This window comes from Loxodonta africana, chromosome 7 (genome assembly GCF_030014295.1).
Source record: "Loxodonta africana isolate mLoxAfr1 chromosome 7, mLoxAfr1.hap2, whole genome shotgun sequence".
Classification (NCBI taxonomy): Eukaryota; Metazoa; Chordata; class Mammalia; order Proboscidea; family Elephantidae; genus Loxodonta; species Loxodonta africana.
In genome coordinates this window covers 32080540-32143614 of record NC_087348.1, presented here as the reverse complement: position 1 = coordinate 32143614, position 63075 = coordinate 32080540, and the positions used below count along the sequence as shown (strand labels likewise).

General features: G+C 36.1%; 2 protein-coding genes, 1 non-coding gene and 3 pseudogenes across 3 annotated transcripts; all 6 read left to right on the top strand.

Moving 5' to 3' along the window:
- The first annotated feature begins 13797 nt into the window (after window positions 1-13797).
- On the top strand, window positions 13798-15056 carry LOC100667744 (olfactory receptor 5T2-like; annotated as a pseudogene).
- A 6648-nt stretch (window positions 15057-21704) lies between these two features.
- LOC100663199 (olfactory receptor 8J2-like) lies at window positions 21705-22809 on the top strand. The gene has a single exon (XM_003422621.2). It carries the CDS (start codon window positions 21862-21864, stop codon window positions 22807-22809), a length of 948 nt encoding a protein of 315 aa, XP_003422669.2. The 5' UTR covers window positions 21705-21861.
- Window positions 22810-31891: 9082 nt separating this feature from the next.
- LOC100662912 (olfactory receptor 8J2-like) lies at window positions 31892-32971 on the top strand (annotated as a pseudogene).
- A 233-nt stretch (window positions 32972-33204) lies between these two features.
- Window positions 33205-33311, top strand: LOC135232207 (U6 spliceosomal RNA). The gene has a single exon (XR_010322554.1). It is a non-coding gene; the product is annotated as a U6 spliceosomal RNA (small nuclear RNA).
- A 12604-nt stretch (window positions 33312-45915) lies between these two features.
- On the top strand, window positions 45916-47174 carry LOC135231930 (olfactory receptor 8K3-like). Its single transcript, XM_064289148.1, has one exon. The coding sequence runs from the start codon at window positions 46224-46226 to the stop codon at window positions 47172-47174; it is 951 nt and encodes a 316-aa protein (XP_064145218.1). The 5' UTR covers window positions 45916-46223.
- Window positions 47175-55904: 8730 nt separating this feature from the next.
- Window positions 55905-56863, top strand: LOC100659786 (olfactory receptor 8K3-like; annotated as a pseudogene).
- The last annotated feature ends 6212 nt before the right edge of the window (window positions 56864-63075 follow it).

Sequence of the window (63075 nt, the reverse complement as noted above, 5' to 3'; positions counted from 1 at the left end):
TGAATTTTTTTTTTTTTTCTTCAGTCATTTCAACTTGAAAAATGCCAAGCATAGTCTTCTTTTTTGGTTTTCTAACTCCAGGTCTTTGTACATGTCATAATAATACTTTAGTCTTCTCTAGACACCCTTTGAGATCTTTTGTTCAGCTCTTTTATGTCATCATTTCTTCCATTTGCATTAGCTACTAGAAGTTCAAGAGCAAGTTTCCCAGTCTCTTCTGACATTCATTTTGGTCTTTTCTTTCTCTCCTGTCTTTTCAATCACCTCTGGCTTTCTTCATGTATGAAGTCCCTGATGTCATTCCATAAGTTATTGGTCTTAGGTCATTAGTGTTCAACAAGTCAAATCTATTCTTGAGATGGGTCTCTAAACTGGGGTGGGATATGCTCAAGATCATACTTCAGCTCTCAGGGACTTGTAATTTTCTTCAGCTTTAACTTGAACTTGCATATGAGCAATTCATGATCTATTCCGAAGTCTGTTCCTGACCTTGCTCTGACTGATGATATTGGGCTTTCTCATTGTCATATTCCACAGATGTAGTTGATTTGATTACTGTGTATTCCATCTTCAGAGGTTCATGTGTATAATCACTGTTTTTGTTGTTGGAAAAAGGTATTTACAATGAAGAGATGTCTGGACTTGCAAAATTCTATCATGTGATCCCCAGCATTCTTTCTATCCCTGAGCCCATATTTGCCAAGTACCAATCCTTTTTCGTTGTTTCCAACTTTCTAATTCCAATCACCAATAATTTTCAATGCATCCTGATTGTATGTTCCATCAATTTCAGACTACAGAATTTGGTAAATATCTTCAATTTCCTCATCTTTGGCCTTAGTGGTGGTGTGTAAATTTGAATAAAGGTCATATAAATTTGTCTTTTTTTTAGCCCTATGAATATTATCCTGTCACTGCCAGAGTTGTACTTCAGGCTAGATATAGAAATGTTCTTTATGATGATGTGTACAACACCATTCCTCCTCAAGTTGTCATTCTTGGCATGGTAGACCATATGATTATCTAGCTCAAAATGACCAATACCAGTCTCTTTCAGCTCACTAATGCCTAGGATATTGATCTTTGTGGGTTCCATTTCATTTTTGACAGTTTCCAATTTTTCTAGATTCATACTCCCTACATTCTAGGCTCCGATTATTAATGGATGTTTCCAGTTGTTTCTTCTCCTTTTGAGTCTTGCTGCATAGGCAAATGAAGGTCTCAAAAGAAGGTTTTCACTGGCTAATTCTTTTCAGAACTATTTGGCTGGGTCCTTCTTCCTAGTCTGGCTTGGTCAGGAAGCTCAGCTGAAACCTGTCCACCAAGGGAAACCCTGTTGGTATTTGAATACCAGTGGCATAGCTTCCAACATCACAGCAACACTCAAGACCCCACTGTTCAACAAAGTGACATACACATGGGGGACTATCTGAATAGAACCAACAGTGTAGAATAGCAGAAGCTGGTTGATGCGAGTATCAGAACAGGAGATAGCAAGGAGTGGAGAGATACCACAAAAGACATGTCTAATTTCATTGGATGCACAGAATGAGAAGTTACAAGTCACTATAGCGTGTAAAGCAGCATGCAAAATATCACCAACATATGAAGCAGTCATGAGTGACACATAGACTGTGGGTGACATATTAACTGAATACAGAAGTGGGTTGTAGAGTCCGACATATTGATCATATGCCATTGCCACCAAGACAACCATTCTGCTGTTCCAAAAGTGACAATGAGCAGAATCTTTGTTCCACAACCGAGGAATGCAATGGCTTTATCCTCTGACAGAAAATTAACCAACATTTTGGGGGCAAAAACTGAAGAATAGTAGGCATCCAAGAACAATATCACACTCAGAAATAGTGCATGGGGTTGTGGATCAGGAACCCATCATGACTAATAAAACCAGTCCCATATTTCCCACCAGGATAAAAATACAGATTACAAAAAACAGTAAAAAGAGGTAAGCTTGTAGCTCAAAGTCATCTGTGAAGACCAGCAATAGAAACACAGTGACTTCGGTGATGTCCTTCGAATGAATCTTGTATGGATCCTGTCATGATGACAGCACCGACACTTCGGTTGATGTTTATAGGTTCTGAATACAATTGGATTCTCTTGTTGGTGCAAAGAATTAACATAGTTGCCACTAACTGAAAATCCAGTGGTTCATTTCTACCCAGAGACAAGTCAAAAGAAAGAACTGACAAACTAAAAAATCAATCTTTGAAAACCCTAGGGAGCACAATTCTACTCTGACACACCTGGAATCGCCTTGAGTTGGAATCTACTAGGCAACCAGATGACAACTGGTAATTGCAATGCTTTCTTGAGCAGAGTGCACCTGATTACATCTTCATGTTTCTTTCTTAGAAGGCCATAATAATATCTTAGGCAATGGAGGGATTAAAAACCAAAAACCAAATCCATTACCTTCGGTCGATTCTGACCCCTAGTGAGCCTGTAGGACAGAGTAGAACTGCCCCATAGGGTTTCCATCTCTGGCACCACATCTGCCTTTTGGTTACTCATGAAAATAATAGTGTCTTTGCTTAAATTATGTGGATACTCTTGGTAATGTAATTTCCAGGCACCCTTGATGATCTGCTCTTGTCTGTAGAGCAAGAACGTGATCAAATGAATGAAAGAATATTTTATACCAAATCTGGTCCTGTTAGAGCGATGATCTACTTCACTATAGGGAAACAGAAAATTGATAGAGGAGGAAAGCATCTTCAAACAGACATTTCTGTTAGCTAATCTTTAAGGACATCACAACTGTTAGTGTTTATGACAAAGTCCGTGAGTGATGCAAATGGCTAAGGCACTCAGCTGCTAATAGAAAGTTTAGAGGATGGAGTCCACCCAGAGGTGCCTCAGAAGAAAGGCCTGGTGATCTGTTTCTGAAAAATCAGCCATTGAAATCTTATGGAACAGAGTACTACTCTGACACATATGATATTGCCATGAGTCAGAGTAGACAAGATGACAAATGGTTGGTTGTTTTTATGGCTAATTGTTTTAATTTTAACATGCTTATAGAGACTAAGCCAAAAAAAAAATACAAAACAGAAAACATTGCCTTCTAGTCGATTCTGACTCATAGTGGCCCTATAGGATTGAGTAGAACTGCTCCACAGGGTTCCCAAGGAGTTGTTGTTGGATTCAAATTGCTGATCTTTAGCTGCCAAGCTTTTAACCACTGTGCCATCAGTGCTCCTAACAGAGGCTAAAACCAAAATATCAAACCCATTGTCGTAGAGTTGATTCTTAATCATAGAGACCCTACAGGACAAAGTGGAACTGACTCACAGGGTTTCTAAGGAAGGCTGGCGGATTTGAACTTCCAAACTTTTGGTTAACAGCTGAACTCTTAACCAGTGTGCCACCAGGGCTCCCCGTAGAGGCTAGAAACACAGAAACATAGATTCTATTTTTTTTTTCTTTTTTAACAAAACACATCCATTTGTAAGGCTAAAAATATATCAGTTCCTCTACTCTCATACAGTCACAAAGTCAGAAAAAGTAAAATACCATGCGTCCATCAGAAGAGTACTACGAACACTAGGCTTCAGAAGAAAGAAAGCATGATAGCAGCTACCACATATTATTAAGTGGATTCATGGGCTAGAAATTTTGTATGCATTACTCTACTGTCTTAGTTATCTACAGCTGCTATAACAGAAATACTGCAAGTGGATGACTTTAACAAAAAGAAATTTATTTTCTCACAGTCTAGTAGGCTAGAAGTCCAAATTTAGGGCATTAGCTCCAGGGGAAAGCTTTCTCTCTCCCTCAGCTCTGGAGGGAGGTCCTTTTTGTCAATTTTCCCTTGGACTAGAAGCTTCTCTGTACAGGAACCTCCAGTCCAAAGAATGTACTCTGCTCCTGGTTTTTCTATCTTGATGGTATGAGCAGCTCAGTTTCCTGTGTTCCTTGGCCTCACACCCGCATCTGACTTGCTGAGGGAAGTGTTCCAAAGCTCAGTAACTCCAGCAATAAATACTTGGAGGCACCGCACCCCACCAAGAGCCTCCCGTGCACAGGCACTCGGCTCTCTCGATCTGTGGGTCAGCTCCAACACTGTCTGGCAATGGTCTCCTGGTTCTGTTGTTGCTGGTTCACTCTTGCTGCCAGTCCTCTGCTGCTGTTTATCACCATCTGAGCCTTCTCTGGTGTTAACAGTTCTCTGCACTTCCTTCTGAGTCTTCTATTCATTCACAGTTTAAAACCGCTTCCACATTTTAGGCATCCGTTAGAAAAAAAAAAAATTTTTTTTTTTTTTTCCCTAGAGCAGCACCCCACTCTTACAGTCCCAAATTCTGTCTTAGTTATCCAGTGCTGGTATTACAGAAATACCCCCAAGGGAATGGCTTTAACATAGAGAAATTTATTTTCTTACAGTCTAGTAGGCTAGAAGTTCACATTCAGAACATGAGCTCCGGGAGATGCTTTCTCTGTTGGCTGTGGAGGAAGGTCCTTCTTGTCAATCTTCCCCTGGGCTAGGAATTTCTCTTCACAGAAATCCCCATCCAAAGGATGTGCTCTACCCCTGGTACTTCTTTCTCAGTGGCGTAAGCCCCCGCCTTCCCTGATTGCTTCACTTTCCTTTTATCTTTTGTAAAATAAAAGTGGTAAAGCCCACAATCCAGGGAAACTTCCTTTACATTCAATCAGGAATGTGACCTTAGTAAGGATATTACAATACCAAACGTAATCCTCTTTAGCATAAAATTTCAATCACAAAATGTAGAACAACCACACAACACTGGGAATTATGGCCAAACCAATCTGATACCCATTTGTGGGTAAAACAATTCAAGCCATGACATGTATATAATCTACATAGCAAGCTGAGAACAAAATTATTTAGTGTTGTTTTATAGATGAGAGAAAGAACTGAAGCCTACCTAGACATAAAACTTGGCCAATGTCACACAGATAGTTACTAGTCAAGCAAGGATTCACCCAGATTTCTCCAACTCCTCTTGACCCTGTTGCAATCCCATGGTGCCATGTCATTATTCTAGAATTATTGACCATTAAAGTAACACAAAAACAACATTCTCACATATTTGAATTATTTTTTAACATCATCCACCTTAAATAGACATGAAATTGGAAAATATATATGTATCGAAAATGGCTTCTACAGAAAAATAAGTTTTAAAATAGTTTATATCTCAATGACGAAAAAAATTATTATCACGGATTAGCATATAACCAAATGCTGGCTGAAGTTTCATTTTCTTTTCATTTAATAGTTTCCCAGACTTTTTAATTTATTGCCTTTTTTAGGTGCCAGGAGTTAATTTCAACTCATAGTAACCCAAAGTACAATAGAACAAAACACCACCCGGTCCTGGGCCTTCCTCATAATCATGTTTTAATTTTTAAATATATCTACTTAATTTTACTACTCCTATTCTGATTATCACCTGTAAGGAAAATCAACACAAATTTCTGATTTACACCTTTATCGACTTATAAATGTAAGGGGGTCTTTCTGTTTTCTATGTTCTCAGGAAACATTCAGTTTTTAACACAAGTCTGAACTATAGGATCACCTAATTCAGATTTAAATATCAAGGCATATACTCTAATTGGAAATTAAAGGTTCAAACTTCTAAAACATTTTGTATGTGATGAAATTTATTTCTTCCTACCTGTATAACTGAACTGCTCTCTCAAAGTATGCTATGATTGTGTTTAGATTCTTAAACCTGTCTTTTGAGCTTTTGTTGTAGTCCACAGGGGATGCACCAAGGAGAAAAATTGCTAATTCTCTTTTGGAACAGAAAAGTAACGACAAAAACAAGTAGACAGATAGAGAGATAGATGATAGATAGATGATAGATAGATAGATAGATAGATAGATAGATAGATAGATAGATAGATAGATAGATAGATAGATAGATAGATAGATAGATAGATAGATAGATAGATAGAAAGAAAGATAGGTTGTTAGATAGACAGGTAGATAAATAGGTTGTTAGGTTCATAGGTAGATAGATGGATGGATAATTTCCTGCAATAACAAGTGAACAGCTCTGGAAAAATGAACTAGATAAAAAAGATTAAATGAATCACTTTGGCCTCTATGAAACTGATCTCTCAGTGGAAAAGATTAAGGTTTAGGATTGGAAAATAAATCTAATAATAGATAACATATTCCTAGCTCTGATGCTAATTAGCTATATGTCATTGATTAATAAATTAAATCTCCTGATATTCCATTTGCTCCTTCTACAAATATAACCTGCTTAATTCTCCCTCAATCCTGTGAACATGTATATAATTAAATAATGTGAAAGCAAAACGTGTGTCAGAAATTGTAATTGTTTAATAAAAATATCTCTATTTCTCATCTTAATTATAAGGTCCTAGTTTTCTAAGGTCTTTGAGTTTTAGATGTAACCACACTGAAAGTTTAATATATGAGATAAGATATTAATACACATAATTAGACAGTAAACACATAGATAATAAGTTATAAGAGTAGAGACAATGTTTCATAGAGATAACTATTAATATTCAATGAGATAGGACATTAGAATATCAGAGATCTGACAGAATAAAGATCAAACTTTTTGATTTGTAGAGGGTCGTTCTTGTTTCTATAATCTCATATACTAATCTACAGATCAGAAGCAATGCCGTGTGGAGCCTAATCATAGTAGCTTTAGGCACGCCGTAGTTTCCTGGATAGCAGTGTTTGCAGAAGCACTGTGTATAGGAAAAGCAAATCCATATCCAAAGGAAATGTCTAGCCCAAAGAGAACAACCTTGTCTTTTCCATGGTGGAAGCTGTCCAACGTAATAAATCCACCATCAGCTGGCTGATCACTCAGGAGGATGGCATCATACTGGGTACTCAGTGTTGATCTCCGCTGCTTGCAGGTTGTGCCCTCAGCAGTAGCCTTAGTCAGGTTGTCTTTGGTGAGTGGAAATACATGTCACTGAACTCATGTATAACCTCCATCACTTCAAACATGACCACTCCGTCCATGAACCCACTGGTCAATGGCAGAAGTGGCGGGGCAAAAAAAGAAAAAAAAAAACCCGTTGCCGTTGAGTCAATTCTGACTCATAGCTACCCTATAGGACAGAGTAGAACTGCCCCATAGAGTTTCCAAGGAGTGCCTGGTGGATTCGAACAGCCGACCTTTTGGTTAGCCGCCACAGCACTTAACTACTACGCCACAAGGATTTCCAAAGAAGCTGACTTTTATACACAGGACAGATCATCCTATTAACTTGACTATGAAAATCTTCCTTTGCTAAGGCCACTCACTGGTGAGTATTCACATGGGACACAAATATCTTCATATTTTTTGCCCACTCAGAAAGATCTGTTCCCATATCTCTTCTCGAGACACCCCTTTCATCAATTTTCCAATTACATTCCTTCCAAGTACCTGACCAACCAAACCATTGGCCACAATCGCTACTTTGTCTATTTTGTTTATAAGCAAAGTAATCTACATGGTCTCTATAAATGGTGGATTTTCTGTATTTATATTAAAAATCGATAGCCTTGACTTTAAAAACCAGCTGTTAATCTTTTCTTCAGAGCAGGTGTTACTTTTACAGAGTAGATAGCAACAAGAAGACAGTATGAGAGACACTTCTGGGTTACTGAGTTCCATAGATCTACAGCCAGATGGATTGACACAGTGGCTGCAATATTGGGGTCAAGCATAGTAACAATTGTGAGGATGGCACAGTACTAAGCCATGTGTCATTCTGTTGTGCATAGGGTCGCTATGAGTCGGAACTGACTCGATGGTACCTAACAACAACAAGAATAGATCTACAAGTCTTGGCTGCCAAAGTGATATCTTGCACTTTAGAAAGTATATGTTGTTGTAGCTGTCTCTTCTGAGACTTACATCTTCGAGAACACCCCCTCTCTTCTTTGAAAAATTCCTTTCCTGTCTTTCCTCCCTATTGAGTTTAAATTCTCCTCTCAGTTTTTTTTTCCTCATAGGGAAGCCTTATCCTTTTTGGAGGAATTGTGTGATGCTTACTTCTGAGATCCTCAATGACCCAGAGCACCATTTGAGTCTCCCGCAATCCTTTTGTGATTCCTTGCTGTGGGTTTGGGTGAGGATGGAGGAGTAGTCATCGACCTGCAGTTGGGAGCCTGAAGGCTTTGCCCATTTTCCCTGGTTGATGTTGCTGAGATCTCCCCCTCTCTACTTTCAGAGCCCCGTTATGAAGTTGCCAGGATTAATGCTAACTGAAAACTAAACCAAATTTTGCTGTCAAGTCAGTTCCAACTGGTCCTATTAACACTTTCCTTTAAAAAAAAAAAAAAAAAAATTTTTTTTTTTTTTCCTTTACTCTGTGCCTGCTGTTGTGTCTTAACACCTGAAAATTCTTAAGCTGGGGTTAATGGAGTTCTTTTGTGGCTTAATTTTGTTAAATCATCATTTTTTTTTTTTCTTTTACTTTCCTCTTTGTTGTTTGTATGCGATTTTTTAAGGAAGAGTTTTGGAGGAGATTCTGGGTTTATTGAAGAGAAATTTCTTTAATTACCTTCTGCTTACTAAAAATTTCCCTTTAGTATTTTATTTATTTATCTATTTATTGCTGTTGTTGATGACTCATTTTATGGCAAAGGATTTACTCAAATATAATCTCTATTGTCTGTGCATTCTTAAAAGTGAAAGGAATTCTGAGTGTCATGTTGCATCGTTTTATTCAGATTTTGGTTCCTGTGTCCTCTAATCATAGAGGCTCACACTACATCCTCTGAAAAATATATCTGGGTCCCACAATGCCTTACTTTATTCCTTGGCTTGGCTTTGCTTCTCTTCATAGTGTTTATAGTCTGTCCTTGTTTATTTGTTGTGTTTTTCTGCCACATAGAAATCTTTCAAAGAGAAGTTCGAATAAACACGTGAATGGTTATACAAGTTAGTTCACTACTCCAGACTTCAGCTTTCACTAGATTTCTTGCTTCCAACGTGGCTGCCCACCCGAATCATCTGGAGAATCGTAGGAAATTAAACACTCTATTGGCCCTTGCTCATCTATCAGTGCTAAATTTCTCTTTTGTCCGGCACATGGGTGCATGTGAGCATGTGTGTGCCTATGCATTTAGTGTGTGCATACTAGTGTTTAGTGTGTGTGTGTGAATGTTTGTGTGTGATAGTATTGGAAGAAATTATCATTTCTTTAATGAGGCATTGCTTTAATTTTATTCTGCTTGCTTTGTATCAGAGTCATCTAATTCCTTTTAGTATTTATTTTGTTTCCACTTTCATTATAGAATGTTTACTCAAATGTCATAATCTCTACTGTCTGTGCTACTACTATTTCATCTAAGTAAAGCATAGATTAGTATTTGCTGTTCAGGAATCAAAAAAATGTTTGATTTATGAAGTATTCCAGATTATTAAATATTTAATGTCTCCTTCTCTACATAACTATTGAATTTTTTACTTTTTTATCTCTTGAATTGTATGCCTTTAAATAAACTCAAAATCTATACCTTATTTACTTCAAAAGCTTTATAATTTGAACAGTGTAGAGGTGTAACGAATATGGATGACCATAAACCCTTGTCCTAGATTCAACCATTGATATATTACTGTTTTACCTTATTACATTTTACTACATTTCTTGATTTGTAACAATGTGAAGTGGGTAACACTGCTGGTATGAGGACACTGGGTCCCAGAGAACCTAAGTGTTAGCCCAGTGTCAGAACTATAACATTTTGTCTAATATCTTATAACCTATTATCCAATATTAAAGTGTATTTTTCCCTATGACATCATTTTAAATCAGAATTCAAAGAACTATATTCATTCAACAAATGTCGAGATTTGGTATATTATTCAAAAACTACTTACTTCTTTATCATTGCGTAAATTATTATGTTGCTGTTTTGAACCAGAAGTTAATTGGGGAGTATTCCCCTCTGGGCATCTCTTATGGGTTTCTTTAACAGCAGGGCAAGTGGATATAAAAGACCTAAATTAAATGTATTGATAGTGTACCTAACCCTGCATCTGCTATTCTACAGGTAAGGGAAAATATCAGATCATTTGCAGAATATTTAGGAGAAAGAACTTAAAATATGAAGGTAGAATATGCTGTGATAGCTCCCGTATTAAAAAACTTTAGTTCTACCCTATTGCATTGGTGATTTTTATAGATCCATCAAAATCTAATATATGAAGATTTCTACCCAATAATTTAAAACCCATACTTCCTCGGAAAGAACAGAGAAAATAGAAACATTAAAATATATGCTTATAGGGGTAAGCAAGAACCTCCAAAGTGGATGTCCACTTTAGTTTTCCTGATGAAAGAAGATAGTCTAGTTCAAAGTAAGAACTGTGGGAAAAAAGGTCAAAACTTAATATAGCAATGGAAAACAAGAATATTTGAACTGTTCAACTGCATGGGGCCTTATATTTGGATATAAATAATGAGGGGAAGATAATTAAAGTTTATTTTGCTAGCTGTTAAATCTAGAAATCACTTCAAATTTTCATTTCATAATATTTCTCTGGTATTAATAACTTGAAAAATATCCAAACACCGCAAGAATGGTGTTTTGTTTTATTTATCATGGTGGAAGGGGCAGTTGCAGAATTAAGCGTAAGTGTAATAGGGGGCAGTATAGAAGGATGGAAAGAAAATACACTTTGAGATCTCGGAGAGCTGGGATTGAGTCTTGGCTCTGATACTTATTGTTTTGAAGATTGCTGTAAAGGTATTATAAAGTAATGTGCAGAAAAGTCCATTCATACAGCAAAAGCTCAACAAATGATACCAACAAATGATAGATGTTATTATTTCTCTCCTTTGTATTATTAGTGTTTCAGTGTTGGGCCCAATATTTCTAGAGTTATCTTCTTTCTCTTAAAATGATTCTTATGGACTTGACTTTACATTAATTTCTTAAGATTTATCTTATTAAATTGTTTACTAATCATAACACTTTCTCTTTACGACTTTGATGCCTTTCCAGAAGTGCTAATATTGACTTAGTCATACTCAGTATAACTTTTTTTTTCACACAGAGCAGAAAAGCTGGTGTTGAGAGATATTTAACTCGTGTTCACTTTTTTTTTTTTAACATTTTCTTTATAGAAAGCCAAATTAACCACACTGTAATTGAACGAATGGCAATGCTGTAATGTCTATGTGATTTTATTGTTATCAGTGGATCACACAACTCACAAAATTCCTTTACCCTCTAAAGAATAAACTTATTTCGTATTAATGAAATATTACTAATAAAAGTTTTACTATTTCTGTGAAATGAAAAGCAGAAGAAAATGACTGAATCCACTTTTATAGCCCTTTTTAATCATGATTCAATTAGTTTGATCCTGACAAAATAATGTTTGACTGCACATTGATAATCACAAAACAGGTACATTAAATGTGCTTGTCTCTGGGGACACACATTTTTTCAATGCTTTGACTAAAATATTGTTACTCAAATTTGATTTTCAAGAAGAAATACATCTGATTAAAAAATTCAATTATATTTATCTCTTTCACTAATGATCAAAAATTGATATATTTGAAAGAAATTGCTCTGCATATTTAATTACTGTGCCTGGTTCTATGTCTGCATGAATGTGTCTGTTTGTGTTTTATGTGCACACACGTCTAAATTGTGCCTGAATGGCTTCTTCATTAAACTTTTTTGCCAATTTAAAGAGAACTAAACTTTAGAGAGAAAATCTAACATCACATACAACTTCTAATCACAGAACTGAATGATGAGCACACATTTCCAGATTCCATACCCCATGTTATTTACCTCATACCATTGTAAATTTAAGCACATTGTTGAACTGATGTCAAAGTTTGTATTACAAAATCATCTTTTTCTTTAGACTCTTAATAATATTTTTAATAATGTAATGAATTGATTTCATTCATCATTCATCAAAGGTTCTATTTTATTTCCATTGACTCTGTATTTATCTTATTTACATAATCGCCTTTGTCTCAATATCCCTTCAGTTAATATCCACATTCACCTCTCCCCTACCAATGACATTTTTCAAAATAGGAAATATATTTAGGAATTTCCCAGTTAAGTCAGTAAAACAGATTTTTTTTTTTAATTAAATGGTATATTTAAAAGCATTTTATAGGTCTGTAGTCACTGAAAAGTATAAGGTTAATTCAAGTAGATGGTACAGGACTTCTAATCTGTTTCGTCTTAAATTATTATGTCCAATAAAGAGAATTCAATCTAAAATATATTGTCTTCTCTGACAAATCATTTCAGTATGTTTTTCCTCTAACTTTATTCTTTACAAAATTCCTATGGAAATATTTTTGATAAATATTTACATTTCTTTTAGGTAATTCTGATTTTACCTTTCCTAGAATAGAAAGGTTTTTTTTTTAGAATATTTTATATATTATATAGAATATTCTATATATTATATAGAATATTATTTATATTATAAAGAATATTATAGGTATTTGGATTTATTCTCCTTTAATTGTTCTAATCTAAATATTTCTTTTACTGAGAGATCCATATCAATACACTAAAACTGGAGCTTGACTTGGATCATTAATTTTACAGATTATATTTGTAGCAGATTAAGTACCCATAACGCTGACTCAAATTTCCTCATCAGTAAATTAGAGTAGCTTAAGATAAAGTGTGCGGAGAATATGTTAAAAATATTTTATTAAAATAGTATTATAATACATATCCTTCAGACAGGTGGTACACTGTGAGCTAATAATTTAAATATTTGATGACAGAGTTGGTAACTCTTTAACTTCTGAGTTGCTTATCCATGAGGCCATCCAGAAAATAGTTATTCTTTCTACAATCCATCTCTTTATTGATAATCTTAAATCCTATATCTACATTCAAAGGAAATTTAATTTTTTTTTACTTACTACTTTAATACTAAGATAAAAGTTACTTAATTCTTATTTCACTGAGTCCACAAGCAACAAAACATAAACAAGTATAAAATCTTGAACAGAAATACCTTGGAGGAAAATACTTTGAAAGTATGAAAGTCATGATTTTTTTTTTTTAACACCTTCAATAATTTCTTACATTTTCACCAGAAATATTTGAGGGAGTAATAAAACATATAGATTGTCAAAAACACCAGTGGCCTAATATATAGCCAAAAAAGGGCAATACAATAATAATAATAAAAAAAAAAAAACCATGAATTTAAGAAAGCCCTTTGAAGGAAACATAAGATATCATGTAATTTTTGAATTCAGTCATGGTGAATCTTTCCTCGAAAAACGATTTGATGAATTCCATTCACAAAAATCCAAAAGTTGGTAATGGATCTGGAGAATACTCAGAGAGTAGCTTATTAGATGTTATAATACAGGCGGGTGCTACTTTATAAGACCAACTCCAATCAACATATTCTATGTTTTAAATTATTTTAAAGATTAAATTTCATTAATTTAATTATCTATTTTAATGTTCATCTGAATCTTGAAAGATAAAATTAATAGCCTTGTTCTGCAGGTTAGAAGATTATAGCAAATAATTTTACATAATTGCTGAAAGAACTAGATCTCTGGTGTTAAATTCTAACGCTCTGCCCATTAATATATTATCTCAAGTCTTTGGATGTGAGAAAGAAATTTCTTTAAATAGATGACTGGTTTTATTAAATAAACCAATTAACTCAATTATTTTGGTAATGACATGTTATTAACCAATGAGTAAATGTCTTTTTCTTCCATTTAGTTCTTCAGAGAGTGCTACTGACTATTCATTCACTGTCTAGTCATTGTCTTATGAGTTGCTGCTGGGAAATCATGTATTTCTGAAAAATCAATATGGGGACATAGTTAACATTCCTTTTAGTCACGATATTTTGCATCCCTGTCATAGAAATAAAAATTGTGATTTCGTGTATATTTTCAAGTTTGTTCCATGAAGTGTCAACATGAAAAATGATACAGAAGTCACCACATTTGTACTGAAGAGCTTCACAAAGAATCTTGAACTGCAGGTCATCTTATTTTTTCTATTTCTAGCAATCTACCTCTTTACTCTGATAGGAAATTTAGGACTGGTGATATTGGTGATTGGGGATTGCCGGCTCCACAACCCCATGTACTATTTTCTGAGTGTGTTATCATTCTTGGATGCCTGCTATTCATCATCTGCTACCCCAAATATGTTAGTAGATTTTGTGTCAAAGAATAAAGCCATTTCTTTCCTTGGATGTGCAACACATATGTTTCTGGATATTACTTTTGCGACCACAGAATGCTTTCTCTTGGCAGCCATGGCTTATGATCACTATGTAGCCATCTACAACCCACTTCTCTATTCAGTTAACATGTCACCCAGAGTCTATGTGCCACTCATCATTGCTTCATATGTTTCTGGTATTTCACATGCTACGTTACACAGAGTAGCAACTTTTAGCCTCTCCTTTTGTGCATCCAATGAAATTAGACAGATCTTTTGTGATATCCCTCCACTCCTCGCTATCTCCTGTTCTGACACTCACCTTAACCAGCTTGTACTCTTCTACGCTGTGGGTTCTATGGAAATATTCAGTGTCCTGATTGTCCTGATCTCCTATGGTTTAATTTTGTTGGCCATTCTGAAGATGCATTCTGCTGAAGGAAGGCAAAAAGTGTTTTCCACCTGTGGCTCTCACCTAACTTGAGTGTCAGTTTACCATGGAACAATCCTCTTCAAGTATATGAGACCAAGTTCCAGCTATGCCTTGGATCATGACATGATAGTGTCTATATTCTACACCATTGTGATTCCCATGGTGAATCCCATTATCTACAGTTTGAGGAACAAAGATGTAAAAGAAACAATAAAAAAAGTGTTTGGGAGAAACTGGTTTATCAATAAAGTATATCTTTAACACTGAAAAATTAAATTAAAAAAATCAAGAGTCATAGCCTGTGTCTCAATATAAAGAAGATATGAAAAATTGAAAATTTCAGTTTTACTTTATTAGTGTCTTTCCTTTCTTCTTGAATATTTTGAAATAAAGATAATAGTCAACCTGTAACCTCTGCTATGTTAACAAGTACAGAAAAACCATGCCGTCAATTTGCTTCTTTGTTCATGCTGATATATGTATGTATGTGCAGGTGTGTATGTATATATACATATATACATACATATGTATACACATACATACTATGATTCTGATATATATACATGTGCACATATATATGTATACAATCTGTATTTTTTATATTATAAAAAGTACAATCTGTTCCTTTTATACTTTATTTTACATTATATTATACTACATTACATTTTTATATTATATTATTTATCTCTTGCTTATATTTTGGGAAATAAAAAATAATAAAGCAATTATTTAGTGTAGTGAAGTTTCAGATATTAGAAAATTTGAGAATTAGTATTAATTATTAAAATATGAATCTGTAGTGGATTAAACAGCACATTTTCCTTTTTCTGATGAATTGTATACATCCAGCAATATCAGTGAATAACGTATAGCTAAATGAATCAAAACTTGGATAATTCTACAAACATTCATCTGAGTGAAAAAAAAAATTGCAGAATGAGACACAGTATTACAAAAGTAATTAAAGATATCTTCAAAATTATAATGTATTTTGACAATGAATGACTAAAAATATAATTAACTAATAACACAAAGCATGTCAATGAAAAATTGTGGATTAAAGTTACCTCTGGTTAACGAGACACTGGGTGCATAATGGTCAAAGGTTGGTGGTTTGAATACATCCAGATGGCCCTCTGAAGATCTTCTGAAAGATGACAACCATAGAAAACAACATGGAGGGCATTTCTACTCTCACACATAGGGGCCACCATTAGTCAGAATTGGCTGGATGGAGACTTGAATTAGATGTTAGGAAGATGCAAATTAAGAAAGAATAGTTGTGTCCTGAGCTAAGGGGATGGACATTTTAGAGAATGAGATGAAATTTGTCACGGTTTCTTTGTCAAAGTTAAAATAATATTAAACATTGATTGCAGCACTGGAAATAAAATTCCGATCTTTGATTTCAGATTTTAGGATGGATGTTGCATTCATTCATTCATCCCGTCAGTCAGTGAGTTGATTACCAAATATCTTGTGGACATGTACTCTACCCTTTATATTATTTTAGAAGCTTGTAATAAAAAGGTAAAATATTTGGACATATCTCTTCCTCGTACAAAGGTTATAGGCTAGAGAACGTCACAGAGAGAATAAGAAAACATTGTTACTGATATTTAATTGCAAGACTTATACATTATTTGAAAGGATATTGCAGGCTGATGTGAAAAAAATACATTTCCACTCTGATTTCAAATCAGTTGAATAAAAAAGCTAGAAATGATACAAGGTGTAATCTGTAATTTGATAATTATAATAAAAAGATGATATTCAGTCTCTTCACAAACTTCACATTTTCAATTCGGTGTATATCATCTGTTTTTTACAGTAAACACACCAGGGCTTATTCTTCATTCTACAAAGGAGACTTTGTGTTAAGCTTTATCTTAAGTATTCACATTAAAAATTTCCACTGGGCCAGAATCCTGTGCTTTCCATCTACGATTTTCTTAATCCAATTGTCAGGGCACTACCCAGATCACATAAAGGCACATTAAAAGAAAAAATAAGAGGGGATCATTGCCTGTGTTTGTTATTTGGTGTGATCATCTAAGCAAGTCCCTAGGCTATCTCCACATTTTTACTCTTTGGGTGAAATTCTGAGTGGAGACTTGCCTAAGGAGCATTCTATTTGTCTTTCTTCCCCAAGGGAATCAGACTTTTTTCTAGGAACCCTAGTTCTCATGTTCAGATTTTGGCACCTAGAAACAAACATATTCTAGTGAGAAGGTCTGCAGGGACTTCAGACCTTTGTAAAACTCTCTAGCATGCTTCATGGAGTAATCTTAGGCTTGGATCTCAGCAGATCTCTCTGCACAGGTAAGTTAAACCAAATGTTTTACCTATTACTAGGGCTAGTTGTGAGAACTAAGTATCTTGAAAGCTCTATCCAATCTCACTCAGAACTGAAATGATTTCTTTTCTGTCCTCTTTTCCAAGTGACTACAATCCTTGCCCTCTGATTGCTAAGTGGCAGTGACAGCCATGTAATGCCATAAATAAGTCAAACATTCCAACTGATAAATGAGACTCAGCATTTTTACAGAAGTTCAAAATAAAGATGTAAAAAATAATGATCAGCTCTGAGTATCTAAAAGAATGAAGAAGATTTAGCATATTGTTTTTGACGTATGATAATTTGCTATTTTTGTAGAAGTGAGTACTTAGTAGTCTTAATCCAGGCAGAGTTACTGCTAAAAAATATCAGCTGTAGTGATGTGTGATAGTGTCCTGTAGCATCTGGAACAAAAAAATTGAAAGATATTAAACCTCATCTTCTACCAACGAGATTAAAGATAACTTGAGAATTTCATATTGTCTCCATGCAGATGTCAATGTTGAAAAATTTTCTTGAGCATTTTGAAATCTTAGTCTTATTATACCCTACCTTTGGCATGTTCTTATATTATTAGTTTGGTGTACAAGAATGGAAGTAATTATGTGCCCTAATTTCTTCCATTGTGAACAAAACCTTGGAGATGCAATGATATGGGACAGAAAAACCATAGACTGATTTCATTCACAATCTGAAGAAGTGAATATGGTATTAGATAACACAGCAATGATTTCTTGAAATTAAATATATATATACATATGTATATGTATGCACACACAGATATGTGTGTATGTATATATAAATGTTTAAGCCTACACACATCTTTACATCTTACACAATAGCATGTAGGAATTTTATTTAAATAGTAATGAAATATTGCCTATTAAAACATATTGTTCATATAAAAGTAGTTCAAATTAAGGAAATTAAAGAAGAGATAAGAAAATGATAGTACTATGAGTATAAAAATATGGCAGAAAATGTAAAGGCATTATCTAAATATTGTAAGTTTGAGAATCCAAGCTCCAGAACAATATAGAATAATGAACCCTCATTCCAAGGAGTATATGTTGCCTTAGTATGAAGGGAAATGCTTTCTGCTTTAGAACCGGCAGAACTGATGGATGTTTTAGGAGGCACTCTATATCATATAAGTGACATAGTGGTTAAGTTCTCAGCTGTTAACTGAAAGGTCAACAGTTTGAACCCACCAACCACTCTGCAGGAGAAAGATGTGGCACTCTCCTTCCATAAAGGTCACAGCCTTGGGAACCCTGTGGGACATTTCTACTCTGTCCTAATTGGTCTGTGGGTTGAAATAGACTCAACGGCAATGGTTTTGGTTTAATTTTTAGTCTATACCAGTTAGAATAGTACTTAAGTGCTCCTGAAATTTAAAAGTCTACATTTCCGAGAAACAGCTACAATATTACTTAGTCAATAAAAGTGAGAATTTTCCCCTTCTTGATTTTTGCATTGCCCAGGGCGATAAACCGTAGGATGAAAAGATTCCCTGGTGCCAACAGTTAGTCTCTATGTCCTGGTGGCCACAGAGATCTCATACTAAGAAGTAATTTTTGTACTTAATGCAACACACCTCCAAATAAAAATTGCTGTAGAGTCAATTCTGACTCATAGAGACCGTATAGGACAGAGTAGAGGTGCCCCATAGGTTTCCAAGAAGTGAGTGGAAACCGTGCTGTCTAGTGGTTAAGAGCTAAGGCTGCTTAAAAAAGGCCAGCAATTCGAATTCACCAGGCACTCTTTGGAAACCCCATGGGGCAGTTCTACTCTGTCCTTTAGGGTCACTATGAGTCGGAAATGACTAAAAGGCATTTTTTTTTTTTTATTATGTGAGTAGATCTATAAAATATATGTATTAAAAAATATTTAAAATCAAGATTATTTGGTAGAAAATTAAAATAACTCTTTTTGGGGATAATTGTTAAATCAGATAAGGTGCAGGGGAAAAAAAAAACAAAACAGGAACAACCCTGCCTTGTTCATCAATTGTATTTCAATAGAGGAGGGAATTAATAATAAGGATATGTACAAACCCTCTCCCTCCTCAAAGCTAAGTGCACTAATGCACAGTAGATAATCCATAATTGGTATTCTTGTTGCTGATATTCTTGCTTTTGTTAAAGTAAGGATATGTTTATAAAATATATTTCAGAGTGAACAGTGCACTGAATAGCATTATGTATAGCAACCTGACAGGAAATACTTTGATCAAATTGAATGTTGCTCTGAGAATTTCCAGGGTAAACTTTCCTTGTTATAAAACTTGGCATTCTTTTTGGTTTCATAGTAGGAGACAAGAGATATGGAACAGTTGGTGCAACAAAATCCGATCAGCTTATCACATACATATTTGATGCACCTTTAAAAAAACCCTTGGAAGAGTTATGTGTGTGGAAGAGCATGTTTTGTTTTGTGAAAGATATAGCTGAATATCAGGTGGCCCAGTGTCTGCATAAACCAAAACCAGAAACTAAATCCATTGCAGTTGAGTCGATCCCGACTCCTAGGGACCCTAAAGGACAGTGGAACTACCTCATAGGGTTTCCGAGGTTGTAAATCTTTAGGGAAGCAGACTGCCACATCTATCTTCCACAGAGCAGCTGGTGGCTTTGAACTGCCAACCTTTCACTTAGCAGTGGACGCTTAACCACTGTGCCACCAGGAGCACTTATTTTGCATACAGAAAATTATAATTTCTTTGCTATTTCTTTTTCAACTTTAAGACTCTTCAACCAGGTAGAATGTGACACTGATCCTAAGATTAAAAAAAAGAGAAAAAAAAACATCATTCAAAATAAGCTAATAATAAAATATAGTAACTACAGGTAACATCTATTTTGAAATCATTAAGTGCCAAGCTTTGTGCTTAAACCTGTACATGTGCATTATGCTAGTTAATTTGCACTACACAAAATATGAATATTTGAGCAAAAGCAAACAGCTAGTGTTTGGTGCAATAAAACAACAATATCAACAAGGGCAAACTAAGTTAAAAAAAGAAAGAATAAACCCTAAGTTTAGCCCATGCCTTTATCCAGTCAATATTCTGTGTGGCCTGTGAGTAACTTCACTTCACTGAGCCTCAGGTATCTCATCAGGTATGAAAATATTCACATGCATCCCCTAAAGCTCCAATGCAGAATAAGAGATAATTATTTCAAAACATTTTACTTAGTTCTCAGCACATACTGAGAGGCCCCGGGTGGCACAAAAGGTTAAGCACTTGGATCCCAGCAGAAGTGATGGCAGCTCAAACCCACCCAAGGGAGACAGGCTGGGTGACTGGCTTCAGAAAGGTCACGGTCTTGATAGCCCTGTGAAATAGTTCTGCTCTGACACGTGGGGTCACCATGAGTCGGAATCTGCTAGATGCCAACCAACAACAGGAACGAGAAGCACATAGTGAACACGACATAAAAGTTAGCATTCTGTCCCGCTCATTTCTCTGCAGAAGTAGAGTAAAATGATTGAACTTTAAAAATCAAAACCACAAGTAATAAAACTTAACTATAAAAACAATGACAAAACAGGCTTCAAACAGTTTAAGGAAAAGGAGGCTAAACTGGAAAAGGAAGGGAAGCCTGCTAAAAAGTGATAATAGAACGTAATCTAGAAAACAAATCCAATGACAGTTCTGGTGTATTTGGCAGAAAAAAGACAATGTGATTAAGAAGAAGGATGCAGTCTTCCGGCACCTACAGAAGGAACAGTATTAGATGCAGGTCTATCTGTGCGTAGCGGAAGCAGAGGGATGTGGTAAAAATTGTTAAGGAAAAAGCCACAGTTCTGGATGTGTTTCCCACAGAGATCCTGAAATTCGTAAAATATCCAAGGAGACGAAGCAGCATGGGCTGGAGAGGAGGCCTGTGGCAGTTAAGCTGAAGGATAACTAGAGATCCCTCTGGCTCATCTACTCCAACTCTGTAAAGGCAGTTCTTTTTCATCACTTAAAAAACTGTGGTAAAGAAAATATGTACATCTCACCCAATATCAATGAAAAATATTCATGTATATGTATTATGATATACATATATCTCCAAAGCAAATTCAGTGCCGTCAAGTCGATGCCGACTCAGAGCGATCCTATAGGACAGAGTAGAACTGCCCCATAGAGTTCCCAAGGAGAGCCTGGTGGATTTGAACTGCTGACCCTTTGGTTACCAGTTGTAGCACTTAACCACTACGCCACCAGGGTTTCCGTATATATAATTATATTCTGTTGTTAGATGCCATCTATTTGTACATAACAATGCTAGGTACAACATATATATAAATATGTATGTGAAATTCGTTATATATTATTCAATATTTATCCTTCTATGTACGATATAGAAAAACCTTGTTGTGTAGTGGTTAAGAGGTACAGTTGCTAACCAAAATTTTGGCAGTTCAAATTCACCAGGCACTCCTTGGGAACCTTATAGGTCATTTCTACTCTGTCCCATAAAAAAAAAAAAAAAAAAAATTATTTTTTCTATAGGGTCCTATGAGTTGGAATCAACTTGAGGTCAATGGGTTTGTTTTTCTTGGTTTGTTTCATTGTATGTACTCTCTCTCTCTCTCTCTATATATATAAAAAAAAATTTATATATATACATACATACAATTCAACATATGAACTATATCCAAAAGTAAAATAAATTGTTTACAAAAACAATCTTAAGAACCAACTTCAGCTGTTTTCTGATGAGGTGATTTTTTTTTTTGAATCTTCTGAAAATGTGGGAGAAACAAGATCTGAAACTTCTAAGTGTGAACAAAAGTAATCAGATTTTAAATGAAACTGTAACAAAGAATAATCCTCTAACAGCAAAATTAATTTTACCTTTCATTAATTTCTTTCCACTTTCCCCATTTAAAGGCAGAACAACACAATAAATGGCTCCAGGGAATCTCACATGGGTGACTGAGTTCATTCTCATGGGAATCACAGACCTTCCTGAGCTCCAGGTCCCCCTTTTCTTTGTCTTCCTGGTGATCTATGGGCTGACTGTGGTAGGGAACCTGGGCACCATCATCCTCACCAGTGTTGACTCCAGACTTCAAGCCCCCATGTACTTTTTCCTTCGACACTTGGCTATCACGAATCTTGGCAATTCTACCACCATTGCCCCTAAAATGTTGGTAAACTTCTTGGTTAAGAAGAAAACCATCTCATACTACTGTTGTGCAGCTCAACTAGGTGGATTCATAGTTTTCATGGTGGCTGAAATTTTCATACTGGCCGCAATGGCCTATGACCGTTATGTGGCCATTTGCAATCCCCTGCTCTACATGGTGGTGGTATCTCGGCAGATCTGCCTTCTGCTAGTATCCCTCACATACCTCTTCAGTCTGACCACAGCACTGACTGTCTCTTCCTTTGTGTTCTCTGTGTCATACTGTTCTTCCAATGTAATCAACCATTTTTACTGTGATAACGTCCCTTTGCTAGCATTGTCCTGTTCTGATACTTACATTCCAGAAACAGCAGTGTTTACCTTTTCTGGTACCAATCTGTTTTTCTCCTTGATCATTGTTCTAATATCCTACTTCAACATTGTTCTCACCATTTTGAGGATACAGTCCTCGGAAGGGAGGCAAAAAGCTTTTTCCACCTGTGCTTCTCACATGATGGCTGTCACTGTGTTTTATGGGACCCTCCTGTTCATGTATTTGCAACCAAGGACCAACCACTCACTAGATACTGATAAAATGGCCTCAGTCTTTTACACCCTAGTGATACCAATGCTGAATCCCCTCCTTTACAGCCTAAGGAACAAGGACATGAAGGATGTACTGAAGAGATTCCTAAATAACTCATGCAAATCGCTCAAACTAATGTAAATAAATACCTACAACTGTGTTCTTTTAAGAGCCTTATTTTGCTCCTGACAAAGCTGCTGTTAAGTGAAGAAGTATTCTAAATGGTTTAAAAAAAAAAAAAAAACTATTAATTTCAATGAGAAAACTACTGATGCATTTTTTCCCAATTCAAAATATCAGTCTCCCTAGAGGGATAAAGGTTTCAATTATACAATGAAAACAAACTTACGTATGTAGTAAACAACAACTTGAAAATAAACAAATACATACTATAAATAAATTACAACTTGTTAATAGGTTTGTGTGTTATACCCTCTAAATATGGTACCTGTTGTTGTTTGGTGCCATCAAATCGATTCCTACTCAAAGGGACATTATGTGCAACAGAAGGAAACACTGCCTGGTCCTGAGCCATCCTCATGATCAATTGTTATGCTTGACCCCGATGTTGCAGCCACTGTGTCAATCCATCTCCTTGAGGGTCTTCAACCTAGGTGCCGTATTTGTTTGCAGATGAGAAGGCATAGCTGCAAACAAAAGGTATCTAGGTGGTACAAACTCTTCTCAGTAATCTAAATTTTGGAGAATCAGACTCACCCAGCAGTAAGAAAAGGCCTTGTGATTCTCTTCCTTTAAGATTACAGCCAAGAAAACACTTTGGAGAGTTTCTACCTTGTAACACTTGGGGTCTTCATGAATTGAAACTGACTTTCCAGCAATTAACAACAACAATGTAGTCTGTAAACAAGGAAGAGAAAGCCTGATAATGGGTGATGGAAGTATATGAGAGTCATTGCCTGAAAGATGATAGAAAGTCAGATCATTCTACTTGATACACTCACCTTTGCCCAAGGACTAAACATTTTATTATAATTTTACATTTTTTTAATACCATATCCTCCATTAATAACCTTTTGCACCTTTTTCTCCATTTATCACGTTTGTGAACCCATTGTTGTCTTACACTTACATGAAAGTAAACATGTAGCGGAAAATAAAAACTAACCCCTAGAGTGCTTTGAAACACAACCTGTGCCATAGCAGACTGAAATAAATATATAAGCATTCTGCATTTTTCCGTCTCTTTCATAGACATGTGCACAAAGCAAAAAAATTATGTTGAGCTAGTCATGATTTATAATTAAATTATTTCCAAATGATATTTCCATAATAAAATCTGTTGTATACTTTATTATCTTTAATATGAAACTGTCAACATTAAACATCACTTCTTCTCACATTTTTATTTAGTGAGGTGAAAGAGTTATTAGACCAAAAATGTCATCTGTTAAATGTGGTAACAATTATCAAAAAACTTACTACAAAAAAGAAAAAAAAAGTTAATAGTCATGTGAGTTATTGCTGTGTATGTACAATGCTACTAACATGCAATGGCGTGAGGGAGAGTAGGTGTGGCATGTCATGTAAGGACAGTCTCTGGACATAAAATAAGCTTATGACAATTTCAGGAAGGTCAGACATGAGACACAACCAGGAACTCTGAGACTCACATAAATGAGTCAATTTCTAACTTTGGTCGTAAATAAACAGAATAGTTGAAGGCAGGCAAGACAAAATATGTGACGGACATTTCTGACCTCAAAAGACAAAATCAGCTATAATTTAATCCCATTAGTCTGTAAACTTTTCATGTTAATTGCTAATGTGTTTCTTTGCTTTTAATTTATTCAGAACGTGTTTGGCTTCAGCAGCTTACAATTACAGAACTGTGTTTCCCATTAGAAAACTATTTTCTTTGGGTATGGCTCCATGTATAGAATTAGAACAAAAGGCTAAACTCACAACATTTCCAATACTGTTTAAAATAAATGAATGAATACATAAATAAACCTGTTGTCTTAGAGTGATTCCTACACATTGCAACCCCATGTGTATCAGAGTCAAACTTTCCCAGAAGGTTTTCAATGACCTTTCAGAAGTAGATCGCCAAGTCTTTCTCCTAAGACACCTCTGGGTGGATTCAAACCACCAAACTTTCAGTTTGCAGTCAAGTACTTAACAAATATACAACATCCAGGGACTCTATCCAACGCAATACACTGAAATACATGTACAGTTTGGTTGATTGCTAAACATTTTGCTAAATGAATGAAGATCAAAAATGGAAAGTTCACTGTTTTCTACCTTATAATTTGGTTCGCATGTATGTATTTCCTAAAAATAATTACGCTGTTTTTATATTACTTTCTTATTGCTATAACAAATTACCTCAAATGTAATGCCTAAAAACAACACAAATGTATCATCTCACAGTTTTGACAGTAAGAAGTCCATAATGAGTCTAATTCCACTAAAAGCAAGGTGTTAGCTAATTGTATTCTTTCTTGGATGCCCTAGAGGAGAATGTTTCCTGCCTTTTTCACCTAGTAGAGGCAGCAAATATTCCTGGGATAGTGACCCCTTCCAGTTATCAATCCTATCCCTCTCACTTCTGCTTCCATTACCTTCTCGGGTTCTCCTGCATACATTTTGTCTTCTAAGAACTCTTTGGATTACATTGGGCTCACCGGGACAACCCTGGAACACATTATATCAGTAAAGTCCCTTTTGTCATGTAATATATTCATAGTTTCTGGGAATTAGGATTTGGGCATTCTTGAGAGTTCGTGAAACTGTGTTCTACACCACATTGGAATATTTTGTGAAATTAGACAATGTAAAATCTTGCACCTGTCTCATGTACTAGAGCTCAATAAAATAATCCCACTAAAATGTACACAATATATATCTGTTTTACATTGTTTAGATACAAAATTTGTTGTATATAAACTATACATAGAGACTTCCTTGGATTAAGAATGAACAACAACAACAAAACATTTGGCTCGAAGATTGCAGAAAGTGTGTACCCAGATAAACACACACTCACATATCATTTGTTACACTTCTATTGAGAAATTCTGAATCAGGTAAGTTAACCAACCAGGCATATTGGTCAAGCATATATTTTTAATGAAGTAAGATATGAAAAACAATTTATCTCTCAACTCCAGTCTTCTACTGTCAAAGTTTACCCCGTGGGGGCATTAACACCTCCAAACTTCCAGGTTATGCCTATCCGGGTGCCAAGGTGGTTCCCTGGCATCTTGTGCCTGAACAGGTATAGTAAAACCACTGAGGGGATCAGGCAAGATGGGGTGCATGGAAGTTTTGAAGCAAGTCACCACCTGGGCAAAAGTGTGAAAGGTAGGAAAGGCTTCAAACAGCTGCCACAGGAGCCCACATGCTGTACTGCAGGAGAGGCTAGAGCTCTCACCCAACTCCATAAGGTAGGGCTGTCTGGTCAGACAGCATGGCAAGTGTGTAACTCCTGAGTGGAGCACGTATTGAATCCCTCCAAGAGCCTGAGAATAAAAAATAAGATATTGATTTTGTTTTAACACTAAGTGCTTGATCAAACAAAAAATGTTTTTTGTATGATATGGAATAAACATCTATTTCGACCTCATCTAGAGTTCCGATTATATTATCAGTTAACATGTCACCCAGACTGTATGATGCACCCATCATTGCTTTCTACGTTGCTCGTATTTTGCTCTGCTACTTAACACACAGTAGGAACTTTTAACCTGTCTTGTGCAATCGAAGAAATTAGACGTACTTTGTGTAATATCCCTCTACTCTTTGCTATGTTGTGTTCTGACACTTACATCGACCACCTTCTACTCTTCTATTTTGTGGGTTCTAGGATATTCACCACGCTGATTGTCCTGATACCCTATGGTTTCATTTTTTTGGCCATTCTGAAGATTCCTTCTGCTGATAGGAGGTGAAAAGTGTTTTCCATTTGTGGCTCTCACCTAACTGAAGTGTCAGTTTACCATGAACAATCCTCTTCATGTATGTGAGACCAAGTTCCAGCTATATTTTTGTCATGGCATGATAGTGTCAGTATTTGGCACTGTTGTGACAGCCATGCTGAATACCATTACCTGCAGTTTGAGGAACAAAGATGTAAAAGAAACAATAAAAAATGTGTTAGTGTGAAATATACAATAAAGCGTATTTTTAGCAAAAACAATTAAAAAAATCAAGAGTCAAGATCTATGTCTCAATATGAAAAAGATATACAAAAAAGAAATTTTTGTTTTAGTTTCTTAGTGTCTTCTATTCTTTCTGAACATTTGAAATAAAGATGAGATAACACTTAATGTATGCTATTTTAAAACATGTGCAGAAAAACTATGCCATGAATTTGCTTCTTACTATGTTCATACTACCTCATGAAAAGGTTGAACATCGACTAATTCTTTTTCTTATAATGACTCTGTGTATTTCTTCCATCTTCTTTTGATGCTTCCTGGATCGTTTAATATTTTCCCCATAGAATTCTTTACTATAGCAACTTGAGGCTTGAATTTTTTCTTCAGTTCTTTCAGCTTGAGAAACACCAAGTATGTTCTTCCTTTTAGCTTTTCTGTCTCCAGCTCTTTGCACGTCATTATAATACTTTACTATGTCTTCTCCAGCTGCCCTTTGAAATCTTCGGTTCTTTTGCTTCATCATTCCTTCCTTTTCTTTAGCTGCTCGACAATCAAGAGCAAGATTCAGAGTCTTCCCTGACATCCATCTTGTGCTTTTCTTTCTTTTCAATGACCTCTTGCTTTCTTCATGTATGATGTCCTTGATGTCATTCCACAACTTGCCTGGTCCTCAGTCACTAGTGTTCAACACATGAAATCTTTTCCTGAAATGAACTCTAAATTCAGGTGGTACTGAAGGATGAAGTCCAACTGCTCTGAAGGCATTGGTGAAAAATAAGGCTCCAGGAATTGATGGACTATCAATCGAGATGTTTTAACAAATGGATGCAGAGGTGAAGGTGTTCACTAGCCTATGCCAAGATATATGGAAGACAGCTTCCTGGCCAACTGACTGGAAGAGATCCATATTTATGTCTATTCCCAAGAAAGGTGATCGAACCGAATGGGAAAAATATAGAAAAATGTCATTAACATCACACATAAGCAAAATTTTGCTGAAGATCATTCAAAAACAGCTGCAGTAGCATATCAACAGGGAACTGCCAGAAACTCAGGCTGGCTTCAGAAGAGGAACCAGGGATATCATTGCTGATGTCAGATGGATCTTGACTGAAAGCAGAGAATACTAGAGGGATGTTTACCTGTGTTTTATTGGCTATCCAAAGGCATTTGACTGTGTGGATCATAACAAATTATGGATAACACTGCAAAAACCAGAACACTGAATTGTGCTCATGAGGAACCTTTGTATAAATCAAGTGGCAGTTGTTTCAACAAAACAAGAGGACACTGATTGGTTTAAAGTCAGGAAAGGTGTGCATCAGGATTGTAGCCTTTCACCATACCGATTCTATCTGTATGCTGAGCACATAATCAGTGCAGTCAGACTTTATGAGAAGAATGGGGCATCAGGATTGGGGGAAGACTCATTAACAATCTGCATTAAGCAGATGACACAACCTTGCTTCCTGAAAGGGAAAAGGACTTGAAGCACTTACTAATGAAGATCAAAGATCATAGCCTTCAATATGGATTGCACCTCAACATAAAATAAAAATCCTCACAACTGGACCAATGAGCAACATCATGATAAAAGGAGATAAGGTTGAAGTTGTCAAGGATTTCATTTTACTTGGACCCATAATCAACAGCCATGGAAGCAGCAGTCAAGAAATCAAAAGATGCATTGCATTGGGTAAATCTCCTGCAAAGGAACTCTTTAAAGTGTTGAAAAGCAAAGATGTCACCTTGAAGACCAAGGTGAACCTGACCCAAGCCATCGTATTTTCAGTGACATCATATGCATGTGAAAGCTGAACGAAGAATAAGGAAGACTGAGGAAGAATTGATGCCTTTGAACTGTCGTGTTGGCAAAGAATATTGAATATACCATGGACTGCCAGAAGAACAAACAAATCTGTCTTTGAAGAAGTACAACTAGAATGTTCCTCAGAAGCAAGGATGGCGAGACTGAGTCTTACATACTTTGGACAGGTCAGGAGGGATCAGTCCCTGGAGAAGGACATCTTGCTTGGCAAAGTACAGGGTCAGCGGAAAAGAGGAAGACCCTCAACGAGGTGGACTGACACAGTGGCTGCAACAATGAGTTCAAGCAAACAACTATTTTAAGGATAGTGCAGAACCAGGCAGTGTTTTGTTCTGTTGTACATAGGGTCGCTATGACTCCATGGCACCTAACAACAACAACAGCATGTTCATACTGAGATATGTATATGTGTATTTATGCATATATGTGTATATATATATACACACGTATACATAATGGCTCTAATATACACATATATACACATGAAGACATATAGGTATATGATCTTTACATAGAATATTGTGTATTTATGTTCTCTTGTTTATACATATATACTTGGAAATGAAAAAAATAGTAAAACGTATCTATTTAGCATGGTATAAATTAAAAAATAAAAATTTAGAAGTAAAGTTTCAATAAATTTTTAAAAAATGATTCAGGAGTTGTTTGAGCAGAACTTGTTTTCTTTTTCTAATGAACTTTTTTACGTGCAGCAAAATCAGTGGACAACATATAGCTAAAGAAATCAACATGGATAAATCCACAAACATACATTTGAGTGAGTAAAAAATTGCAAAATAAGATACTCGGTACGATGTAAAATAATTAAAGATATCTTCTGATTTATGTTTTGATGGGTGCATAAATATATAGTTAATTAATAACAACAAGAATATCATTAAAAGTTGTGGATAAGGGTTACCTGTGGGTAAGGAGACTCTGAGCTGGTGGTTTGAAATGAAGCAGAGGCACCTCAAAAGATCTACTGAAACTTTATAGCTGTTGAAAATGGTATGGAGCACAGTTCTAGTCTGACACATATGGGGCCACCCTGAGTCAAAATTGGCTGGAGGGAAACTGGTATTAGGTATTAGGAATACCAAACTCAAGAAGGAAGAGTTGTATCCTGCACCATAGTAGTCAATATCTTAGAGAATGAGACACAACTTGTCATGGTTTCTTTGTCAAAGTTAAAATAATATTACAGATTGATTACAGCATGGGATACAAAATCCTGATGTTTAATTTCACATTTCAGGATGGGTATTTCATTCATTCATTCCGTCAGTCAGTGAGTTGGTTAGCAAGTGTCTTTTGCACATCTACTCTATCCTGGGTATTATTTTAGAAGATGGTAATAAAGAGGAAAACTAATCAGACACATCCTTTCCTCTTATAAAGGTTATAGGCTAGAAAATGCCCCAGGAAAGTAAGAAAGAATTGGTGATGACATTAAATTGCAATATTTACTCATTATTTGAAAGAAGATTGTACGCTGATGTGAAAAAATACATTTTTTACTTAAGTTAATTGAATATAAAAACTGCAAATGATACCAGATATGATTTCTACTTTAATAATTTTAATAAAAAGTTGATATTTAGCCTCTTTACAAACTTCACATTTTGAATTTGGTGTATATCATCTGGTTTTTACAGCAAATATACCAGAGTTTGATATTGGAAGGGAGGTTTTGTGTTATCCCCAATATTCACATTAAATTTATCCATTGGGGTAGAATTCTGTTTTTTCCAACTGCTGGATTTTCTTCATCCATAACCCAGGAGCACTGGCCAGAGTATTGAAGGGTAAATTAAAAATAATAATAACAAAGCAGAAACACTGCATGTGTTTCTTATTCAATGTACTCATTTAAACAAGTCCCTAGGCTATCTCCTCATTTTCGTTGTTTGGGTGAAATTTTGAGTGGAGCTTTACTTAAGGAGCTTTCAATTTGTCTTTCTTTCCCTGGGGAATCAGACCTTTATCCAGGAATTCTAGTCCTCATGTTCAGGGACTGGGGCCTAGACACAAACATATATTAGTGTTAGGGTCTTCAGGAGCTTCAGATCTTTGTAAAACTCTCCAGCATGCTTCGTGGAATAAACTCAGGAGTGGATCTCGGCAGATCTCTGTGCACAGGTTGGTTAAACCAAATGTTTTCCCTGTTACTAGGTCTAGATGTGAGGACTAAGGATCTTAAAAGATCAATCAATTCAAATCAAACTCAGAACTGAAATGGTTTCTTCTGTCTTTTTTCCAAGTGGAAACCTGGTGGCGTAGTGGTTAAGTGCTATAGTAATTAACCGAGAGGTCAGCAGTTCAAATCCACCAGATGCTCCTCAGAAACTCTATGGGGCAGTTCTACTCTGTCCTATAGGGTCACTATGAGTTGGAATTGCCTCGATGGCAGTGGGTTTGGTTTGGTTTTTGGTCTTTTCCAAGTGACTGCAATCCTTGGCCACTGATCGCTAAGTGGAAGTGATGGCTGTGTAATGACTGAAGTAACTGTCTTTAATGACTTAAGTAAATGTCTTAATAATAGCAGTCTTAATGACTACTGAAAAATGAGACTGAGCATTGTTAAAGAAGATGTGAAAAAAATAACCAAATCAATGGTCAGTGTTGATTATCTAAGAGAATGGAGAAGATTTAGCATATTGCTTTTCACATATGATGAATTTGATATTTTTTTTCTTAACCCAGGTAGAGTTACTGCTAAAAGTATCAGCTGCAATGAGTTGTGACAGGGTCATGGAGCATTTGGAGCACAAAAATGTAAAGATACTAAACCTTATCATCTTCCAATGAGATTAACAGTAAATTGAGAATTTCACATTTTCTCTATGCAGATGTCAAAGTTGAAGAATTTCTTGAGCATTTTTGAAATTCTACTTACTGATACCGTACGTTAGCCACGGTCTTACACTTCTATTATTAGCAGTTAGGGATATAAAGAATGGAAACAATTATGTGCCCTTATTTTTTCCATTGTGAATGAAAGCCAGGGAAATATGATGATATGGTATAGAAAAAATCATAAACTTGATTGTTATTCACAATCTAAAGCAGTGAATATGATGCCAATTGATAACACAATGATAACTTTTTGAAATTAAATATATATGTAAATATATGTAAAATCTAATATTGAAACTATGTTTAACAGTGAATAAATAAATAGTTTAGGCAAACAATTCAAAGAAACAACCTCAGTCCTCAGTTGTTCTCTGGTGACTTTGTATTTCTGAAATTTGTGAAAAGACAGGGAGAAAACTAAGATCTGGAACTCTTAAGTCTTTTTGAATGGAAGTAAAATGACTTTAAATAAAACTTTGACAAGGAATAACCTTCTAAGAGCAAAATATATTTTGTCATCCATTAATCTCTTTCCATTTTTCCCATTTAAAGACAAAAGCAGCACAATACATGGCTCCAGGAAATCTCACATGGGTGACTGAATTCATTCTCATGGGACTCTCAGACCATCCTGAGCTCCAGGTCCCCCTTTTCTTTGTCTTCCTGGTGATCTATGGGTTGACCGTGGTAGGGAACCTGTGCATCTTCACCCTCACCAGTGTGGACTCTCGACTTCAAACCCCCATGTACTTTTTCCTCTGACACTTGGCTATTATCAATCTTAACAATTCTACTGTCATTGCCCCCAAAATGCTGGTCAACTTCTTGTTTAGGAAGAAAACTATCTCTTACTACTGTTGTGCAGCTCAACTTGGTGGATTTGTAGTTTTCATTGCGGCAGAGATTTTCATATTGGCCACAATGGCCTATGACCACTATGTGGCCATATGCAACCCCCTTCTCTACATGGTGGTGGTATCTCGGCAAATCTGCCTTCTGCTAGTATCTCTCATATACCTCTACAGTCTGACCACAGCCCTGGCTGTCTCTTCATGTGTGTTCTCTGTATGATACTGTTCTTCCAATGTAATCAACCATTTTTACTGTGATCATGTCCCTTTGCTAGCCTTGTCCTGTTCTGACACTTACATTCCAGAAATAGCAGCATATACCTTTTCAGGGGTCAATTTGTTTTTCTCCATGATCGTTGTTCTAATACCCTACTTTAACATTATCCTTGCCATTTTGAGAATACAGTCCTCAAAGGGGAGACAAAAAGCTTTTTCCACCTGTGCTTCTCACATGATAGTGGTCGCTGTGTTCTATGGGACTCTTCATGTATTTGCAACCGAGGACCAACCACTCCTTAGTTACTGATAAAATGGCCTCAGTCTTTTACACCCTAGTGATACCAATGCTGAATCCTCTCATTTGCAGCCTAAGGAACAAGGATGTGAAGAACGCACTGAAGAGATTCCTTAATAACCCATGAAAATCACTCAAACTAATATAAATACATAACTACAACGGTCTTCTTTTAAAGTCTTAATTTGCTCCTGAAAAATCTGCTGTTAAGTGAAGAGACAGTAAATACTTAAAAAAAAAAAAACCCAAAAATGTATTAATTTCAAAGGGGAAAATATTGATGTATTTTTATCCCAATTCAAAATACCCACTGTTCCTAGATAGAAAAATGTTTCAATAATGCAAAGAAAAAAAAAAATAGTGGTCACTTCGGCAACACATACACTAAAACTGGAAAGATAGAGAGAACATTAGCATGGCCCTTGGGCAAGGACGACACTCAAATTTGTGAAGTGCTCCATATTTTTTTGATTTGTAAACTTTCACTTAAAGCACAATAAAATTTTTTTAAAAACTTACATTTGTAATAAACAATTTGAAAGTAAAAAAATATGTATTATAAATAGAATACAAGTTATTAAAAGATTTGTTTTTTATTCTGTCTAAATAAGATATCTAGGTGGTGCAAAATGTTTGCCCTAACCTAAAGCTTTGTAGATTGAACCCCCTGTGGTACCAAGGAGGAAAATGCCAACTGATTTTTTTTCCTTTAAGATTACAGCCATTAAAACCACATGAAAAAGTTCTAGTATGTACACATGGGGTTGTTGAGAGTTAGAATTGACTGGACATCAATAAACAACAACATCATAGTCTCTAAACAAGGAAGAGAAAGCCTGATAGAGGGTGGTGGAGATATATAAGAACCATTGCTTGCAAGATGATAGAAAGCCTGATCATTCTCCTTGGTACTCCCACCTTTTGTCCAAGGGCTAGACATTTTGTTATAAGTTTACTTTTTTTTTTAATACCGTATTCTCCATTCATAAACTTTGGCACCATTTTCTCCATCTATCACATTTTTTGTTCATCCATTGTTGTCTTGCACTTAAAATAAATTTATAACCCAGAGAAGTAAACAGGCATTAAGCCGAGGGTGCTTTGAAAGACCACATGTGCCACAGTGGACTGAAATAAACATAAAAGCATTCTACCATTTTCATTCTCTGTCCCAACACCCGTACACAAAGCAAAAATTTATGTTCAGCTAATCATGACTTAAAATTAAAAGTTTTCCATAGGATGCTCTTATACTGAAAACTATTGTGTAGAGTTTATTATCTTTGTAATAAACCGTAACATTAAACACAACTTCCTAGCACATTTTATTGAGTGTGTTTGTGGATGATAATATTATTAGATCAAAAATGTCATCTCTTAAAAGGTAACAATTCTCAGGAAACCTACAGCAAAAAAAAATTAAAACTCATAGGAGCCATATCTATATATGTACAATGCTACTAAGATGTGGCGGAGTGAGGCATAGTGGGTAAGACATATGAGGTAAAGACAGGGTCTGGGAATAAAGCTATGACATTTTCAGGAAGGTCAGACATAATTCAAAACCAGGAATTGTGAGGCTTACATAAGAAAATCAACTTGTAACTTTAGGCATACATATTCATAATTTGCATTCCTTCTGCATCTTTAAAAAAACATTATAAGACATGTTTAAAGAGTTCTGCCTTCATCATCAGATATAAAACTCGAATTAAGCTGCAGTAGAAAATTCTGAATATTACAGTAATTTATGGAAAATTGAAGCATGTACTGAACAAATAGTGCACCTCAATCCAGGTTTTTGAGTGTAGGCAATAAAAAAATTACAATGAAAGCTGGGGAATTGCACATCAAAGGTTTCCTCAATAGGGAAATCAAATGTATCCTGGATCATTAACAAACACCCGATGGTATTGCTCCCTGTTCTCAAATACTTTAGGATTAATGAAAATTTGTGTTCAAGCTCCATGGGGAGTATCTCAAGGGGAGAGACATGCCTAAATTCTTCTTACAATTGCAGTAAGGTTAGGAAGAAGCACTTGGGGAAGCAAGAACTTATTTCTCGCTTTAGGTGAGTAGATGGCACTGATCTGCTTGTTTATCAATGAGCTCCAGTCATTATTCTTGACCCTTGGTTTTAATATAAATTATACTCATGAGTACAGTCAGCAAAGTCAGACTCAAGATACTATACCGTATATACTAACAAAGTCTTAACTACGTTATCATGTGTTTTTACCACCATTATTGTGTTCTTTGAGGAAAGCAAAAAACTTCATTTCTATTTGTTATGATTTCCATATGGATTCTGGAATTTTCTGTGTATGTGTGTTAGTTGCCATCAAATTGGTCCCTACTCATAGAGACTCTACATAGAACAGAAAGAAACACTGCCCGGTCCTGTACCATCCGCACAATCCTTGCTGTGCTTAAGCCCATCATTGCAGTCACTGTGTCAGTGCATCTCCTTGAGCTTCTTCCTCTCTTTTGTTGACCCTCTACTTTACCAAACATGATGTCCTTCTCCAGGAACTGATCTGGTCTGATAATGTGTCCAAAGTGTGTGAGATAAAGCCTAGCCATCTTGCTTCCAAACAGTGAATATTCTGAGGGAGGATAAGCATTGTTTGAAAACTTCGCCTAGAATGTTATCTAGACCAAGACACCGTTGGTCAGGTTGAGGATAATGATGCTGAGTGAGTGTTTATGTCTCAAATAGTAATAGTTTTATGATAGAGATTCCTGTTATTCAACAATGCAATAGTATCATCATATCCTGTTTTCATGCATTTACACAATTTCCTTTGTGATGAGAATATTTCATTTGTGGTTGCATCCAAAAATATTACACAAGAGACTGAGATTGCCAGGATTTAAACGCCCCCATAAGGAGATCCTGGGCTGAAGACTAGATTATGTGTTTATTTGGCAGGGGATTCCAGGAATTGCAAATGAGGAAATGAAGAATAAGAGACAGGGAAGGGAGAAAATCTAATGGTGTAAAGAGCAGATTGCTGTTGTAAGCAACTATGTCAATCGCTTGAGATATTTCGAGATGTTCTGCAAAACCTTTCTTGGAATTGTCCTAAGACAGGAAAGCCGGGGATTTGGGGTATTTATTCACTGATTCTTGTAACTTATTAGTTGAGAATTGCTCATCGACATATGAAATGCTGGGAACTTCCACATATGGTCTGAGCAAGCTCCCAAGGCACTGACAAAAGCCCCACAGGCAAAGGAGTAAAACATTTGAAGTGGAAAACTGCCAGCAAGCCAGAAAATATCTACAAGGGCTACAGTCAGAGGTAGCCAAGGTGATGGGGGTGAGGAAGTACACATTTTTCTCTGTGGTGACATTTGCCATTGAAAGTTGATGGCAAAGCCAAAATAAAATATTAGACATCTTGACTTAATATACTCATCTTGCTGCAGTAATAGCATGCCTGGCACCTACTGTCTACCTTTGTATTACAGTTCCAGGTTCTTATTCATAAAGCAGTGAGGCTAAGGCTTAGAAGCATCGCCAAATATATTTTTAATTAAGGCTGAGTTTTAAATCAGCACAATTAAAAGTCCAGAGATTGTCAATCCTTGGAAGAACTATACATCAGATATATGCATTCAACTTTCAGTATTGTTGATCTTCCAACACCCCATGTATCCAGGCTTGGGGATTTCTTTTCTCCTCTCATTCACTGAGGGAAGTTTTCATCCTGATTTGTTCTCATCTCAAAGGTGAATTGGGAAAACTATTTTTGAAGGATGGAAACAGGAGGGTAAGAGACCTTCTCATGGCTCACATTAGTGCCAGTTATAATGCACAGGTATAATGCAAAGCATGAATCTACTCAGTCCGTAAGGTTTTTTCCATGTGTTTGATTCTCTGACACGATGGGATAAAATTATATTCAAGAAGTACAGTTAAAAAAAAAAAAAAAACTCAAGGATCATAACAAGCCACATAATAGAGGTTTGGGGATTGACATTGAAGATCAAATTGGTGAGTACCTTTTCTTAAGTTACGAAAAATTGATATTTGCTAAGTAGGATTCTTCAAGGGCTCATTCTGTCTGATTTCAAAGTTTTAATGAGAAAAGGTTTACGTTGATTTTATTTCATTCATGGGTATCCCTCTATTTCAGAGCTAGTATTTCCCTATTGAGATGGTGCAGCATATTTTACACAGTAAAGTGTGGGAACATAAACAAGGGCTCATGTCCCTGTTAATTGTGTTGGATGAGAGTAATATGAGTATTTGTCCCTTTTGCTTTATTGTCTTAAATAATTAGTATGTGTACATGTCTCTGTTATATTAACTCACCCAAAGACAGCAGGACCTGATGTATTTTTAGGGTCACTCAAAATTCTCCCTCCCTTCCTTTCTTTCTCTCTTTCTTTCCTTCCCTTCCTCCTTTGGATGAGAACAGAATGCTCTCAATTTCACAGACACATTTACCTTAGTTGAGACTAGTTTCTATATTTTATAGAAAACTTAGTTGAAATTGGAGGTTCCATTTGCTTAAGATGATTTCCTTGGGCTTCAGGTCCATTCCCCAATTCCCAATACTGCCCTGGAATTTCTGCTGCCATGAGATCAGGATCAGCCCTGCTGCTCAGTTTTTCCATTTCTTCCAATCATAACCAGGGAGGAAAAATGAGGACATCAACTCAGAAAGAGAGCCATAGACCTGTGTGTATGACAGAGCTCCATGTTACAACAGGACAGTGACGGGAGCTGGAAAATATGATTATCCCTATAAAAGAGGAAGAAAACTGATAGCTAATTCATACCATATAAAATCAATCCTAGATTGTTTCTTTTACCACATGGAAGATTCCAGAACTCCAGAAACTTGTAAAATTTCTGTAGAATGACTGTTGAGGTGAAGAGGCTTGCCGAACTGTATAAATTTGGGGGATTGTTTCTATTTTTAGATATAACTTTTTGTAGCTTAAAGCATTAGGCTTTGCCATTTTCCTTGCTAGGTTGCTGCTAGGTAAATTTTTTTTTTTTTTTTTTTTTTACTTTTTCTGCATGTTTTGTTACTTTTATGTAGATCTTTAAATAGAGAGGATTTTATAAGGTCAGGGTATTCTGCCAATTAACCTAGGATTTTTATTCTGATTTTCTGGAATCTTTTGTATAGGGAAATCTAGAGGTCTAGTTACTGAAGAACTTGTTTTGTTTAATAAATGAGAGTACTTAAGTTAAATGTGCTTAGCTCTATTAATTTTTTGTTGTTAATTTTTGGGCATCTGTTTTAAAAATGTTCATCTCAAGATCTAAAAGATATTGACTCTATGCTCTTTAGAGTTTGAATATTTTGTTTTGACAATAAGTGCCTTGAAAAACTAAAATTGATTTATTTATCTGTGGAAAAAAATCCATTTTAACCTTTCTTTAGAAATAATTATATTATCCAGCTCCATTTATTGAATAGAATTGTTTCACCTCACTGCCTTAGCACGCCACTTCTGGTATGCAGCACAGCTCCGTAAGTATATTGGTTTCTTTCTGGGTTCTCTATCCTGTTCCTGTTACATTGATACACTTGCTTTGTCTTATGTCATTGCCACATTGTACCCATAACTGTAGCTCTGTAAGTCTTGATATCTGACAACACAGGTCATCCTCAAGGGTGTCTTGCTTTTCCTTTACCATTTGCATTTTCTATACATATTTTAGAGACAAGCCCAGGCCCGTTGCGGTCAAGTCTATTTCAACCTGTAGCGACCCTATAGGACACAATAGAACTGCCCCATAGTTTCCAAGGAGCGCCTGGTGAATACAACCTGATGACCTTTTTGGTTAGGAGCGGGAGCATTTAACCACTATGCCACCAGGGTTTCCACACATTTCAGAGGCAGTGTAAAATTCCACAAAATCCCCTGGTAAGACTTTGATTGTATTGACATTGGAAAAATAGATCAATTTGGGCAGAATTGACATGATTATGACATTGAGTTGTGTAATTTAGGAACGAGAATTTCCATCAGCTTATTTAAGATTTCTATAATTTCTCTTGGTAAAGTTTTAATTTATCTCATTTTTAGAGTTGGATTATTTGGGCATTTTTCAAAATCATTCTACCAAGTTGTGGAATTTTCCTTCTATTTCAAATTTGTGAAGTTTTTGTCCATTCTAAAGGAATGTTGGTTATTATGCAGTGTTTTTTGTCTATTCAAATGCCAAAAATATTTTGTTTTTATTTTAATTAGTTAATACAGTCAGTTATATTTATGAATTTTCCAGAATTAAACCATCCAGATCAACCTGGGATCATTCAGTTTGGTCATAAGCCAAAACCCAGACTCCTTGCCATTAAGTCAATTCCAACTCATAGTGACCCTATAGGACAGAGTCAGACTGCCCCGTAAGGTTTCCCAGGCTGTAAATCTACACAGGAGCAGACGGCCATGTCTGTCTCCCACAGAGCAGCTGGTGAGTTCCACCAATCTTTCATTAGTGTTCAAGCGCTTTAACCACGGTACCACCAGGGCTCTTCAATTTGCTCATAGGGAGTTACATTCTTCCACACTGTAAAGTCTGTAATATTGTATAAGATTTTTGCACCTACATAATTGAAATTGTAGGCCTTTAAATATTTTTAATTATATATTTAAATTTATTCATTGTTATAATGACCTTTTAACATGAGTTTCAAGGTAGTATTTGTTGTTTGTAATCTGCCTAGTTTCTAAGAAATTTGGATGGATCTCTTCCTTAAAAATACAGAAGTACCTGTCTTTAAAACAATCTGAAATAGAAGTTGGGAAAATAAAGGTCAAGGAAACACAATCCTCAAACTAAAATTTATTAATTCAAAATATTTGATGTATAGTTAATAGAAGAGGATATAAAGATATAAACCTAGTATCCAAAATTAAATTATAACAAACTACTCTACTCCTTTCAGCATTATCTGGTAAAAATAAATTATTCATCTCATCCATGTGCATTTCAGTGAGTAAACCTTGGGCATTTTAGATGAGGCAGGCAATACTCAGTTCCCCTGCTTCCTTGCTGTTTCTTTACTTCGCACCAGGAAACCACATACAGTGCTATGTCCCAATCCCTGAAGCATTTCAGACAGCACTGCCAGCTTTAGAACCTTGTTTTCACTTTGTGGTATATTTATAGCAGTTTACTAGATAATTTTAGCTGTTGCATTAACAAATACATTTTATGAAGGTACATTCGTGTTAGAAAATTCTAACTAGAAATGTTAATATTTAGATGAAAGCATATGTGAGAATGTCTGCTAATCTTTCTTTTTCAGACTGAATACATTACTCATGCAGCACTGACTTGATATTCAACATAGTGAAAACCAGAAGGGTGGTACTCATTTCCTGAAGTGTGGGATCCGCTGCTCTAGAGGAAAGGAAAAAAAGTGGTTTAAGTGCATTAGAGTAGGCATCCTGGAGATTCCTGCAAGCTAGCAAACTTCTTATCTATCATTATAGACATAAGGAAAAAAAGTTTAAAACATATAGATGCTTAGAGGAGTAGGAATACTTCTCTTTTTTAAACAGAACAAGTTAGCTTCTCACTAAAGGGTGAGCACACATGTTGTTTTGTGACATTGGTTCCCAACCCAAGATATGTCAACACTCTCTCTTCTAGGCCTTGTGTTCCCTATCACCAGCTTTCCTGTCTTCTTCTGCCTTATAGTCCTTGCCTCTGGGCTAGTGTGCCCCTTTAGTCTCCTTTTGTGTTATGAGTCTGTGTAATCTTTTCGTAAAGGGTGAACTTCAGGAGTGAATTCATCACTGAGCTAAAATGGTGTCCAGAGGCCATACCCTAAGGTGTTTCTCCAATCTCTGCAAGGCCAGTAAGCCTGTTCTTTTTTTGTGAGTTAGAATTTTGTTCTACGTTTTTCTCCAGCTCTGTCTGGGACCCTTTGTGATCCCTGTCAGGGCAGTCTGTGGTGGTAGCTGGGCACCACCTAGTTGTACCGGGCTGAGTCTGGTGGAAGTTGTGGTAGTTGTGGTTCATTAGTCCTTTGGACTAATCTTCCCCTTGTGTCTTTAGTTTTCTTCCTTCTCCCTTGCTCCCGATGGGGTGGACCAGCATAGGACCTTAGATGGCCGCTCACAAGATTTTAAGATCCCCAGACGCTACTCACCAAAGGAGAGTGTAGAAAATTTTCATTATAAACTGTGTCATGACACTTGAGCTAGATGTTCCCTGAGACCACGGTCCCCACAGCCCTCAGCCCAGTAATTGGATCCCTCAGGGAGTTTGAATGTGCCTGTGGAACTTCCATGACCTTGCCTTATACAAGTTGTGCTGGCTTCCCCAGTATTCTGTACTGTCTTACCCTTCACCAAAGTTACCACTTAGCTATTTTCTATTTCGTGTTTTTCCATCCCCACCACTTGTAACCATCAAGGATTGTTTCTTTTTGGGTGTAAAGCTTTTCATGACTTTTTATAGTAGTGGTCTCATACAATATTTGTCCTTTTATAATTGACTTATTTCACTCAGCATAATGCCCTCCAGATTCATGCATGTCGTGAGGTGCTTTGTGGATTCATCATTGTTTCTTATGATTGCATAGTACTCCATTGTGTGTATGTACTGCACTTTATTCATTCATCTGTTGATGGGCATCTAGGCTGTTTCCATCTTTTTGCTGTTGTGAACAATGTTGCAATGAACATGGGTGTGCACATGTCTATTCATATGACTGCTTTTATTTCTCTAGATACATTCCTAAGAGTGGGATTGCTGGATCACGTGGTATGTCTGTTTCTTTCTATCTTTGTAAGGAAGCATGACACCATTTTCCAAAATGGTTGTACCATTTTGCATTCCCACTAGCAGTGCATAAGAGTTACATTCTCTCCTCAGCTTCTCTAATATTTGTTATCTTCTGTTTTTTTGATTCTTGCCAGTAATGTCAGGGAGAGATGGTATTTCATTGTGGTTTCAATTTGCACTTCTCTAATGTCTGATCTCGAGCATTTCCTCAGGTGTCTGTTAGCTGCTTGAATGTCTTCTTGAGTGAAGTGTCTATTTAATTCCTTTGCCCATTTTTTAATTAGATGATTTGTCTTTTTGTTGTAGAAGGTTGGATTTTCCTGTAGTTTTTAGAGATTAGATCTTTGTCGAATTTGTAATAATCAAAAATATTTTCCCAGACTGTGGGAAATTCTACTTGGTCATGGTGTATTATTTTTTGATATGATGCTGAATTCTATTGGCTAGAATTTTGCTGAGAATTTTTGCATCCATATTTCTGTGAGATGTTGGTTTGCAATTTGCTTTTTTTGTGGTGTCTTTGCTTGGTTATCCTGGTTTCATAAAATGAATTTGGAAGCATCCCTTCCTTTTCTATGTTCTGAAATAGTAGTACTGGTGTAAGCTCATCTCTGAATGTTTGGTAGAATTCTCCAGTGAAGCCATCTGGGCCAGAGCTTTTTGGCTCGGAGTTTTTTTTTTTTTTTCTTTTTTTACATTTTTAATCTCTTGTTATGGGTCTGTTCAGATTTTCAATATCATTTTGCATTAGTTTGGGTAGGTGTTGTGTTTCTAGAAATTTGTCCGTTTACTCTAGGCTTTCAAATTTGTTAGAGTATAGTTTTTCATAATATGCTGTTATAATCCTTTTTATTTCATTTGGGTCTGTTGTATTGTCCCCATTTCATTTCTTATTTGGGTTATTTGAGTCCTCTCCTGTTTTTCCCTTTTTCCAATTTGGTCAGTGGTTTGTCAATTTTTTTGACCCTTTCAAAGAACCAACTTTTGGTTTTGCTGATTCTTTCTATTCTTTTTTTGGCTGTAAGCCAATATTTTGATTTTGTCCCTTTCTTCTTTTTTTTGATGTTTGCATCTATTCCTGTACATTGACCTCTGAGCACTGCCTTTGCTGTGTCCCAAAAGTTTGGGTAGGATGTGTTTTCATTGTCATTTGATTCTATAAATTTTAGTTCCCATCTTTGCTTTCTGCTATAACCCAGTGGTTTTTAAGCAGGTTGTTATTCAGTTTCCATGTAATTGATTTTTTTTTCCTTCCTCTCACTGTTTTTAATTTCTACTTTGATGGTATTGTGATCAGAGGAGATACTCTGTATTATCTCATTTTTTTGGAATTTGTTGAGTGTTACATTGTGCCCTAAGATGTGGCCTATTCTGAAGAATGTTCCATGTGTCTTTGAAAGGAATGTGTATTTTGCAGCTGTTGGACGGAGTATTCTATATATGTCTACATGGTCAAGTTGGTTGATTGTGTCCTTTAGATCTCCTGCCTTTGCTGAGTTTTTTCCTAGATGCCCTGTCCTTTTCTGAGAGTGGTGTGTTGAAATGTATAACTATTATTGTGGAACTGTCAATTTCTCTTTTCAGCTCTGTTACAGTTTGTTTTATGTATTTTGAAGCCCTGTTGTTGGGTGCATAGATATATGTTATGGTTATGTCTTCACGATGGATTGTTCCTTTAATCATTACATAGTGCCATTCTTTTTTTATGGTGGATTTGTTTTAAAGCCTGTTTTATCTGAGATTAGTATTGCCAATCCAGTTTTTTTTTTATTTTTAATTTTCCCGGGGGGGGGGGGTAACTGTTTGCTTAATATGTTTTTTTCATTCCTTTGATTTTTAATAAATTTATGTCTTTGTTTCTAAGATAGGTCTCTTTCAGACAGCATATTGTTCTTTTTTTTTTTTTTTTTCCCTAATCCAGGCTTGCACTCTCTGTCTCTCTATGGGTGCATTTAGGCCATATATATTTGAGGGCACGGGGGGTTGTGTATGTTCCTTGTAAGTATTGATAGATGTGAGTTTATTGCTGTCATTTTGTAGCTTTTTTTTGGTGGTGCTGATATTTTCTTTGTTCCTCTTTCTCTCCTGTGCTGAATTCCCTTTGTGTGTGTGTGTGTGTTTTTATTTCTTTTGTTTTTGTAGATTTTGTGTTTACTGAAGCTTTATGTTTTTCTTCTTTTTTTTGATGAATAGGTTTGTTAATTTTCTTTATGGTTACCTTGAAGTTTACCCTTATCTTCCTAAGTTTCAACCAGTCTTTAATAACTTGGTATTGCCTTGCCTTCTTCTCCATTAAAAAGTTCTATATCTATACCATTTATTCCCTCTTTCATTGCTCTGAAGTTTTTGTCATTGTCTGTTGTTCCCTGTTATAAATCTTTAAAGTTTGATAAATCTTCAAGTGTTCATTTCCTAGGTTGGTATCTAGGTCTTGAGTCCTAAATTCATGCTGTCTTCTGATGTTGTTTGCCCTCAAACTGACGGACTCCCTTTATTCATTCTTGTAATTTGATTTTTTTTTTTTACATATTCCCTTAATTCCTGTTTATCTGGAGATGTCTTAATTTCACCACCATATCTGAACAAGAGTTTGGCAGAATGTATTATTTTTGTTAGCATTTTTTTTCTTTCAAGGATTTATGTATATCATCCAGCTTCCTTCTTCACTGCATAGTTTCTGCCTAGTAATCAGAGCTTAATCATATTGTCTCCATACTGTGACTTTTCAGTTATCTCGAGCTGCTCTCAGGATTCTTTCTTTGTCTTTCGTTTTAGTGAGTGTGATTATGATATGCCTTTGTGATTTTCGTTTTGGCTCTATCCTTGTGGGGTTTGTTGAGCTTCCTGAATGGTCAGCTTTTCATCTTTCATGATATTAGGGAAGTTTCTGTCAGCAATTCTTCAATGATCTTCTCTGGGTTTTTTGTTTTCTTGACGTGTTGTGGAACTCTGATCACTCACAAATTTTTGCTTTTTACTGAATCTCACATCATTCTTGCAGTTTCTTCATTTTTCTTTGTACTTTTTTCTGATTTTCTTCAAACACAGTGGTATCCAGATATTTGTCTTCAATTTCACTTATCTCATCTTCCATTGTTTCAAACCTCTTCCTCAGACTGTCTATGACACTGTCCATTTCTGAAATCTTGTTTTGTATCTTTTAAATTTCTAATAGCTGTTTTTGTATAATTTCTAGTTGTGAATTTATTTTGGCATTTTGGTCTTGTATTATTTTTCTAAATTCTTCCATTGTTTTGCCTGTCTTTTCCATGATTTTGTCTATTTTTTTTTTACTTATTTTTCTCTGCTTTTGCCTTCAACTCTCAGATAGCTCTGAATATGAGAGATTTGAAGTCCCTTTGATGTAGTTCCAGTGCCTTTTCTTCTGCTGAAAGGTAATCTGGTGTTTTATTTTGGACACCTACTGGAACAATTCTGTCCATTTTATTTTTCTTAAATGTGTTTTGATATTTTCTGTTGTCTTCAGGGCTTTCAGTATTTTCTTTCTTTATTAATTGTAGATTTGTTTGTTTTGATCTGCTTTTTGTTTTATTTAGTTATATCTGAGCACATAGGCTGTCCTTCTTTGTTGTTTGCTTATCTGTGGGCACAAAATTTCTTACCATGTTGTCCAATGGGCATGGCTAGTTGCTCAGCTGTGGTGCAGCTATGGTACTCTGCCTTCTGCTGGGAGCTCCATGAAGCTGTTCTCCTGCACTCCCTGTCCACTGACTCCAAAATGTGTCCAAGGTAGAGAATCTGTGCTGCTTTAGCTGAAAGCTGATCTCCATTTTATATCTCTCCTTGCTGTTATCTGGCAGTTTCTTCTTACATCTGGTGCTTTGTTGAGTTCTTTGACTCTTCATTCGATGCATAAGGCTCCAAATTGATGTTTGTCTCTGTTTTACTTAGTTTTTTTGTGTTTTTGATGTTAAGGGATGATGTGGTACTTCTGTCTATAGCATCATGTTGGCTCTGCCTCCAAGGATATACTTTTTAAAATCAAATACTTTTTGGATAAGAATGTTATTTAGAAATATTGTTGATCACAAGGAAAAGAAAATCAAATTCTACTAAATGAATTAATAATGGTTTTCTCTGGGTATTGGGGCTGAAGATGCTGGAGCAAGGAGCAGAGGCCTATACATTTTTATTATAATTCCTTCTAAACTTTGATGTTTTTACTAATTATATGTATTTTAAAACTAAAAAAATAGTAGATTATTAGCTTTTCCAATCTAGTCGAAATGTATCTTATGTTCTATTGCTAACAGAACTGTACACCTTGCACTGATAACCAGTATATAACACAAAAATAAAATTATTTTAACATGTCGACACTCCTTGCAAGCCCTATGGGATAGTTCTACTCTATCTGGTAGGGCCACTATGAGGTGGAATCAACTCGACAGCAACAGTTTTCTTTATGCTATAATGGCTTCTAAATTTGGTTCTAGGTTCAATGACAAAGATGGATTTTGTTTGAATTACTTCATCTGAAAAAATCAATTTATCTCACACATAATGGCTTTGTATACTAAAGTTTTACCTGGTGATAACTTCTGAAACTTAATAACTATTCTGATGGTTCTTCCTACAATACACTTCCTTAATGGCATGGATGGATAAGGAAAACCTAACAGTCATAAAGGAATTCATACTAATGGGGATCACAGACCGCCCTGAGCTCCAGGCTCCATTCTTTGGGTTGTTCCTCATCATCTACATGATCTCAGTGGTGGGCAACTTGGGCATGATCATCCTCACCAAAATGGACTCCAGGCTAAAAACACCCATGTACTTTTTTCTCAGACATCTGGCTTTTACTGATCTTGGATATTCAACTTCTGTGGGACCCAAAATGTTGGTAAATTTTGAAGAGAATCAAAATACAATCCCCTATAATTGGTGTGCTATACAGCTAGCTTTCTTCATAATGTTCATCGTTAGTGAACTTTTCATTCTATCTGCAATGACCTATGACCGCTATGTGGCTGTCTGTAACCCTCTGCTCTACAAAGTTATCATGTCTCAAACAGTATGCTGGGGTCTGGTGATAGTTCCCTATCCCTACAGTGCCTTTCTCTCTCTCCTGACCACAATAAAGATTTTTATTTCTTCCTTCTGTGGCTATAATGTCATTAGTCATTTCTACTGTGACAGTCTTCCATTATTAATATTGCTGTGCTCAAGCGCACTTGATGTTGAACTGATAGTACTGATCGGTTCAGCACTTACTTTAGTTTCATCCTTTCTGGTAGTTCTTGTGTCCTACATGTCGATCCTGGCAACTATTCTTAGGATGAACTCTGCAGCAGGGAGGTACAAGGCCTTCTCCACTTGTGGATCTCACCTGATAGTAGTATTTGTGTTATACGGGACTCTATTCTTTATGTATGTGCAACCCAAATCCAGCCATTCCTTTGATACCGATAAGATGGCCTCTGTATTTTACACTGTGGTAATACCTATGCTGAATCCCTTAATATACAGTTTGAGGAACAAAGAGGTAAAAGGTGCCTTGCAGAGGATATTGAAAAATTTATCCGACATTCCTATTTAAAGTTGAATGTAGAGTGCAGATTCAACAAATTAAGGTATAGACAATTGTTTATTATAGCTTCTAAGTTTTTAGAAATAAAATGTGTAAAAGGCATGGGAAACTAGAAAATTTCCCCTGTTTTCAATCAAAATATATGCTTCATCGATGTTGAAGTACTGATTTTCCTTCTGGTATCAATGTTGGTTTGGGCTCAAGACAGCACATGTGCCTGAATTTGACATCATTGTTGTCACACTGCCAAATATGTATGTTACCATTAAAGAGAAGCCTTTTGTATGCATCTCTTAGTAAACAATCTTTTTTTTAATTTAAATATTAAATAAAAAAATATTTTCTTTTTGTCTTACATATCATTTAAACCACAGTGTTTGTACCATGCTTATATACAGCGATGAGAAATATTTGAAAAAATGTCTTTCTTCACACTTCAAACCTGTCTCCCTTTATAGTGGGTGATACTTGAGATTTCTGTTGAAATAAAAGGTATATGTTTGACAAATCAGAAATAGCAGTGTAAATGTTTTCAAGTGACACGACTGTGTACATAAAAAACCCAAAATAATGTATCAACTGAAGAGAAAGAAATAACTTTTCAAGGTTGATGGAGATGAGATTAATATATTAGGAAAAAAACAATTGTTTTGCTATGTACTAGTAACATGTGGAAACAAATTTAAAAGTACTATATGCAATAGCACAAAAATAAAAAAAATGCAAAAGAAATTATCTAATGTAAGATTTAGAAGACACGAAGGCTACAAACTACAAAAAGTTACTTTGTTTTTAAAGACGACATAAAGTTAGAGAAATACTATGTCCATGGGTGGAAAGAAATAAATGGCATGAAGATGTCAAGTCTTCTTAAATTACCCCATAAAATTAATGCAATTACAATACAGATTCCAATATATGTGTATGTTTGTGTGTGTTTATACACACACACACACATACACACACACATACGTATATATCTACATGTGCAAAGACCTGGAGTTAGAAAACCAAAAAGGAAGAACATCCTTGGCCTTTCTCAAGCTGAAAGAAATGAAGAAAAAATTCAAGCTTTGAGTTGCAATATTGAAGAATTCTCTGGGGAAAATATTAAACAACAGGAAACATCCAAAGAAGATCGAAGCAATACACACTCACTGTATCAAAAATAATTGGTAGATGTTCAAATATTTCAGGAGGTAGCATTTGATCAGGTACCGATGGTACTGAAGGAAGAAGTCCAAGCTGCACTGAAGGGACTGGCGAAAAACAAGGTTCCAGGACTGACAAGACACCAATTGAGATGTCTCAACAAACAGATGTAGTGTTAGAATTGCTCATTCATGTATGTCAAGAAATTTGGAAGACAACTACCTGGTCAATTGACTGGAAGAGATCCATATTTATGCCTATTCTCAAGAAAGGTGATCCAACCAAATGTGGAAATTATAAAACAATATTATTAAGATCACACACAAGTAAAATTTTGCTGAAGATCATTCAAAAATGACTGTGGCAGTTATCAACAGGGAACTGCCTGAAATTGAAGCTGGATACAGAAGAGGACATGGAACCAGGTATATCGTTGCTGATGTGAGATATATCCTGGCTGAAAGCAGAGAACACCAAAGTGATGTTCACCTGTGTTTCATTGACTCTGCAAAAGGGTTCTACTGTGTGGATCATAACAAATTATGGATAATATTGTGAAGAACAGGAATTCTAGAATACTTAATTGTGCTTATGAGAAACCTGTGAATACACCAAGAGGTAGTCATTTGTACAGAAGAAGGGGATGATATTGCATGGTTTAAAGTCAAGAAAGATGTGTATCAGGGTTGTATCTTTTCACCATACTTATTCAATCTGCATGTTGAGCAAATAATCTAAGAAGATGGACTATATGAAGAAGAACGGGGCATCAAGATCGGAGGAAGGCTCATTAACAACATAGGCTACGCAGATGACACAGCCTTGGTTGTTGTAAGTGAAGAGGACTTGAAGCACTTAGTGATGAAGATAAAAGACTACAACTTTCAGTATAGATTACGTGTCAACATAAAGAAAAGAATAATCCTCACAGCTAGACCAAGAAGCAACACCATGATAAGCGGAGAAGTTTGACATTTTCAAGAATTTCATTTTACTTGGATCCACAACCAATGCCTATGGAAGTAGCAGTCAAGAAATCAAAAGATGCATTGAATTGGGCAAATTTGTTTCAAGAGTTCTCTTTAAAATGTTGGGAAGCAAAGCTGTCACCTTGAAGACTAAGTTGAACCTTACCGAAGCCTCAATTTTTCAATTGTCTCATATGCATGTGAATTTTGGATGATGAATAAGGAATACCAAAGAAGAATTGATGCCTTTGAATGGTGGTGTTGGTGAAGAACATTGGACGTACCGTGGGCTGCCAAAAGAATGAACACATCTGCCTTGGAAGAAGTTACAAACCAGAATGTTCCTCAAAGCAAGGAAGGAAAGAGTGCTTCTCACATACTTTGAACATGCTATCAGGAGGGATCAGTCCCTGGAGAAGTACCTCATACTTGGTAAAGAAGAGGGTCAGGAAAAAAGAGGAAGACCCTCAAGGAAATGGAATGACACCGTGGCTGCAACAATGAGCTCACGCATAACGATTATGAGGATGAAGCAGGACCAGGCAGTGTTTCCTTCTGTTGTACATAAGGCCGCTATGAGTCAGAACTGACTTGATGGTACATAACAACAACAGCAATAAAAATTGGCAAAACTTATCAATGCTGTTCCCCCACATGTCTGTCAGTTTGTTGTATTGTGGCGGCTTGCATGTTGCTGTGATACAGGAAGTTTTGCCACTGGTATATCAAACACCAGCAACATCATCCACGGTGAACTAGCTTCAGTGGGGCTTCCAGACTAAGACAGACTAGAAAGAAGGACCTTGCAGTGTACTTCTGAGAAAATTAGCGACATAGGGTTTTACCTTATGAATAGCAGTGGAACATTGACTGATATAGTGCCAGAAGATGAGCCGCTCAGTTTGGACGGCACACAAAACAAGACTGGGGAAGAGTTGCCTCCTCAAAGTTGAGTCGACCTTAATGATGTGGATGGAGTTAAGTTTTGGGGGTCCTTCATTTGCTGATGTGGCAGGACTGAAAATGAGTAGAAATAGTTGCAAATATTCATTAATCATCAGAATGTGGAATGTACAAAGTATAAATCTAGGAAAATTGGAAGTCGTCAAAATGAAATGGAACACATGAACATTGATATCTGAGGCATTAGAGAGCTAAAATGAACTGGTACCGGCCATTTTGAATCAAACAATCATATAGTCTTTTACATCAGGAATGAAACATTGAAGAGGCATGTTGTCCCATTCATTGTCAAAAAGAACATTTCAAGATGAATCCTTAAGTACAGTGCTGTCAGTGATAGGATAATATCCGTTGCCTACAAGGACAACCAATTAAAACGACTATTACTCAAATTTACCTTCTGTCGTACATAGGGTCACTATGAGTCAGAACTGACTTGATGGCACCTAACAACAACAACATGTCAGCATGGTGGTTATATTTCTGGGATCTTGCTAATGATTTTTGTTGCTGTTGTTAAATGTGGATTCTGGTTAAAAAGATGTATTACGTTTTTAAAAATATATTTATAGTGAGTGCATCTTTACATGTATGTTATATTTCAACAATAAATTAATACCACACTACTAAAAACAAAAACAAACCAATTCTCATCAAGTCAGTTCCGACTCAGGGAGATCTCATGCGTTTCAAAGAAGACACTCATTTCACAGGGTTTTCAATGGCTGTCGCCTTTCAGAAGCAGATCACCAGGCCTTACTTCTGAAGTGTCTCTGGATAGGTTTGAACCACCAGCCTATCAGTTAATAGCCCAGTGCTTAATGGTTTGCCCCACCCAGGGACTCCCTCAAAACACCATGAAAATGGAGAAAACAGCTACACATATAGATCTATACTTTTTCCTTGTGAAATTTTTACAATTATGCAGTGGGTAGAATTTATACATGTTTCTTTTCTATTGTGTCCTCACAGGTAGAATATTTTGATTTTAGATTCCTAGATGGTAGCAGAGTAGGCTTAACCCAGAGAAGTTGTGAAAAGTTACCTAAAATAATCCCCCTCCTATGGGAATATAAAGGTATTTTGTATAATTAGCAGATATCCCATTGGCTTTGTTTGAAACTTTCAAATGCTTTAGGCATAATTAACAAATTGCCTTCCTTCTCCTCAGGGAGAGTCTCAAAGGAAGAAAGAAGCCCATAAATTCTCCTTTTGGGTTATGTTATGGATGCAAGTGAAGCACACACAGATTCTTCATAAGTGGTGAGTAGGTGACATATTTTCCTGCGACTACCCCTCAGAGTTCCAGTGTTTTTTTATGACCCCAACTGCCGTTTAACTTAATACCCACACTAGAGGACTTAATCACAGGAATTAATGATCTTCTTTGATAATCACAATTTCTGAGGTAGTTCAATATTGCAGCCACCCTTATAGTTCCTGAGGAAAATTAGACATAATTCCATTACTTTAATGGTTAGTTGATATCCTTTAGAGAGTAAAACAAATGCAGTTAATGCTGTGAGGAAACGTCCCATTCAAATCCTTAAGGTTTTTATGATCTTTTTGGCATAGTGGTTAAAGGGATCGACTGCTAACGGAAAGGATGGAGGGTCGAAACCACTAGAGGATCCATGAGAGAAAGATGTGGCAGTCTGCTTCTGTAGAGCTTTACAGCCTTGGAAACCCTATGGGATCACTATTAGTCAGAGTCAACTCGATGGCAGTGAGATTTTCTATCATTTAGGCCCTCAACTAAATGTCAAATATGATATTGTCATTGGTAGGTAAACAAATCTGTTTCAGAATTTGTCACCTCAATTCATAATAGATTCCCATAGTGTTTTCGGGTTTCATGTAACTTAAAAAAAAAAAAAAAAAAGTAATATTTTCTATGATCCTAACATTTGCTCATTTCATATATTTCCTGAATTTACCAATATCACTAAGGGATCAAAGTCATGTGCAATATACAAATTTTTATTTGGAGGCATGGCCAAAGCAAAATATTAAAGTATCTGTTTTACTACATCATGCCTCCCTCACATCATGTTTAATCAGTAGGAGGGCTGCCCCACCCCCTATCCTCCAAAAGCTGGATGGAGTTGTTGAAATGTCATTAAATTACTCTTCGAATGAGTAAATACACACCTAATGCAGATCAGAAATAAGATTAAACTCTGTACAACTACAGGTTTAAGAAAATAAGATACCTTGCAAAATTAAAAAGCAGCAAAATATGTTATGCTTTAAATCAAGGTGTCTTTTTCTCTCATTTATTTGCAGTTCTTGGTCTTAGTTCTCTTATTTCCTCCTCAAAAATTACTTGCATATTTAAGTGGGTATACTTAAATGCATATTTTTCTTGATATCTCATGGCAGAAATACATTTGTTGTCACCTAACTTAGTGTTAAAAAAAAAAAAAATTTTTTTTTTTTTAACTTAGCGTTGGGAGTCTTCTAGTGGTGCAGAGAAATTAGTCATTGAAAATCCTATGTGTTGTTGTTGTTGTTAGCAACATTATGTACAACAGAATGAAACACTGCCTGGGCCTGCACAGTCCTGACAATCGTTGTTATACTTGACCACATCTTTGCAGCACTGTGTCAATCCATCTCCTTGAGGGTCTTCCTCTTTTCCTCTGACCCTGGGACTTTACCAAGAATGATGTCCTTCTCCAGGGACTGATCCCTGCTGACAACATGTCCAAAGTATGTAAGACGCAGCCTCACATGCATCTAAGGAGCATTTTGGTTGTACTTCTTCCAAGACGGATTTTTTCATTCTTTTGCCAGTCCGTGGTATATTCAATATTCTTCCCCGATACCACAATTCGAAGGCGTCAATTCTTCCTCAGTCTTCCTTTTTCATTGTCCTGTTTTTGCATGCATATGATGCAATTGAAAATACCATGGCTTGGGTCAGACACACTTTAGTCTTCAGGTGACATCCTTGCTTTTCAAAGCTTTAAAGAGGCCCTTTGCAGCAGATTTGCCCAATGCATTGCATCTTTGATTTCTTGACTGCTGCTTCTATGGCTGTTGATTGTGGATCCAAGTAAAACGAAATCATTAATAACTTCAGTTTTTTCTCCTATGTAGCACAGCTGTGTTATGACACACTTGGGGTCTCCATGAATGCTAGTCTACGCGACAGCAGCTGGTTGGTCATCAAACACTCCGTAAATGGAGAAGTGGTTGTTCAGTGGTGGAATGTTGGACTTTCACGCAAGTGATTTGGTTTCAATTCCTACCCAATGGACCTCATGCACAGCTACTGACCAACTGTCCCTCTGTAGAGGCTGTGACCGGACCTGGCGACAACAACAGTAATGACTGATGATGTTGAAAATTTTTTCACTTCCTGTTGGTCATTTATAGAGCTTCATGGAGAAATACTTGTTCAAATTCTTCGTTCTTTTTTTTTTTTTTTTTTTTAATTCGGCTGCTTGTCTGTTGTTGAGCTATAATAGTCCTTTGTACATTCTGGACATTAGACTCTAGTCATATATATGATTTGCAAATACTTTCTTCCAATCTGTGGTAATTTATTTATTAATTTTTTTACTGTCTCGATAGTGTCCCATCATGCAAAAAAGCTTTTAATTTGGATGGAGTTCAATTTACTGTTTTTTTCTTTTGTTCCTTGGTCTTCTGGCTTTAAATCTAAGAAACTATTGACGAATCCAAGGTCACAAACATTTACCTATAAGTTTTCTTTTAAGATTTTTATGGTTTGGGCTTTTATATTGAGGCCTTTGGTACATTTTGAGTTAAATGTGGTATATGAAGTGAGATAAAGGCACAGTTTTATTCTTTTGTACTCAGGTGTCCACTTGTCTCAGCATCATTTCTTGAAGAGACTAATTTTTACCCATTAAACGGTTTTGGTGTCCTTGTCAAAGATCCATTGACTGTAGAAGTATGGATTTGTTTCTAGAATCTAATTCTAATCCATTAATCTATATGTCTATCGTATGACAGGACCATAATGTTTGAGGACTGTAGATGCATGGTGAGTTTTGAAGGATAGTTTTGCCTGATACACTATTCTTGGTTACATTTTTTTTTTTTTTTTGATCAGCATTTTCAGTATGTCTTCTCACTCTCTCCTGACCTCCATGCTCTCTGATGAGAAATTATCTGTTAAGCTTATTGAGGATCTCTTGTTTGTGACAAGTCACTTCTCTCAATTCTTTCTTCTTTCAAGAGTCTTTCTTTGTCTTTCAGCAGCATGATTACAATATGCCTTGGAGTGTATATCTTTTCCTTTATTCCGAGTTTCTAGAATATGTATATTCATGTCTTTCATCAAAATTGTGACTTTATGAACCATTACAATCATGAGTCTCATAATATCCCTTCAGGCAACATCTGATCACCCATATGACCATGGTCGCACAAGGTTATAATAGGGTTCAGAACTCCTGATTGGAGAACAGAACGTAGAGGATATAACCAGATGTAGTGAATACAATAGCTTCCCGCATGCAACTCATGTGTTTCACGTCTCTTGTATCCAAAGTGATTGCACTGTCAGGTGTATAATTGTACAGTATGTATATAACCTATAGTACATATGTCTTAATAATCACAATAAACATCCATTTTACTGGCTTATGTACTGTACTATGCAGTACTTTCTACTGTCCCCAGTTTCAAATGTCTGACTTACATATAACCTGTAGTTACAAATCAATCCCCTTAAAGCCTATTATATTAAAAATTCTAGAAAAATACAATGGTTCGTAATAACAGAAGGGTGTTTCTTTGTGAGGCACATCAGAGCATTATTATTATTACTACTGTATTATTATGCTAAAATAGTATCTATGGAAGCGTTTCTTTAATGTTTTTCTATATAGAAAGGTACACTATATACTATACACTATCTACTCTATACTAAGATGGAAATTTGGCTGATATTAGATATGAACCATTTCTAACTGTTCCGACTTACAAATTTGACTTAAAGGGAGACTTAGCAAATGAACTTGTTCATAATTCAGTGACTGAGTGTATATAATATGGTGTGATTGCCTGTATATGATATGGCATGGTGCAAAGTCCAAGTCACATGACATTCTATTACACAGAATGTGTCCTGGACATTAGCAATTCATGACTGTATTTATTCTAATAATCTGTCTGCCGCTTTCTCTCTCTCCTTCCTTCTAGAACTTCTATTTGCTTATGTTAGTACATTTAGGCTTTGTTCATTTTATTTAATTATTTGCTGCCTGTTAGACTAGATGATTTCAATTGACCTGTTTTCTTGTTCACTGATTCTTTCTCCTTCCTGCTCAAATCTGCTGTTGAAAGCTTTTAGTTTTTATTCCAATTATTGTACATTTATGCCTTTGAATTTCTTTTCATTCCTTTTTTATAATTTACATCTCTATACCAATATTTACTATTAGTGTGACATAATTTTCTAGTTTACTTTGTGTGTTGATGTTTTCAATTTACAAAAAGATGGTTTCATTTTCTCTACCTTCAAGATTAAAAAATACAAAGGTTAGAGGGGAAATTTATGTCAAACTCTAGAGCTAGAAATATAGATCGACCTTATATAAGTATGTATATTCAGTAATATCTCCTGGAAGTTAGTGATTATTTTTATAATTTTTCATCTGTAGGTTTCCTGAGTGACCTGATGAACAAACACAATCTAACGGTGCTGAATGAGTTTATTCTAATGGGAATCACAGATCGCCCTGAGCTGCAGGCTCCATTATTTGGATTCTTCCTCATTGTTTGCATGGTCTCTTTGATGTGTAACCTGGGCTTGGTCATCCTCACCGTGATAGACTCTAGACTACATACACCCATGTACTTTTTCCGCAGACATTTGGCTTTCACTGATCTTGGTTATTCAACAGCTGTTGGACCCAAAATGCTAACAAATTTTATTGTACGTCAACATACAATTTCTTATAATTGGTGTGCTACACAGCTAGCTTTCTTTTGTATACTTATAGTTAGAGAAATTTTCATTCTTTCAACAATGGCCTATGACCACTATGTGGCCATCTGTAACCCTCTGCTTTACATGGTCATCATGTCATCAAGAGTATGCCAGATGCTGGTGGTCATACCTTATGTCTACAGTGTCTTTTTGTCTCTTCTGATGACCATAAAAATTTTTATTTCATCATTTTGTGGCTATAATGTCATAGGCATTTCTACTGTGATAGTCTGCCCTTGATATCTTCGAACTGTTCAAACACATATGATATTAAATTGATAATACTGGCTTTTTCAGGATTCAATATAGTTTTATCCCTTCTGATAATCCTTGTGTCTTACATGATGATCCTTGTGGCCATCCTCAAGATGAACTCTGCAGAGGGTAGGCTCAAGGCTTTCTCTACTTGTGGTTCTCATTTGACAGTGGTAGTTGTATTCTATGGAACTCTATTCTTTATGTATGTGAATACCAAATCCAGCCATTCCTTTGATACCGATAAAATGGCCTCTGTATTTTACACCATGGTGATACCTATGCTAAACCCCACAATTTACAGTTTGAGGAACAAAGAGGTAAAAAATGCTGTAGATAGAACCTGGAAAGTGTGTTCAAATATTCTACTTAAAATTAACTGTAGGTTATAAAAAAAACAATAAATTGTGTAATAGGCAATATATATACCACATCAGACCTTCTTTTTGCCTTGTACTGTTTTTGTCTCCATGGCAAGTCAAAAATCAATTAGTGATAAGTATAGAAATGATTTTTTTTCCTTATTTTACAGCTAGATTTTATTCCTTAGAGATCTCTAACTCCTGCTTATACTTCAGATATCAACTTATATTTGGTTTTAAGTTTAGATTGTGTACATCCCTACATGCTTGGTCACATGTTTCTTTCACTGAACATGTATCTTTAGGATGCCAGGGACTCTCTATATTCTATTCACTATTTAATCTGTTGTATGTAGCACAGTAAAAGGCCCCATGAGAAAAAGATGACTGGTGAATATTATGTTAATAGGTTCGTTATATTTAATAAAGAAATATTTAAAGCGAACATTTAATATCTCTGACTTCATAAGGCCTACATTCCTATAGGAGAATGAAGACAGTGGACATAATGAAGAAGTTTTATCATATGATGCTGTTGTTGTAGTTAGGTGCCATCAAATCAGTTCCGACTCATAGCGACCCTGTGAACAACAGAACGAAACACTGCCCTGTCCTGCACCATCCTTACAATCTTTGTTATGCTTGAGCTCGTTGTTGCAGCCACTGTGTCAATCCACCTCGTTGAGGGTCTTCCTCTTTTCCGCTGACCCTGTACTCTGCCAAGAATTATGTCCTTCTCCAGGAATTGATTCCTCCTGACAACATGTCCAAAGCATGTAAGACGCAGTCTCACCATCTTTGCTTCTAAGAAGCATTCTGGTTGTACTTATTCTAACACAGATTTGGTCGTTGTTTTGGCAGTCCATGGTATATTCAATATTCTTCACCAACACCACAATTCAAAGGCATCAAATCTTCTTCGGTCTTCCTTATTCATTGTTCAGCTTTCACGTGCGTGTGATGAAATTGAAAATACCATGCTTGGGTCAGGTGCACCTTAGTCTTCAGGGTGATATCTTTGCTCTTCAACACTTTGAAGAGGTCCTTTGTAGCGGATTTGCCCAATGCAATGCGTCTTTTGATTTCTTGGCTACTGTTTCCATGGCTGTTGATTGTGGATCCAAGTAAAATGAAATCCTTGAAAACTTCAATCTTTTCTCCGTTTATCATGATATTGCTCATTGGTCCAGTTGTGAGGGTTTTTATTTTCTTTATGCAGAGATGTAATACATATTGAAGGCTGTGGTCTTTGATCTTCATTAGTAAGTGCTTCAAGTCCTCTTCACTTTCAGCAAGCAAGGTTTTGTCATCTGTATAATGCAAGTTGTTAATGAGTCTTCCTCCAATCTTGATGCACCATTCTTCTTCATATAGTCCAGCTTCTCATATTATTTATCCAGCATACAGATCAAATAGGTATGGTGAAAGAATACAACCCTGACACACACCTTTCCTGACTTTAAACCAATCAGTATCCCCTTGCTCTGTTCGAAAGACTGCCTCTTGATCTATGTAAAGGTTCCTCATGAGCACAATTAAGTGTTCTGGAATTCCCATTCTTCGCAGTGTTATCCAAAGTTTGTTATGATCCACACAGTCAAATGCCTTTGCAGAGTCAATAAAACACATGTAAGCAACCTTCTGTTATTCTCTACTTTCAGCCAGGATCCATCTGACATCAGCAATGATATTCCTGGTTCCATATCCTCTTCTGAAACCGGCCTGAATTTCTGGCAGTTCCTTGTCAATATACTGCTGCAGCCATTTTTGAGTGACCTTCAGCAGAATTTTGCTTGTGTGTGATATTAATGATATTGTTGTATAATTTCCACATTCGGTTGGATCACCTTTCTTGGGAATAGGCATAAATATGGATCTCTTCCAGTCAGTTGGCCAGGAAGTTGTCTTCCATATTTCTTGGTATACAAGAGTGAGCACCTCCAGCGCTGCATCTGTTTGTTGAAAAATTTCAATTGATATTCTATCAATTCCTGGAGCTTTGTTTTTCACCAATGCCTTCAGAGTGGCTTGAACTTCTTCCTTCAGTACCATTGGTTCCTGATCATATGCCACCTCTTGGAATGGTTGAATATTGACTAATTCTTTTTGGTATAATGACTCTGTGTATTCCTTCCATCTTCTTTTGATGCTTCCTGCATCATTTAATATTTTCCCCATGGAATCTTTCACTATTGTAACTCGAGGCGTGAATTTTTTCTTCAGTTCTTTCAGCTTGAGAAACGCAGAGTGTGTTCTTCCCTTTTGGTTTTCTATCTCCAGCTCTTTGCACATGTCATTATAATATTTTATTTTGTCTTCTCGAGAGGCCCTTTGAAATCTTCTTTTCAGTTCTTTTACTTCATGAATTCTTCTTTTGCTTTAGCTGCTCGAAGCTCAAGAGCAAGTTTCAGAGTCTCCTCTGACATTCACCTTGGTCTTTGTTTCCTGTCTTTTCAGTGACCTCTTGCTTTCTTCATGGATGATGTCTTTAATGTCATTCCACAACTCGTCTGGTCTTTGGTCACTAGTGTTCAGTGCATCAAATCTATTCTTGAGATGGTCTCTAAATTCAGGTGGGATATACTCAAGGTCATATTTTGGCTCTTGTGGACTTGCTCTGATTTTCTTCAGTTTCAGCTTGAACTTGCATATGAGAAATTGATGGTTTGTTCCACAGTTGGCCCCTGGCCTTGTTCTGACTGATGATATTTAGCTTTTCCATCGTCTCCTTCGACAGATGTAGTCAATTTGATTTTTGTGTGTTCCATCTGTCGAGGTCCATGTGTATAGTCACCATTTATCTTGGTGAAAGACGGTATTTGCAATGAAGAAGTTGTTGGTCTTGCAAAATTCTGTCATTCGATCTCTGACATTGTTTCTATCACCAAGGCCATATTTTCTACCTACTGATCCTCCTTCTTTGTTTCCAACTTTTGCATTCTAATTTCCAGTAATTATCAATGCATCTTGATTGCATGTTCAATCAATTTCAGACTGCAGAAGCTGATAAAAATTTTCTATTTCTTCATCTATGGCCTATGGTTTGGTGGGTAAATTTGAATAATAGTCGTATTAACTGGTCTTCCTTGTAGGCATATGGATATTATCCTGTCACTGACAGCATTGTACTTCAGGATAGATCTTGAAACTTTCTTTTTGACAATGAATGCAACACCATTCCTCTTCGAGTTGTCATTCCCGGCATAGTAGACTATATGGTTGTTCAATTCAAAATGGCCAATACCAGTCCATTTCAGCTTACTAATGCCTAGGATATCGATGTTTATGCGTTCCATTTCATTTTTGACAATTTCCTACATGTACTTCATACATTCCAGGTTCCAATTATTAATGGATGTTTGCAGCTGTTTCTTCTCTTTTTGAGTCATGCCACAACAGCAAATGAAGGTCCCGAAAGCTTTACTTCATCTACGTCATTAAGGTCGACTCTACTTTGAGGTGGCAGCTCTTTCCCAGTCATCTTTTGAGTGTCTTCCAACCTGTGAGCTCATCTTCCAGCACTATATCAGACAATGTCCTGCTGCTACTCATAAGGTTTTCACTGGCTTAAGTTTTTCAGTAGTAGACTGCCAGGTCCATATGAAAATGAATTAGGACAAGTACACAGCATGGAGATTAAAATTTAATGAAGGGTTTCAAGAAAACTCTATGAGGAGTTGACTTTTAATGAAACACTTGAGTTGTTGAGTGATTTGAGCTATGCGGTTATCTATGGAAAGTCTCTCCCAAGGCTTTCACATTGAAAACTAGAAAACATCACTAAATAAATGAAAAATAAGCCATGTTTATGAGTCAGAAGACTCGATATTGTCAAACCCATAGCCCATTGCCGTCGAGTTAATTCCAACTCACAGGATGTCAAATTTCTCCAAGTGTATTTGTAGATTCAATGCAATCACATGAAAATTCATCTGGCATTTTTTTTTTCCATAAATTGACAAACTAAAATCCTTAACTGACTGCAAAGAACCTAGAATAGCCGAATTAACTTTGAAAAAGGATACCAAAGTTAGAAGACAAACAATAACTGACTTCAAGATGTTATAAACTATCATAGTGAAGATAGAGTGTTATTGGCATAAAAACTACCAAATAGGCCACTGAAACAGTATCAAAAGTCCAAATATAGACCCAAAGATAAGAGAACAACAATCTTTTTATAAAGGTGCAAAGATTGTTGAGTGGTGAAAGGAGAGCCTTTCAACAAATGGTGGTAGAACAATTATATATTACATACAAATTAATAAATGTTGATCTATAACTCATGGGAGGGTCAGGAAAGAGGGATCTAATGGGGGCATTTGAAAACTTTTAGGGTAGTAGGTTCATTATCTTTAATGCTGTAATAGTTTCTCAAGCACATACATATGTTAAAACTTATCAAATGGTACCCTTTAAATATGTGGAGTTTATTGTTGTCCATTATAACTCAATAGTGTTGATAGGAAGATTCCCATCCGTGCCAAGATATCAAACCCAACAATCAAAAGCAAGAGTAAAAAGCAGAGGTAGATATCAACTCACAGATAGCACATATATAAATTACGAGCCATTCATTGCAGAACACAAACAGGAAATGGAAAAGGCAATAGTATAAGAGTTGAAAGCTATATTTCATACAATTAATGCCCAATAACAATGTCTGCTAACTGGCTGCTAACCAAAAGGTCGGCAATACGAATCCACCAGCTGCTCCTTGAAAGCCCTATGGGGCAATTCTACTGTGTCCTACAGGGTCACTATGAGTTGAAAGCAACTCAAAGGCAACTTTTTTTTTTTTTTGTACCAAGGATACAAGGATCCAGGAAATAGCATGCATTTAATGAAGAAAGTACATACTTCTGCAAGAAAATTGAGCTGCTTAGCAAAATTAATTGGGCTATTATATTTCATTTTAAAAGAATTTTCACCACTCTGTATGTGTCTGTGTGTGTGTATATATATACGCACATAAACTCAACACATATTGTATAGACATTTTTTAACAGCGGTTTAAAGAGATAATCGCAATACTGTTCATTGCAGTGCCATTGAGAATAGCTGGGAGTTGGAGAAAAACATAATATACACCATTTGGAGAATAAAAAAAGACATGTGAAATGCATTAGATGTAATATATTGCTATGTAGCAAGAAGCAGAGAAATGTGTGTGTATGTGTACGATATCAACAGCAAAGGGAAGAGGCAATAGAATAATGCATGTGTCTGTCCTAAAGGTAAGATATCTTAACCCTGGGTGGGACAAATAGAAATGTAATTTAAAATAAAGGAAAAAAATGTGTCTAAAAGGAACTTACTCACTGGTGAATACAAAATGTACAGATACACTAGACATTTTGTTAGAGGTTCATGTGCTTCAGAGAACAGGAAGTCAACAAACTTCCCAGATTCAGAAGACTAGTGTCACTATACAAATTTATACACCGAATTCATCTTATTGAAAATCCATGGATTCACTAATGATTCACTGAGAAACTCATTTTACTTTGAAGGACTCTAATCATGAATCTCAATATTTTACATACATCCCAATCCTCTGGTTTTAAGGACTCTTCTGCTGCATCAAAAACTAAAGAGAGGAAGATACCAATTACCATGACTCAAACTCAGGATTATTTTAATTTGAAAGCAAGATTAAGGAATTTTAAGGTCTCATAATTTCTACCCAGAACAAAATGGAGATTTTCTTGTCCCTTAAGGTCTAGAAGTATTACGTTAGGCAAATCTGCAAAAGATCTTTTAAAATGTTGAAAAGCAAAGATCTCACTTTGAGGATTAAGGTGCACCTGACCCAAGCCGTGCATGTGAAAGCTGGACACTAAGTAAAAAAGACAAAAGAAGAATTGATGTCTTTGAATTATGATGCTGTGAAGAATATTGAATATATCACAGACTACTAGAAGAGCAAACAAATCTGTCCTGGAAGAAGTACAGCCAGAATGCTTCTTAGAAGCGAGGATGGTGAGACTTGTCTGACATGCTTTGGACATGTTATCAGGAGGACCAGTCCCTGGTGAAAGACAACATGCTTTGTAACGTATAATGTCAGCGAAAAAGAGGAAGACCCTCAATGAGATGGATTGACACAGTGGCTGCAACAATGGGCTCAAACATAACAATGATTGTGAGAATGGTGCAGGGCAGGGCAGTGTTCCATTCTGTTGTGCACAGGGTCACTATGAGTCAGAACCATCTAGACGGCACCTGAAAACAAAAAGAAG

Coding starts and splice junctions, on each gene's coding strand:
- LOC135231930 (XM_064289148.1), top strand. CDS start 46,224: ATGGCATGGATGGATAAGGAAAACCTAACAGTCATAAAGGAATTCATA.
- LOC100663199 (XM_003422621.2), top strand. CDS start 21,862: ATGGCTCCAGGGAATCTCACATGGGTGACTGAGTTCATTCTCATGGGA.